The following is a 71,697-nucleotide window of genomic DNA, read 5'->3' on the forward strand; positions in this document are numbered from 1 at the left end:
CTTGTCAAACCATCTGGAGGACACTGTCAGACAGGCTGCATGTTCTTTCCATCGGAAAGAAAGAAATCCCACTGAAGTGTTTCAGCAGACTCTCCCCATGCAAGGGTTAACCAGACTCTTAGTTTGCTTATCTTTGAAAATAAAACAATATTTAAAAGTATTCAGATCAGGGAGGCCATCTGGTGGGAGGCTCACAGCTGCTCCCCTTTCAATTGTGCCGCCTCTAATTTATTCATTCCAGGGTTCTGCTGTACATTTGTGAGATCATTATTCGCATTCTGTGCTCAGTGTGTGAATTCTGTTCTATGAGAGGCCCGTGAAGGACATCTGGGCAGGCCACATCCCACTACTCAGTGGGCAGGGAGGGACTAGGGACCCCAAGGTAGACAGGCACCATGTTTCTTTGGGGGGGGGGGTCTGTCTCTCTCCCTCCTTGGGCATGGCTTCTTTCGTTTTATTCCCCTGTTGTGTTAGTGGAGATTATTGGAGGGTGACTACGATGCCACTGCTTAACTACTTTGTACTCCAGCCACATAAGACCAAAACCTGAACTTGTGTCACTTTCCCCGGTAGTTAAGATTTGGTGCTGCACACGCCAGAAACCTCATAGACAGGCAAGAAGAATAATAGCTTGTCCTCAAGCACCTGAATTCTTGAGAACATTGGGCCCATGTTCTTCGGCAACACAAAGAAAAGGATGCGGACCTCAATGATGATGGGGTTTGTCTGCGATGATATGGTTATTTAAAAGTTGTGGCTGGTGCCCAGTGCAGATTCTTGGGACTCCCCATCCTCAGGCCCATGTTCTCTCAGGTCTCTGTAAGTCACACCAAGCAGGAAGGATATGGCATTAAATTCACTGTTGAGCCACCTGTACAGTGGGGATAGTGGTTCTATTTGTCTCTGATATTATCAGAACATTGAAACCCAAGCATCCACATTAACCCTAGGCTGGTGTATTGACACAGGTCAGTGTTCACTGCTGCTCTTGTTACCAAGCCACAAAAGCCCTGTTCTGGAGAATTCCTAAGAACTCAATGGAGCATACTGGAGTTTTCTTCTGTCACTAAGTCAGGAGTATTTGCTGGGCACCCACCCAATGTGAGGCCTATGCTCTTCAGGACTGAGCATCGCTGGCCCTGTGCTTGTGTGCAGCTCACAGTCTCACCTCGTTGCCTTGCATGAGCAGTCTCAAATCCAGGCTGGCCAATAAGGTGTTGGCTGACATGCCACTCTTGGTGGCAGCTTCATTGAGTGGTAAAGGAAAAGGTTTGTAGCCAAACAGACCCGTGGTTGTTTAATCACTGCTGTCATTGCACTCAGGAGCAACCTATAGAAACCGTGCTTTGCTTCAGAGCCAGCCCACCAAAATAGCTCTAGAGGACATAGCTCTGGGTATGTGTTCAACCATTCTGGGCCTCAGTTTCCCACGTGTACTTTGAGCATCTGTATGCTGACCTTGGAGAGTTAAGAATGGTTGTATGTGGCCTCCCACACACAGCTGACACTGTACCAGTATTCATTTCTTTCTTTCACTGTTTCTGGGGTCCTTGACAACCCCGAGTCTACATGCCCCCCTGGGAGTTATGTCCAAAGGCCAAAGCCACTCCCCAGAGCTATTTTGGTGGCCAGGCTCCAAAGCAAAGCACGAAACTTGGATTCTGTAGGTTGCATCTGAGTGGAACAACATGGGTAGCTTATTCGACAGGCTTGAGTGGAAGATGTAGTGCCCTGATGATTTGAATTACCGCCAGAAATAATAAAATGAGTACTCTAAAATAGTCCCCCCCTACAGATACCCTGGGCTCAGAAAAAGAAAACTGTTACATCACACAGACCTGTAGAGTCCTTTGTGGGTGTAGAAACTACTTGGTGACACCTGCATTGTGAACATGTTTGAAGTCTCTTGCCCACTGTGCCTCTGTGGAGCAAACCTGAGTATGTCATGACTGTTGGTGAGATGAGACATCTGGCTGGGTTTGGCCTGGTCAGAGCTGGAGCAGATGGACAGGCCCACCCACCCACCTGTCCCTGCGGTCAGGGACTGTGGGTCTAGGCATCGTCCCTGTTGTTAGCGTGTCTCCAGCCCTTAAGCCAAGGTGTGTCTTTTGCAGATTGCCAGGCAGCAGGTGGGTTTGGGGCTCTTCCTGTAATGGGGTGAACAGTTCTAGGCAGGCAAGGTGATCATGCATGCTTCTGGGGTCCCTGGAGTCTTTGCTCTGGTGTTAGCTGGCTGCTCCTGAGCTCTGGGCTGTGTGGTCCTCATTTTCATAGCCCCAGCAAATGCAGGCTTTGAGCATGGTATAAGTGGCTGATACACTGTGATGGGCAGATGGGGGGTAGGGTAGGAAGGGTGGGCTGCTACCTGGAGAAAACCCGAGGTGAGCCTTTCAGAATGACTGACCAATTTCTCTGGAAGCTGATAAAGCAAGGCCTGTGCTGGCTTTTAACATTTGCTGAAAACTATGGCTAAGAAGCAGCAAAAGACAGAAGTGATGACAGCAGGTTTTTGTTAAAGAGAAATTAATTTCGGATCCTATGATGGAAAGTGTTAAAGCTGAAAGTGGCAGTCCCCAGTCCATGGCTTCCATATGGGAAGACTAAGGGCCAGAGAGGGACCACAGCTAATATAAAGATGACTCACCAATGTTTGTCTGGTTTGAGAGATGGAGGGAGTTCTGCTCAGGGCCCTCCCCACCCAGCAGCTCTCTGTCATGCTGGGAGGGTACTTATGTTAGGTTTTGAAATTTCAAAACACATCCTTGAGGGCATTCCTGCATCATGGGCTGTCTCACGGAACCTGGCCTGTCACCTGCAGGAGAAGGGACTTGTCCAGGTGGGCTCCTGGACCTGCCTACTTTGAAAGGTCATTTTTGTGTTTCTGTGGTCTCAGATGTGCGGTGCACCCAGCTCTGCCTCTTCTTCCTCCTTCAGCCAGCATCTGGCACAGGCTTCTTGGCTTCCTGTGGCTCCTTCTCTGAGCAGGACACATGGCACCAGAGCAGTCTATGTCCCCTGATCCCTCCTCTCTCTCTGGGTGTGAACCTGTAGCCCATCTGCTTCAAATGCAAGTGGTAACTGGGATGGTATAGGACTCGGTGCCCTGGCCCAACGAGACCTTCAGAGAAGGTTTGACAGTGTCCCACTCCATTGTCTTCTCCTGGGTTGTGCCTTCCTCCCCTCCCTATGTAGAGCCCCTGTGAGCCAGAGAAGCTGAACCCTAGGCAGACTCCTGAAGGAGCCAGGGAAGAAAGGAGTGATGGGTCTGGATGAGCTGCTGGACCATTGAGGCTAAACTAGATGATGGGCTGAAGTCAGGTTGGCCCTCTGTGGAGGTACAGATGGTGAAGGTGGGGTGCCAGTTCCTTGCTTCTCTTACCCTATCTGTCTCTTATGAGCTACATGTTCTTGGGAAGCAAAGAACCATGCTGTATCTGTTTATGGAAGGTAGGAATAGATGGGCAGGGGCCTATAGGGTTCTACTGCCTGGTTGATAACTCTGGAGTGCATGGATTCACCTTGGCTCTAACTATGCCCATTATCATCTTCAAGATATGCAAGAGGCTCCCGCTGCAAATGGTTCTTTAAGAAAAATTCCTAGGGGTCTTCTGTGGTTTCTCTCTGTTGTAACAATCTTCTAGTTTCCTCCAAACACTTAGGTACAGGCATGTTTCTACAAATTGGGCTGCCACCTGCATCTTTGGAATTTGTGACCTGACATTTGATGCAGATGGTAAAGTTGGACATCACAGGATTATAAGTGTTTTGAAAGCAGGTAGCACTGGAGTGAGGGCTTGAGGCTCTGTCCAGTCATGCAAAGACTGTGTTTTACTTATAGAAGTTGGCTGTGTGCCAGTTGTAGGTTAGGCAAAAACTCTTGTGGTATGTATGATACACATTTGGGGCCAGTCAGGAAGAGCCTGCTGATCATGGTCAGGGAATACTTGCAGACAAAGCACTGATAAGAGGCTCCAGGCACCAGGAAAGATGAAATTTGGCAAGGAACCTATCAGGATCAGATTACAGAAAGGGCTTGCTAGGGGAAGAGGACACAAGGGATAAATGACAATAACTCCAAAAAGGCTAGACGGAAGGGCTGCCCATCCTGTTGGGGAGTGGGGCCATTTGTCCAGATAACTGAAACAAAATAGCTGTGTCTATCATGAACACAAATTTGCCAGAAGCTAGTGTGGTATGTGGGGGCAGTTGGGACCTAATGTAGGAAGAGCTTCCTTCTGGTTTCCAGCATTGTTATGGCAATCCCTGCTCCTGGTGTTGGGGGGAAGAGGCTTTCAGTACAAGGGTTGATCTGTGATTAGCTGCATTCCTGGTGAGTTGCTCTGACTTGTGTTGCCCCCTCCTAAGCTTTAAGCAGACACATGCACTGTGCAGCCCATCACACAGTTGTTGCAGCTGGTCTTTGTAGCCCAGGTGGCTCACAACATGTAGCAGAGGATACTGGTTAGCTTTTACTGCATAAGGAGAGACTTAGAACAGGGTTTCTGGAGGGGTGGCTGGGTCAGTTGGGTTCCAGCTCTTCTGTGTTGGCCTGGGCTCTGCTTCATGTGTCTGTCATTCTTCTAATGATTCAGCCATGTTCTTCTCATGATGACAGCAAAGATACCAGTAGGATGAATAGGCACACCCTGCACCTTCTTACCTGGGCTTAAGACTAGCATGTGGTCTCTTCTACCTCGTTCTGTTGGCTAAAGCAGTTCACATGACTCAAGCTGAAGGTGGAGGAAATAGTCTACTCCTTTATTGTAAAGTGCAAACAATGATAAGAGTGTGACTATAGGGAGGAATGATGGATAGGGCCCAGTAATGCGATCTGTCCTAAATGGTATTTATGAATAGTAATTAGAATTAATGCTACTGTGGACCAGCATTATGTGTATGCAATATTCACTAACATTTATTGTTTATGATGGGCACCCTCATAAGTATGTTATATGTGTTAGTTCACTTGATGCTCATGGCAGCTGTGGGCTATAGGTCCTTGGATTCTTCACTTCTTATTCAAGAAAACAGAGGAGAGAGGTTTAATGTCTTGTCAAGGTCAAACCCAAGCAATTTGGCCACAACATTCAGGTTCTTAACTCCAGAGCTGTGGGTGATTTATGCCTGCTGTATGCCATTTGAGGATGTAGAGGCTCAGGTAAGTCACTTGTCTGAGGCCCCTTGGTAGACAAGAGCTTGGAATCCTTACTCACCTAAGCACTGTGTGCTTTCTACAATGCTAGAGGATGCTGGATGTCAAGGTGAGGAGTGACTCTTCTGTCAATTGACTGTAAAAGTTCAGGTCTAAGATTGACACTGGAACCCAAGATATGGCTTAATTGGTTGAGCACTTACTGTACAAGCATAAGACCCTCTGCTTACTTACACCCATAGCATCCATGTGAAGGGTTCTGGGCTTTGTAGGCCAGCCAGTCTAGCTAAATTGGTGGGCTCTGGGGTCAGGGAGAGATGCTATCTCAGGAAATAATGAGGAGAGCAATTGATGATGACATCTCTTGTCAACTTCTTGTCTTTACGCATGTGGAAGTCTTTACGCGCGCGCACACACACACACACACACACACACTTGTGCAGAGAGATAGGGAGAGAGGGATGAAAAAGGAGAGGGAGGGAGGGAGGGAGGGAAGGAGAGACAGAGAAACTACTTATTGTTTGTACAGAACTCTGTTGTCTGTTAGCTTTCTTTTTTGTATCTTTGAGCTGACTCAAAAAATTCCTTCCTCCACTTACTGACTAATATTCCTTGAGAAAAAGAGTATTTTCCTATACAAATCCCAAAGAGAGATGTCAGCATTTAGACATACTAACCTGAAGAAAGCTTTGTGTTCTAGTAAAGGTTAATTAAGACCCATCGAAAAATTTTCCCTTAAAGCATTAAAGTAAAATCATGTAATTAGCTATTTTCCCCTCTCCCCCCCCCAAGGGCAGACATGAATGTTTCAGCTAAATGAAGCTATTTATTGAAGTCCATCCAGATCTCCTTTGAAGTTTCATACGTCTTTCTTCTGCTCTATCAGCTTCTAGCTACAATAATTTAATAAGTTTTTCCTAGGGTGAAATTGGATGCCCTTTATCGATCTTTCACTAAGGGGCATTCAATTACTTAATCTAAAGTGGTATTTCTGGGTCTCTCAATTACAATTTTGTTATAAATGGTTTGCTAATGATGCCTGGGGTACATAGGTTAATAGGGGGCATCCAAGCAAAGGCTGGGTAATTGAATGCTTTCTATTTGGGGACCAGTTATCTGATCTCTCACAGTGGCACTGGGTTCCCACAATTCTGGTCTGCATCCACAGGGCACAGTGTAGAGCTCTGGCTGGGAGGCCACAAAACTGTAATGTATCCCTGAGTAGCTTGGTTTACTACATGAATGAGAGCACCAAGGGGCCTGTCTAACCTGAGCCGGCTGGCACCGAGCACCGGCATTCCAGCCAGGTAAAGTGCAGGTGGAATGCATTACCTCCTTCTAAATGAAGAACACCTGAGAGTTAAGTTTTTGAGTGGCTGTCCCTGGGATCACCTGGGGTGTATGGGAAATGCCAGTTAAGGGGAATGATAGCAATCCATTCTCCTTCTAAAACAGTCACATGAATTGGATTTCTCCCCCCCCCCCATGAGCTGTGTTATTTAATAGCTACAGTGCTCACGGAGAGCCTTGGGAAAGAATATGTAGCATGCCTCTCTTTATGCGCTTGGGCCAATATCACCCCTGATTCTAGTCTTCAAGGCCTTATAGGATCTAATCTCTATCATTCCCTCCAAGTGATTGATACTCCTCCAAGCCAGCACAAGTCCCTAAGGATCTACCCATACGTAATTCTCAGGAGCTATGATTTCCCCAGAGCTCCTTCCTCTCTTGCTTCCTCCATCTTCATGGACCTGGGCTTTCTCCTGTCCAGCAGGCTTCGCCCAGTGGTATCTCTGAAGTCAGTTACCCTCTGCTCAATGTGCAATGGATTCCTTCCACTTGGGGGAGATTGTGTCCCCAAAGGGACCTTGGCCTATGTCTGGCTTCATTTTGCTTGCCCTATCTCAGTACCTAGAAGTGGAGGCTAGGGATGCTACTAAACACCTTGAGCTTTCTACAGGGGCAGCCTGTGCTGTGAGGAGTTATTCAGGCCAGACCTTGCACTGTGGCACTGAACAGTGGCTTCTAGTGGTTTTACTGTTTGGGACATTTGGGTTTCTTATTGCTACCTGAGGTTATTTTGTGCACTGTGACCTCTTCATGGCTTGGTGCTGCAGCACCCCTGGCCAAGGTGAAGCAAAAGTCAGGTCAGGTGGGGAGAAACCTCTGTCATGGTCCCATCTACACCTTTCTTGTCCACCTAGGGAATGGATTGTCCAGAGGCAATGAAGGACCACCCCCTGCACTTAGGGTACCAGTGATCCCATTACCTGGTCATGGGATGGGTCTTAACAAGTTTATGGAGATGCATTTCATGTATAATAGAGTGTCTGTATGGTTTTGGTAAAATAAATAAATAAATGACAACAATAAAAAACCATGAAAGCAAGTCCTTGTAAAAATAAGACAGTTTCATATATTTTTTCTTGAACAAGACTCTCACTGTCCCCTTCCTCAAGAAGTGTTACCAATACCAACCACTTCTTCAATTTTGTGACACTGTCCTGGCGTCCTGCTATTCAAGGTCCACACGGAATGCCTGGAGTCTGAGGGCTTATTCCCAAGAGACTGCTCCACTTTATATCCCAGTCATGAGTGTGGGGTTCCCAACACTCACACTTGGCGTCTGAACTGACCACAGGAGCTAAGGTTCCCAGGGTTTCCTGAGTAGCTTCAGGAACGCATTGCTCTCCAGGAGTTGATCAGGAGAATGTGGACTGACCAGCAGGAACACAGCCAGTCAGGCACAGGGAAGTCCTCAAGATTCCCATCTTTGCCCACCTCTGTGTGCTCATTAATCCTGAAGCCCTCAGGACCACTAAGGGTTCACTTCACTAAAGTAAACTTGGGTGTGGTTGGAAGGTGCTGCTCCTAGCACTTCATAAGCTTTGTGGCGGGAGCTGAGACTGAATACTAACTGTACATATCTGTGCACATGACCCTACATGCTACATCTTATATTGACTTCTGGTCCCCACCCTACGATGTGCCCAGCACACAGTCAGCCTTCAGAAAATGTGAATTGAACTAGTGAATGAATGAATGAATGAAATGAGAACACTGTATTAGAATGTTTTGAGAATAGTCTCCCTGGTTCTTTAATGAGTAAGAAACTGGTATTGGAATGGTTTGCTTGGCTGGAGGTACAGCTGCTAGGAAGAGGGCCACTGGGTATGTTGGAGCCTGTCCTCTGTCCCATCCACACCAACTAAGATTTTCACCCCCATTGCCAAGGTTTATTTACTTTCTTGAAATAAGATAGCTTAGCTCTTGGTTAGAAATGTTCTGCCCATTCTTTTGGATCCTGATGATGTTCATTCTTGTTCTGTGGCTTTAAAAGACATGTTTATTTTTTTTCTTTCTTAAAAAAAAGCCTAACAATCTAACAGAAAGACAGAAGGGTGTGAACACCATCCCACTGAGTCCCTGCTTGGAGCCTTATTTTTAACCCTGCCTTGGCCTTGTCTTTGACAAGTGAAAAAAAAATGTTTTCTTGGCCTCAGGGATAGAGTTTCCAAGGAGGGACCTTGCCCTTTTGTTTCTTTCATTTGGAAGAATTGTTTGTACCAAGCAATGGGTCACGGGTGATAGAGCAAGCTGGAAGCAGAGGCTCCTGATATATTCTGCCAGCTGCCCTAAGGGAGGAGAGGGACCCAGTTTGGTCTCAGGGCATCTCCTCCCACTCTCCTCAAGTCTGTTCCTTCAGCTGTCCCAGGCTCTGCCTGACTCTAGCCCGTTACACTAGCACTTTTCAATGTGGCCTCCTGGTTATAGTGATAATTCCTTGGCCAGTATGGTGTGTGTGTGTGTGTGTGTGTGTGTGTGTGTGTGTGTGTGTGTGTGTGTGTGTAAATTTGGTCAGATGAACTCACATGTCAGTCCGTGTCTTCCACCTTATTTGAGGCAGTCTCTCTTGTGCACTGCTGCATATACCAGGCTAGCTAGTCTCCTAACTTCTGGCAATTCTCCTGCCTCTGCCTCTCATTTCCTGCAAAGCGTGAGATGAGGTGTCTGGCTTTTCTGTAGGTTCTGGGGATCTGAACTCAGGTTGTCATGCTTGTATAACAAGTGAGTTATCCATTTAGCCACCCCCAGTCCTGTACAATGCAACTTTTGTTTATTATATTCCTGGCTGTGGAGTCACAGAGGCTCGTTTTCATATTAAAGATACGCAAAGTGCTGCTGTAGTGAACTGTATAGAATCTGTCCAGCTCTCTTCTCCTCTAAATATCTAAGCACAAATGCTGGCAGCATGCAGGGCATTCTGTGGGTGGAAGAAACACCACTTTGTGCCAATGTATTTGAAGAAAACATGGGCTTTGGATCCAAGTGACATGAAGGTTTCTACTGTAGGGTTGTGACTGTTCAGATCTCTAGCCAATATGTAGAGTCTATAATGAAGGCTTGGTTAATGCCACTTCTTTGGGGTCAGAGGATTATTTGAGAGGTATATACAATGGGATGAGAGTTCACCACCCTTGGGTAATTAAGGAAAAAGAATGTGCTTAGGTCTCCCATCCGGGAGTGCATATCACATGCTTTCATAACACAGGGTCAATTAAAGATAGCAATGTGGCCAGTGATGATGCTGTTATCCATGTTGTATACATTTCCTGGGTCACTAAACAGATATCAGGCCTATGCAAACTCTTTACACACATTAATTACTTTCGTGCCTTAAAAAGGGTTACAAGGAAATACTGCTATTATTCTAATTTTACTGGTGAGGAGGTGAGAACTCAGAGAGGTTGAACAGCTTAAGGTCACATAGCCAGGGGTGGTGGCTTGGTGGCAGTGGGGATATTTATGGCAGCTAGAAATCAAGTCAGGCTCTTTCATTAGTTCATCTATTGCTCCTTTAATGACATCTCCAAGGAAGTGTCATTTGGGAAGAAAATACACTTTAGAACCATGGTATTATGTTAATGGATTTTTAAGAATTGCGCCTTCCCTGGATGATGAAAGTGAAAAATGACTTCAGGGTCTGAAGTGTTACGTGGCTCGGGGGAATTCTGTACATTGGATTTAATTGCTTAATAACTTAAAGTCAGATGGCTTTTTTAATATGATACACTTGACTGAAGAAGAGGATCATTCCATTGTTGCTAAATTTTCATTAACTTTTGCTTCTTTAGCTGTAGTGAAGAGACTAGAGAAGCTGTGAGAAGACAGCCTGCCTCCCTCTTCTCTCTCCCCACTTTCCATTCTCTCTCTCTCTCTCTCTCTCTCTCTCTCTCTCTCTCTCTCTCTCTCTCTCTCTCTCTCTCCCTCTTCCCTCCCTCCCTTCTTCCCCCTCTCAACTTGACAAAAGCTACGGTTATGTGGGAAAAAGAAACTTCAATTGAGAAAACTCCATCAGATTGGCCTGTAGACATGTCTTTAGAACAATTTCTTGCTTAATGAATGACCTACATGGCCCAGCTCACTGTGGGTGGTGCCATCCCTGGGCTGTTGGTCCTGGACTGTGTAAGAAAGCAGGCTGAGTAAGCCATGGGGAGCAAGCCAGTAAGCAGTGTTTCTCCATGGCCTCTGCTTCAGTTCTTGCCTCCAGCATGCTGCCTTGAGCTCCTGCCCTGACTTCTTTCAATGATGGACTGTGATGTGGAAGAATAAGATGAGATAATCCTCTCTACCCCAAGCTGCTTTGGGTCATGGTGTTTTATCATAGCAGCAGAAACCTAACTAAGAAACTGACTGTGCATGGATCTGACTGTAGTTACACAATCATGAGATACTGGGATATCATAGCTCAGATGTGTGAAGGCAGAGGTCCTGGGGGGTATATCAGTCATTCGAAGTGTAGTGTTTGGGGGTCACATTTGGTGACAGAGAATGAACCCTAAATTCAAGCAGAAACACCCAAACATTTCCCTTTACCTTGTATGATCAATGGCTTGGTTATGAACAAGTAAGTGGAGAACTAACATCTGTTCTTCTCTGGAAAGCAACTCCTGTATTATCACAGTTACCACATAATGCAACTTACCTTTCTTTATGTTTAGGGTACCTGCCATTCATAAGAACCTGCCCCCCATGAAGAGAAAACATTCTGGAGGAATGCCAGTCTGCCCGTCAATCAGGATCCCATGATGTCTTCCAATCTCCAGTGTAGCTCCATGCTCTCCACTGATGCCACTCCAACTTTCTTTGGTGCCATGGGAAAAACCTGAAGCACGAGCAGAATTGTTTCCAAACTTGCAGCTGCTTCAGTGTCACATGGCTGGTGCAGAATAGACAATTGGAATTTGCTTTTAGGGAGGGTTGTCCTTCGTATCTGAACCAAAGAATGCGCCTCATTCTCTAGTGTGTTGGTGTCTGCTTTTCTTTGCATTTATTTCTGTTGCTTGTGCCTTCTCAACGTAGGATACCCTTAAAGTTTCCCAGCAGACTCCTTGAGGGCTGGTCCATGGCTCTCTAAGCCAGCTGTCCAAGGGCTCTACCATGAGGCACTGCATTAACTGCTGTATACAGTTGTTTCCTGAAGACACACAAAAACAGCAAGTTGCCTGCCAAGGAGGTCCCCATCACAGCCATCAGGTGTGCCCCACTTGCAAAGGAGAAAACAAAATTCTGTTTCGTGTGGACAGTAGGCAGATGAACTTGCTTGCTGTTCTTGAAGTGAGGACAGAGGGCAATGAGAACTGGGGTGGGTTTTTGCGCTTCAAGAAGGGGAAGCGATGTAGCCTGGTGTTTGGGTTGATAATCATGACCTTGGTGATGGCTTCTTATCTCCTATCTGGGGCTCACCAGGAGCTTCTGATTTCATCTCCTTTCCATTATGGGGGTTTCCCCAACAATCCCAGTTTGATGGACAGTGAGAACCCAAGTGACATGAAAGAGCATCACTACCAACCTTCTATAAATAATATCTCCTATGTGAAGGACTATCCAAGCATTAAACTAATTATCGACAGCATCGCTGCCAGGATTGAGTTTACCACCAGGCAGCTCCCAGACTTACAAGATCTCAAGAGGCAAGAGTTGCACGTGAGTAGCCTCATGTCATTCTTGATGATTGACTTTTAAAGAATGGTTGCTTCCTTCTCTGCCACCATCTTTGGGGACACGGGTGGAATGTGACAGACATTTCCTAGATGTCTTACAGAAAGGATAATTTGACAGCCTCTGAGATGAGATAGCGCTGTGTGATTATGCTATGGAATGCCAAGGAGGGACTTTGCTGTCCCGAATGGCCCTACTAGAGATATTCAATGACTATCTCTTCTCATCATTGCATTTGGGGACTTCTTGCCTGGAATGGGGCCATTGTGGTTAAAGTTGCCTTTGTAGATCATCATCATTTAGTATTTTAAAAAATGATTTTTTTTGTCGTGTGTGTGTGTGTGTGTGTGTGTGTGTGTGTGTGTGTGTGTGTGTGTGTGTGCCTGTGTAGGTGTATGTGTATGTGAGGGCAGGTACTTTTGGAAGTTGGAGTTACAGGGGTTTGTGAGCTGCCTGATGTGGGGGCTGGGAACCGAGCTCTGATCTTCTGACAGAGCAGTATACACTAACTGCTGAGCCACTTCTTCAGCTCTACCATTTGCATTTGCTTAGTTTTGCTTTTGAGACAGGGTTTCTCTGTGTAGCTTGGCTGTCCTGGAGCTCGCTCTGTAAACCAGGCTGGCCTTGAACTCACAAAGACCCACCTGCCTCTGTCTCCTGAGTGCTGGGATTACAGGTGTGGGTCGCCACTCCTTCTAGTTTAGAATATGATTTTGCTAATTGTTTTCTATCGTTGTGTCTGTCTCCTTCTTTCTTTGATTGCAGATGTTTTCTGTAATCCCCAATAAATTCCTTCCGAACAGCAAGAGTCCCTGTTGGTATGAGGAATTCTCTGGGAGGAACACCACTGACCCCTACTTGACCAACTCCTACGTGCTATATTCCAAGCGGTTCCGATCCACCTTTGATGCCCTCCGTAAAGTCTTCTGGGGCCACCTATCACACGTGCATGGCAAACACTTCCGCCTGCGCTGCCTGCCACACTTTTATATCATTGGGCAACCCAAGTGTGGAACTACTGACCTTTATGACCGCCTCCGGCTACATCCAGAAGTGAAATTCTCAGCCATCAAGGAGCCTCACTGGTGGACCCGGAAGCGCTTTGGTGAGTGTCGGGTCTGATTTTCTCTTAGTCATTCTGTGGATGCATGTTATGGCTGGTGAGGAGTGGGTGTGAGATTCCATGGGAGAAAGCAGGGTGAAGTTGGTGAGAAGATGCATGGAAACTCAGTGACACGGCCCTCATCAGTAGATAGTTGCATTAAACTGTTTGGTGGTGTAATGACAAAACACCAGTGTTTGGGTAACTTAAAAGGAAAGAAATTTATTTAGTTCATGGTTCTAGGGGCTAAAGATTCCAAAAAGCATGTTGTCAATGTTGAGAGGCAGTTGGCTACATTACAAGTTGGTAGAGAAAGGAAAAGGTGACTAGCCATATGCAGCAGAGGCCAAGTTTGTAGTGCAGCCTGGCTTTATAATAAACCACTTTCTCAGGAACAAAGTCACTCCAAGAGAAAAGCATTAAACTTTCCAGGCAGAGCTCCCATAAGCTAATCAATCACCTTCTACCATACTCTGCTTTTTAAAGGGTTCCATGACCCTCAGCATCCCACCCTGGGTACCAGCCTTACCAAGCTTCCAGCACATGAGCCTCTGGGGGATACACTCAAACCATAGCAGCATTTTACAGGCAAAGACCCAGCTAGTGAGCACTGGTTGAGTGCTAGCTGTGTGCAGGGCAAGGGGACAAGTGCAGAATGGGAACTTGTTGCTGCTGCTGCTATTGTTGTTGTTGTTGGTGGTGTGTGTGTGTGTGTGTGTGTGTGTGTGTGTGTGTGTGTGTGTGTGTTACTGAGGATTACACCCCTAGTTCTTTCAGTTGTTCTGAAGAACTTTAACATGCAAATCTAGCAGGGATCAATCTATGCCAGGAGCTGGGATGTCTGGCACCCAGCTCTGCCGCTTTACTGAAGCCACCACACCTGGAGGAGACGCGGCTTCTGGCCTCAGCTGTGGGACCTGCCCTGTCTACCTCATGTATTTGAAATGCAGTGGTGATACATATCACCCCCAGTCAACAAGTTTGACCATGGACCCCGCCTGCTCTGCTCCTCCTTGTAGGCTGGTTTCTGTTCCACCCAGTTGCCCAGGCACCCTGTGGCCCTTGGTCACTGTTTCCTGTCCATAACCTTTTCTTTCTGCCAGGAGACATTTGGTCACTGAAGCTAATGGGTGATACATGGTCTGTTGTCTGCCAAAGTCTGGGCAGGCCATGAGGGTAGTTTCCATATAAAGGACCCAACACTAGAAGAGAATCGTGGATGCTTGCTTAGACTAACTTTTCCTGACAAATATTGACTTCCTCCTTTTGTTGTTCACTCAAGAGTGGTTTAATAGTACCCACCGAGTGGCCAAAGTCTGTTTTCTTCTTACTTTGCAGTGACTTTGGTAGCTGTGGTGGCTGGGCAGTGAAATTTTTTTAAATGATTACAAGCTATTTTAAAATGAGGACCAAATTTCAGATGTATGTGGCTGATGCCAGAGTCTGTGTCCATCCCAGGGCACCATCAGTTCACTCTTCTGTTTGGACAAGTAGCAGGGTGCTTGATGGAATGCATTTGTATTAGAGCAGCTGTTGGGTACCATGGGATGCTATGAAGGTGACAGGATGCTGTTTCCTTGCTACCTTCCTCTTGTTCTTCATATTTGGCATCCCACTTGGATCCTTGGCACTACTGCTATGTGTCTGCTTTAATCACTCTTGGTGAAATGTTCATCAGTTCTCAACTCTAGCCCTCCACTTATCCCCTTTTCTACCACTTGAGTAGGTGTGGCCTCTTTTAAGAGGCCACTGCCCAGCAGTGGTGGTGTCTTTCACCTTGTGAGGCATGTGTGTACCAAAGTAAGCAGGCAATTGACAGAGCTCTCCATCCCACACCCATGTGCCTCCTCTGGAAGCTTATCTTCATCAAGCCTTCTGCTGCTAAAGTTAGGTCCCCTTGGCTGTTTCCTCCCTCTCTGGTCATGCTTCAGGAGGCCACCATCCAATTAGTGGCGATGTTGTCTTCAGTAACTCAACTTTTTTTGTTTGTTTTATTTTTAGAGGCAGCGTTTCTCTGTGTAGCCCTAGATGTCCTGGAACTTTGTATACCAGGCTGACCTTGAACTTATAGACATCTTCCTGTCTTTTCCTCCCTGAGTACTTGGATTAAAGGCGTGTGCCACCACCACCTGTCCAGTAACTCACTTTTTGCTTCCTGTAGGAATTGTCCGCCTGAGGGACGGACTGCGAGACCGATACCCTGTGGAAGATTACCTGGACCTCTTTGACTTGGCTGCACACCAGATCCATCAAGGACTGCAGGCTGCCTCTGCAGAGGAGCAGAGCAAGATGAACAAAATTATCATTGGTAGGTATAGCTTTGTGCAGCTTCAGGGCAGCTGGTAGGAGCAGCCTCCTTGGGGTCCTGGTCCATGATCTAGACCCAGCTCTGCCTCATCTGCAGAGTGTTTGCAGGTTAGTCCCTTCCCCACCTGGCTGTCACTCTTACCCCAGGTAAATAATTACACCATCTGTACCATTACTAAAAAGCAGAAATATTTAATCAGCTTGCTTATTCTATGTAGACTCAAGGATGGTTAGAATGGCTTTTTAAGCAAGTTGCCACCTCTTTTTTTCCCTTAATTCGAGCAGGAGTGCTTTGCTTCTTTCCACAGTGTCCTGATTGGGGTTAGCTTTCTGATGAGTCACTGACTGAATGCAAGGACTATGGGAAGGGGGCACCATCTCCTTTGGTCTCAGCAGAGCTCTATACACCCTCTGGGATAAGTTGCTGTGTAACCCACGAGTATTCAAAATGAAGTCATTTGAATGGTGTGTGCTCAGGACATGGAGGCAGGAGAATCTTGAGTTTGAGGCTTGCCTGGGCTCTTTAGTAAGACCCTGTCTCAACAAAGCAAAACCAAGCAAAGCCAAACAAGTAAAACAATGGAAGATGAAATAAACTGAGATTGCTTGATTAAAAAATTTGCAAGAATGTTTTTATGAAAATAAAAAAATATGTTTATATTTAAATGTACATATTTTGATACATACACATAATGAAATGATTATTGTAGCTTATCAAATTAGCATATTTGTCTCCTCACAGCTCCCTCCCTTCATCCTTTGCATTCTTTCAATGGGGGGAGTACCTGAAGCCCCCCCCCATTGACAAATGATGGCACACAGTGGGGCATTGCCACCTCAGCCCTGCCTCTGTGCTTTAGATGCTAGACTCATTTCATCTGACAGAACTCTTTTCATCAGATTTAGCTTGGGATGAGGCGTTTATCTCCGACGCCTTCTGAAAAGGAGAAATTGAATCATACATTTCACTTAAATTGGTTCCCTGAGGCAATGATCTATTTTGTGTTCCTGGATCCATTACATTTTGATTCTCTAAATCAAATGAATCTCTGGATGGGCAGGATGGCTTGTGACCAGCCACTTGCATGAGGACCCTGTCCCCAACTCTGTGAGCAGATTCTGGCATCTGCCAAAGCCTGGACTGATGGATGGATTGATTTTTTTTTTTAATTCATAAGTAAAATCTCCAGATCCACTGGGAATGTACTCTACCCACACTCATACCTACGGTATGAATTGGCTGTTAGATTTTTTTTTAAATTTTAAACTCAGGGGTGCAAACACCCCATTTAATAAGTCTAATTAATATTTTGCTGAGACTCCCATACCATATGCCTCTGGGAAATCTCAGGTTCTATGAAAGAGCTAAAAATATTCCTCCCAAAGCCAAGAAACAGATTTAGAAAATGAATGAGAAAGGAAAGCCTTCGTTTGGGTTCCTAATTATAGTTACTGCTATATTTCAAAAAGAACAAGAAATAAAAATACTACACTGATATTTACTCCAAGCCAGGTTTGGTGCTATGTCTTATGATAGCCTCTTGGTGTGACAGGCAGTGTGGAGAAGCAGATGACAAGATGGCATTGTTGGACCAGATCAGGACCCAGCTGCCAAGTCAGGTCTCTCCACAGCCAAGATGGCATTGTTGGACCAGATCAGGACCCTGATTCTCCCAGCCCTCCAATGTGACTCAGCCCCTTTTCAACTCTTCCTCCCAATGAGGGCCTTGGCAGAGGTCAAAGAGTCACATCAGCTTGGGTGAGGGGTCAGGGAAGGCCCTTCCTCTCAGCAGCTTCTGGCAAGAGAGACACTCAAGGACTCAGGACTGAGGCAGTCAGGTTCTGTGGGGCTAGGGATGCTGAAGGACCCTGCTCTGCCTGCTGGGTGCCTTGTTCCTGTCCACTCACTAGTAGCTTCTTGAACTTTTGATCTTCTCTTAGAGGAGATGGTCTATGCCTGTCTTGTTTCTCTCGCTGGTCCCCAGTGTTAAGACAATGAAGGGCAAGAATTAGATGTCAAATGAATATGTTCTAGGTGGGTGAAGGCTGGGTGGACAGACAGGTGAGACGATGGACTAATGCCTGCATGGTTCTAGAACCATGTCCCCTTTGAGGTCTGTCAGAATTTGTGCCAGTTTCAGGTTAGACACTCCATTTTATATTCCCTCCTTCACAGTGAGTAGATTTGCCTAAGATTTGACTTGTCTTTTCTCTCTTTGTTATGTTTTTAAAAATAAACCAAGAAAGAAAAGAAGTCTGGGATAGAAGTGTTCACCTGACATGATCACAGACCTTGAAGAAGAATAGGGCCTACTGTCTTCATACATGACCATATGTACTTATAGGGCCTACTATATTCACACATGACTATAATGTGCTTATGGGGCCTACTGTCTTTACAAATGACCATAATGAGCTCATAGGACCTGCTATCTAATTTTAATGTGTTCATTACTGACCAGGAAGACCCTTAACTCAGACTGTCCCTGAACGAGTGACATTGAGATGTGGCACATGGTCCATGTCCAGTAATCAAGTGTAGAGCTGACTGCTTGTTTATCCTGAAGAAATAGTCTGGGGATAGTGAGGGCTATGGAAGGGTAGGCACCAGTCATCCTCTCACTAGATTCCTAGAGTCCCCTTACATCTACATTTCTGCAGACAGTCACAAAACATTACAAGATAAACACAGCTGGGAAGATGGCTTATTTGCAAAGCACTTGTTGCACAACCATGAGGATCTGATTTTGGATTTCCAGCACCCCTGGAGAAAGCTAGGCTGTGTGCTCCTGTAATCCCAGTGCTAGGGAGGTGGAGGCAGGAGCATCACTAGGGCTTGCTGGGCAGCCTGTCTGGGCAATTGGCAAGCTCTGGGATCAGTGAGAGACAGAGAGTCAAAAAGATAGAGAAATAGAGGAAGATATTCCTTGTTGACTTCTGGTCTTTATAAGCAGTTACACATACATGTGCACATAAGAGTACAGATGTCATAACACACACACACACACACACACACACACACACACACACACCAGCAGCAGCAATAATAACAATTAGTTCAATTATCCAAGAGTCTCTGTTGTCTAAGTGCCTGTGTCTTGGCCTCACCTCTTTCCCCAAAGCTGTTCTTAACATTTTCTGTCAGGCAGACTTTGGTCAGGCAGACTTTTGTTGGACCCTGTCACTACAGAGTACTGGGAGTACTGGCTGGATAAAAAGTAGGGGGTGAGGTATGGGCAGTAGACAGCTGGCCATGTGGGACAGTGGGGGCTGAGGCTGAGACCCCCTGGGCTTCTGGCAAAGTCTTCCTCTCATTTTGTCCTAAATTGTGTCCTGTGACTAACTGTTATGGTTCCACAGAAAGATGGATGTAGTTCACATCCATCTTTCCACTGTGGGTCAGCTTCCCCAAATGACATTTTTCTCTTCCTGACACTTTTGCAGGAAACTATCCAATAGATTCTCAGCGGGCCCTTAAAAATTCCACAGAGCTATGAGCTACCTACCAGCAAAGCCAAATATTGTGAAATTAAAGTCCTAGGTGTTAGTAAAGGTTATATTTTTATTCATTCTGAAGGAAGAATCTGGGTTTTGTGATGGTGGCGACAGAGGTAGGTGCCAGTTGTCCCCTTACCAGATTCCCGGAGAACCATCTGCTGACAATGGCTGATAAGCTTGCTGGTCATGGATATTTAGAAGGAATGCCCAGGAGCCAGGCTTGGCCTCTGGCTCACAGTGGGAGCCCATACTCTATAGCCCAGCATCTGCTCCCTGTCTGTTTGCAGGAGAGGCCAGCGCCTCTACAATGTGGGATAACAATGCCTGGACCTTCTTCTATGACAACAGCACAGATGGCGAGCCACCATTCCTGACCCAAGACTTCATTCATGCCTTTCAGCCGGAAGCCAAGCTCATCGTCATGCTCAGGGACCCCGTGGAGAGGTGAGTGGGGGGTGCCATGCTTTGCATTGTTTTGGAAAAAAGAAAGGGATTTTTGGAGTTTCTATCTTATCACAGAGAAGATTTGCTTGTTTAAGAAAAATCATAAAGAAGCTTAACTTGCGACATTACTGCTGTTTCTTATAGAAATGTTATTCTTAGGGCAATCCTCCCTTCATTTAAACAAATCTGGCCTGTTTTCTCAGCAGTTTTGACTGTGGTCTTCGGGTGTTAGTCTCTGGTGGGTCTAACCAAGGGACAGGGGATACAAGTGCTGTTAGGGCTGGGGATACACTTGGTGTTAGGTGTGTTGGGGTTCTCTGTGTACTCTGACTCCCAGACTTCCTTATGGCTTTGGTTGGTGGGTCCTTTTCCCCAAGTAGCTCTGAATGTGTACTACCCCACTTTCTAGTTTCCCTGGAAACCAAAGTAGTGGGAATGAGTGACAGGTTGCCCTGCCTCTGATAAGGTCAAGGCTTGCCCAGGTCTGGATGGAGTGGAGCTGGTATAGTTGATCAGATATTACCAGGGTGGTGATGCTGTGGATGCTGCAGACTGTTGGGACCTTTATATCACTTAGTCTGCTGTGCCCTCCAGACACCATCTTATCGGAACAAAGGGTTGCCACTCCAGATGGCCACTCTAGGTCAGAGCAGCTCAGTTTCCTTTCTGGAGAGCAGCTGCTTTTGTCCACACCCTGTTCTCATTTATTCTCCTGTAAGCCATACAATCCACTCTAATCATTTCAAACTATGATAGCCACCTGATATTTAAAGACAAGGCCTGCAGCCCTTTGTTTTCTTATTTTCTATGTTTTCCTATGGGTTGAATTATGATCGCTGCCCCAAATGAGATATGCTGAAATCCTAAGTCCTGTAGCTTTATCTGGAAATTGGGCCTTTGCAAGATGGATTAGGGGATTTACCATGTGAAGAGATTAAAGGATATGGCCACAAGCCAAGGGATTCCAAGGATCGCTGCACTCCCTAAAATCTGAGAGAGAGGCATGGAACCTGAAGCTAGCCTTGCTAACACCTACATTTTACAAATCTAGCTTCCTGAATGACAGATGAAGAACTTCCTGTCATGTGTGGCACTTTGTTACTGCAGTCCTAGGAAATGCCCATCTGATTTCTTCCTCAGATGGCATGGCTTCCAGGCCCCGACTGTAACAATAGCTGTGTTTATTATAGAGGTGTTAAGGGAATGTGTCAGAAACTATAAAGGAAATAGACCATGTGTGATTGCCCATGTAGGTAACTATTAGTTATGTTTCTCTGTGTATTCTTCCAGACTTCCCTCCTATCAGATGCACACATGTGCCATGTGCCTACATGTATGAGTACAGTTTTGTGAATAAGCACTCTAGCCTTTAGCATGGCTGCCTGAGAGCACATGTTTGCCCTTCCCACTTGCTGATCTGGGTTCCAAAAATTCTCATGAGGCTCCAGCTTTAGATTGCTGAACAGAGAACCATCTCAGCTTGGGACACAGCAGCCTCCTGAGTCCACACCACAGGGCAGCCCCTTCATGTGGTTCCCAAGGCAGCCATGTCTACCTTCTCTTCTAGGCAGGAAGTGGAATCCCCCTTTTTTCCCCCCATGGAGTAGTCTGGGTTTTCCAGGCACAGAATACCAGAATTGCATAACTACAAAAGATAGTCTTGAGGAAACTGGCCCCCATCACCCGCTGAGGTGTTTTGACAGCTGCTTCTCCTCCATCCCCCATGCCACCTCAGCCCAAGTTCCCTGGTAGAACAGACTTTCTCATCACCACACACATCCCTACTGTTTAATTCTGAGGAAAGTCATCAGATAGTGCCCAGTTTCAGGGCCTGAGAACTGAGGCTTTGGCAAGCATTCTGGACAGATGAGGACTAAACTGTGTGAGATGCTTCTGTGTGTATCAGTCCCAGGGAGACTGGAACTCTCAAGCTAGCTGGAGAGACAGGCATGTTGCCAGTGTTTGTCTGGGTCCTACAGACTATACCTGGAAAGGGAAGAAAGCAAACTCCCCAGTGCAGAGGACTCCTCTTGATTGGAGGAGCTGCTCTCAGGCTGGGTTTTAAAGGATGAGTAAGAGTTTGCCCCACAGACAAGGATGGAAAGTAATCCAAGGAGAAAACTGCACAGAGTAAAGATGTGTCTTAGCCAGGGTTCTATTACTGTGAAGAGACACCATGATCACAGCAACTCTTATAAAGGAAAACATTTAACTGGGGGTGGCTCACATACAGTTTCAGAGATTCCGTCCATCATCATGATGGGGAGCACGGCAGTGTGCAGGCAGATGCATGCTGGAGCATGGCAGTGTGCAGGCAGATGCATGCTGGAGTGGTAGGTCAAAGTTCCACATCTTGCAGGCAACAGGAAGACGACTGAGGCACTGGGTGGTATCTTGAGCATAGGAAACCACAAAGCCCACCCCCATAATGACACACTTCCTCCAACAAGGCCATACCCACTCCAACAAAGCCACACCTCCTAAATAGTGCCACTCCCTATGAGATTAATGGGGATCAGCTATATTCAAACTAACTCTAGAGAGGTCATCACATATAGAGACCTCATGTCTTCTTGATGGAGAGTGGAGGCATCTTCCCCCAGAGTGTCCTTTCCTAGAATTGTGCATCCACTTCTGAAGACAGGAGTACCAAGAAACTGAGCCCTGGAGCAGCAGGACAGCCATGCTGGCCAGGCTCAGACTCGAAGCCAGAAGTAGGATCTGCTCTACCTGCCTTCCTGGCCTGGCTGTAGGTTACCACCTTGCAGGAGGTTGAACTGGCCCACTCTGTTTCCTTCTTGCTTGTTTTTAAGGAACGAATAATCTCTACCAGAAACCCAAGGGGAAAGCTTTCAGCCTCTCTTGCCTTAAATTAACACAAATATGCCATCGATGAATGCATTTACTGAACCCTTATTGTATGCTAGGTGCTATGCTGGGTGCTATGATAGGGCCGCAGGTATTGACCATATGATAATACTGGGATGGAGAGGGTTGCCTAGCAGTAGTATGTGTTAGGCAGCTGGCCTGCAGCATTAGGTAGCTAGCAAATGTGACAAATTGCTCCAAGATGTCATAGCTTCTACTGCCTACTCACTATTTCAGACTTTTGGGGGAATCAAGGGCCTCAATGCCTTGTTACTACGTTTTCTGCTTCAGGGTTGAGGTGTCTGTTGGTGGTGGGGTCTCACTCAATGGCTTGGGAGGGAGACTGGACAGCTTCCACACTCACATGGTTGTGGCAGAACTGGGTTTCTGCAGAGCTGTTGGAGCAGAGGCCTCTGTTCTTTTCTGACTCGGCTGGAGGTGGCTCTCAATCCTTGGCCACTAGACTTTTCCAACATGGCCAAGTAGCAAGGGAGAGGTTGGCTAGCATATCACTTGTGATCCAGCTGCTGGTCTGCCATCCCAATACTGTTGCCATATTTTGTGTATCACAGACAAATCCCCTGGTCCAGTCACTCTTCTGGGTGCTTGTTTCCCACCCAGCACTTGGGAACCTGGTGCCTACCCTGAAGCCCAGAGAAGAGTAAGTTCAATTTGATGCCTGCTCCAGCGCCTGCAGGAGGTTGTCATATGCTGTGAGTTAATGAGATCAGCAGCTGTTTGGTGCTTCTGAAGCATTACCAAAAATATGCAACAGTGGGAATTTTACCTTTTTGAAACCCGTAGCTCATGGCCTATCTGGAGTGGCCAGCTCAGCTCCTTCCCTGTCTCCACCAGAAAGAATGACAAATACTGTGTGTTTAGATTACTCTTGAAGAAACAAACACTAGAGCCCAAGTTCTCATTAGTCGAACTGGCCCTTAGGCCTTTGGCCCACTTTAGCTGTCCTTGGGCTTTCTGCACATGGGAGATGCTTTGGGCTGCTCCATGCCAAGTTGGATTGGTTCAAATTGTTCATTTAATTCTACAAGTCAGCTGGGATGGAGGAGGGTCGTTTGGAGTTTCTGATTAAGTTAGCCTTTATTTCTGTTAATAGATTAAAGGCAGAAAAGGATTGAGTATGCTGGGATTGGAGGAGGCTCATCCTAATGACTTTTAAGTTTCCAGAGAGAGATGGAAGCAATAAGTCCAACCTCCAACCAGGGGGGAAGATAGAGGGATAATGAAAAGAAGTCTGTGGGGTGGTTTGAATGGCAGGGGCCAGTCATGGATTCATGTTCTAAGTCTCTCTCTGTAAGAGACTGTAACAATTTAGAACTAATGGATTCTTGGGCTAAATTGTCCTCTTAATTAAAAAAGGAGTCACCAAGAGATAAGCAGAATTTTTCTTCATTTGATCCTTCTCTGAAATGGTCCAGTCTTGTTTTTGTTGTTGTTTTTTCCTTCATCTTACATTTGTGAGATGTCCAATAGAGTTTGTTTCCTAACTCAGGGCCACTCAAGCTCTCCTATTCTATATGAGGAATGGCTCATGAGGAAGGTGTTGGCTCCCTTGGCCCTGTCACATTCCTCTCTGTTCAACGAACATTAGGAGAGGGGGCCTGCCATCATCTGTTAAGGCTTTTACAGTGTCTCCAGTTTTGCTCTTAGTTCCATCTAGTCAAAGCAAGACACCCAGAAATAACCATCCAGGAATGGTTGCATCCACATGCCATGGTGATGGGCCTACAGGGAAGAAGGGCTTCACTTGGTTAAGCAGACTTCCATCTAGACTCTAATGCCATGGGCCTTGAAGCCTTGGAAGCTGTGTTCTTCATTTGCTTATATAAACTGAGTTTTTTTAGCTACTCTCTGGAATGGCTAAGCGATTAATCTACGTATAAACTAGGAAGGAAGGAAGGAAGGAAGGAAGGAAGGAAGGAAGGAAGGAAGGAAGGAAGGAAGGGTTAAATGAAATGTGCCCATTTGTATATAGTTGCCCATGCTCATGGGGAGACAATAGAGTGAGGCTAAACATTTGGATGAAGATTTAGGTTTGATTGAGTCCCCATAATATGCAGAATGTAAGGAGGTGTGTAGATTGGGAGCAGCTTCTACCACCGAGTGTGTGTGCAGACGTGTAAGTGGATGACCTGTACCATAGGGACCACTCCTGGATACCCAAACAGCTTGCCTCAGAATCCTAGCTCTGCTACCTAAAGGCTTTGCCACCAGGGGCAAGAAACTTAAGCTATCTGTGTCTTATTTTCTCATCAGTGAAATGGGGAAGTGGGCTATTATTAATTAAATGTGCATGCTTAACAGTCATTCATCAAATACTATTGAGTACCCACTATGCACTGAAGGCACTGTGTGCATGTATTGCTAAGCCATCCGTCTGTTTCATGGAGCCTGTGGCTAGTGGAGGTGTGAATACAGGCTTCGGTGAAACCAGTGTACCTGCTCACCTGAGTTCTATGTCATGCCCTGCTCGGATATTGCCTCACTGAGCTTTGTCAGCAAGTGAGAGGGTGATGGTGACATATACCCAGGTGCGGTGAATGGCTTTCTCACCTTACCTCTCCATGATGAGACACCTGGGTCTCACGGAGCCAAGGGTTCCTCTTCTGTGGTGGCTCATTCCCAGCATCCCTTGGATGCTGAAGGCTGCAATTATATGTAGCAGGATTCCACACTGAGAGGGGTGTGAAGACAAGACCTGCAGAGGAAGGGTGGGTCTCCGATGCATCCCACCGAGGTATTTGCGGATTCCAATGTTCGTTGGGTCTGTGATCATCCTTCAGTATTGTTCCTGGTTGGGGTATTTCCCTTCCATTAGGCACTGGATGTGAATTCTTTGTGAATGGGGGTTCTCTGGGTGAAGTGTGTCTTTCAGCCAAAAAGGATAGTTCTAGAGAGAAAGGAGAAGAGATTTCTGATTTCGTAAAGTTGTGTGAAGAGTAAAAATGAGATGGGGGACTGAGTTCAGACTGGCCTTGCTGACTTACCTCAGCATCCAAGGGGGGCAAAGTCTGAACTAGGGAAGGAGCTGGCTCCAATGGAAGGGAGCTGGCCCAGGGAAGCCCTAGAGTGGTTTCAGGTCTTTGACCTGAGGTAGGGACCATTTGCTGCTAAAACCCTCCCCCCAGCTGGGTCACTCCAGGCCTGGGAGCATTGGCTTCAGACCACTGAGCAAGGAGGAGTCACTTGCAGTAGCCACACCACAGAACAGTATGTGTCTTTGTCCGGGTGCTGTGTGAAGACTATCTGGGGTGGCCACCAGGTGATGGACTAGGACTTGTGATTGGAATAAAGACTTTTGGGCTTGAACCCTACAGTTTGCAAACTGTTTATCTTAATGGCACATTCACCAGGCCACAGAGACTATTTGCAAAGGGCAATTCAGTGGGGACAGTGGAGGAGACACCCTGGGGCAAGAAACATGCTGCTTCTCTACTTGCTGAGATGGGAGGGGTGTTCTGATGGGTTGGGATCTGGGAGTGGACTCTGGGTAGCCTGGGGGACTGCCCAGACTTGTCACATATAAGGATTCTGGAGTTATGTTGTAGGAGAGGTTAGTGCCTGTCACCCATTAGCCAGCCCTGGTGTGTGGCAGCCCTTACTTCGCAATGAGGGTCCCATGCCCCAGGCCTAGGCTGGCTTGGAGCCTCCTGATTTTTCACCTGTTCAGGATCTCTGTCTGCCATCAGGATTGCAAGTGAGTAGTGAGAGGTGTTATGTAAGTCTTCTGTCTCAGGGATACCAGGAGTGCTTATAGTGTCACCAAAGGATTTGTGCCCATTCAGTGAACACTGGTGTGATGGACACAGTGGAAGAAGCAGAGATGGAAACAGAACATATCTGTATTCAAGGAACCTCAGGCACCATGGGGAGAGGAGACCCCTGTCCAGTGTCTCAGCCGATAAGGAGTTTCGTGTCACCCAGACGTGTTACATTTCTGACCTAGATGTTCTTACTTAGATAATATGTGTCTCCTCTGTGTCATCCTGTCTAAAGTGACCCTAGACATTTCTCCAAGTAACCTGGCTGGACCAGTCCTGTCTCATCAGAGCTCAAGATGAAGTATTCACGGGTTGTAATTCAGGGAGACAAAGAATTTCTTTAAAGCTACATGAAATGGCCATCTTTTTCCATGTAGGAAAAATACCTATAATGATTATTGATGTATCATATCAAAGCCTAGGAAGCTATTGATCCATGATTTGAGTGTGGATGTTGGCAAATGGAGAATAATGAGGCCAGCTGCTCTGGTGACTATCCTTGTGTTCCATTTATTATGACCCTCACGTGGCTACAACACTGAGAGATGGGGATGGGAAGTTATTAGAGATACAAATGTGTCTGCCTTTAGGGGTTCTTGGGGGTCAGGAAATGCAGCCACTGACATGAGATGCTGTTAGGAGGGGTGGGGTTCATGGAGGTCAGGGAGGGGACAGTGTTTTGGGGAGGGATCAGTACATCTAATGGCCACTATACTGGAATTTGCCTTGGACCCTTTCTCAGAATGCATCTCTGAGAAATCTGGAGCATGGAGCAATCACTAGAGGGAACATTCCCATGTGAAGCCACCAACGGCTGCACTTTTGCAGTTGAGCCTGACATCGAAGGCTATGATTTGGTGTATGCCTCCTAGCTGGATTGTGTGACTTCTGACATGGCCCTGCCTGTTAAAATCAGATGTCCTTTGCTGGGTAATGAGCATGCTCAGATACCAGATCATGGTGATGGTTGTACGACTCTGTACATAGTCCAAACTGACTCACACACTGAATTCTATGGTGTGTGCTTATATCTGGCTATAAAAGGGCTACAAGAAAAAATACTATGAAAGGAGAAACCTGCTGTAGAGAGAGGTTTCACCAAACTAGTGACCTGGAGCCTGAATTTGCAGACTCCCCGTGTGGAGGGAACGGTGATGAAGAGACCTGTTGTAGGTCTTAGTAACGAACACTGCTGACAGCTACTGAGCAACGCAAGCCCCATTAGCTTGTCCAAGTGATAAGTGACCACAGTGTGTGCCGGTGTGCGATGGGGTCCAGAACACCATTTATTGCCGTTGTCATTTTTGTAGATGAGCATGGTGATGTACCATAACCCATTGGCTTTTTGTGATGATGGGCAATGCCATTTCTTGTGCCATCCCTGTGTGTTTGCTGCTCTATCACCCTCTGTAATTTTTTTAACCAATCCCCTGTGACTTATTAAGCAGTTCCAGAACAAAAATTGAATCTTGCTTCTAAATCACCATTTACCTAAAATAATGGAGACATCAAATAATATCCTCAAACCATTGAATCAAATGACTGGCATCTACCTTGGTGCCACTGGCTCAGTCTCCTACCTTAAGTTGGGAGGGGCTTTGAGATCCATGGGCTTTGGGACTGGGCAGACCTTGGTTTGTTTCTGGGCTATGTGACCTGGAGTGAGCCCCTGAACCTGTCTTAACTCCAGTCTCCTCTGTGATAGGGGTGTGGATCTCATGGGGTGGTTATGGGAATAGAATAAGAGCATGCCTGCTGTGCCTAGCATGGAGCCTCTACAAGTCCCTCATCAACAGCCACAGGCTGGAAATGGGGCAGGGGATTTCGGAGGCTAACCTGACTTGGCTTTTTCAAGGTCCAGGGACCAACAGTTGCTTTATCCCCTGCCCCCAAACTGTGGAGGAGGTAGATCAGATAGTCTCATACATGGAAGCCAACCAAGTGCTCAGTCACTAAGCCACATGCATCCCAGACCCAGATCCCATTTTAACTGCTATCAGTCTGCTGACCTCTGATGTGTGCTAACTCAGAGCAGAGCCCCTTAATTGAGCAGCTGTGGCACTGAGGTATCCACCTACATATTATGTGTCTGTCTCTGTGGGAATATGTGATAAATTTAAGAGGAGCCCTCTTTTGCCCACAAACACACCCTTCTAGCACCTCTCCTGGGGTTCTAGGACCCTCCTCTGGACTCCACAGAACTGACAAGGCATGCCTGGCCTTCATGCAGACCCACAGCTACAGATCTGCACCAGCAGGCTTCTAAAATAACCGCAGCACAGAAGGCCTGGAATGTTCTTGGGCTTATATTTGGAATTGCCGTTGGAAACAGTCTTGGCCAAATGTAACACCCATCTGTTCAGAGTGGTTTGGGACCAAGAAGGTAGATCACAGGAGGGGGCTGGGCAGCCCTGACAAAGGGTTCCAGGGCTTTTGGACCCTGCCCCGCCCCTCATGCTACTGTAGAAACCCCACCCCCTCCAGTCTAGGCTGCTGGAGCCACTGCCCTCACTGGAGAAAATTTCCCTTTTATGAAGCCAAACTTTCCACCCACTGGTCTATCCTGTAGGGGTTCATAAGAGCAATCGTTCCTACTGAATCTTTGTTTCCCTTCTCCATCACCATCTGTCACTCAGCACCAAAAGTGGGTGTCCCTTTAGGTCTAGAATTGTCTGCCACTTTCCTGTACCCTCCTCAGACTTTCATTGCTATCTTTGTCAATGCACCCTCAAGTGGCATCTGTGTCGCTATAGTCCTGTGATGACTTATACAGCTCACACAGTGTTGGTATCCTCCATGGGATCTGAATCTGTCCTCTGCCTGGCCCTGGCTTGTAGCTTCTGGTGGCTTTCCGAGATCTTCAGTGTTCTATAATTGGTTACTAGATTCTGTCTCTGTCCCAGAAGTCTCTCACCTTGCCATGAAAGTGACCCCCACTAATTTAAAAAGTCAAAAGGTAGTTGGTATACTTGAGTTTGCCTCTGGGTGGGGTGCAGGCTCCTAGGTGGAACCTTGAACACATCCCGGTGTTCCCCCATGGATTACTGCCCTATCTCTAATGAATGTCATGGAATTGGCGGGCATTTTTACTTGGTACCAAGAATTGAGTCTGTTTTTAATTATTCATTTTATTTATGAATCAAATGCCTCTAAGAATTGTTATTACCATGAAAGAAAATGTCAGAAAAGGAACCTTGGGCTTAATGACAGGGTTTTTCAGAGGGAGTTTACATGGGTAGTTCTGTGGGCATCCTGGGTAAGGGTCAGACTTGGGTGTATTACATGTAGGGCTGGGTAAGTGTCAGAGGCAGCTGTCATTTTCTCTGGCACAGTTTCTTGGGTTGAACAGACTGTTGATTGACAGGGATGCTAAGATACATGTGAAGCAGGAAGGGTTCCCCATCATACAGATTTCCAAGTGGGGCCCCCCAGTCTCAGCACATATGTCTGACCTGTGTGCTGAGGTTCATGCACATCTGATTACTGGCTATGCATGTTCTGATTCTGGAGAAGGAAGGTATGTTAGTACAAGTGACACTGGGGTCACCAGATGGATTAACTCGGTGGATATATGTCTTAGTTGAGGTTTCTATGGCTGTGAAGAGACACCATGACCATGCAACTCTTATAAAGGAAAAAATTTAATTTGGATGGCTAACTTACAGTTCAGAGGTTCAGTCCATTATCATCACAGCAGGGAGCATGGCCAGTGTGCAAGCAGACATGATACTGTGCAATGATAACTCTTTCCACCAGCTGCCTGAGTTCCACAGCCACATTAGGGCCTCCAAATAACACTCAGAGTCTTATATTAGTTACAGTGCTGCTGGCCAATGACTAGGATTTCTTATTTGCTAGCTCTGTCTTAAGTATCAACCATAACCATTAATCTATATATTTTATAAAGACTTATCTTATCGAGGACACCAGTGGCATGTATCCTCTCTTCCCTGGGATCACATGGTGACTCCCCTCTTTACTACGTTTTCCAGAATCTTTCTTGACTCCTAGCCCCACCTATTTTGCTTCCCTATTGGCCAACAGTGCTTTATTTATCAACCAATAAGACAAACAAATATACAGAAGGATTTCCCCCATCAATACTGGAGAAGTAGCTGAGAATCCTACATCTTGTAGGCAACAGGAAGTTGACTGCCTCACTAGGCATAGCTTAGGCATATATGAGACCTCAAAGCCCTCTCCCACAGTGGCACATTTCCTCCAACAAGGCCATACCTATTCCAACAAAGCCACACCTCCTAATAGTGCCACTCCCTTTGAGCTTGTGGGGACCAATCACATTCAAACTACCACATTCCAGTCCCTGGCCCCCATAAGCTTGTAACAATGTCATAAGCGAAATGCATTTAGGCCAACATCAAAAGCCCCCATACTCTATCACAGTTTCAACAATGTTTTTTTTTAAAGTCCAAAGTTCAAAGTTTCTTCTGACATTCATGCAATCTCTTAATTGTAATCCCCTGTAAAATCAAAATCAAAAAGCAGATTACATACCTCCAACATATAATGACACAGGGTATACATTGTCATTCCAAAATGTAGGGAAGGGAATATAGTGAGGAAATACTGGACTAAAGCAAGACTGAAAACCAGCCGGGAAAACTCCAAGCTCTGCATCTTCACATCTGATGTTAAGACACTCTTCAGATCTACAACTCCATTCAGTTTTGTTGACTGCAACACACTTCTTTCTCTTGGGCTTGTTCCACTCCCTGTTAACAGCTCTCCTCAGCGGGTATCCCATGACTCTGACATCACTAACATTTTGGGTTCTCCATGGCAATCCAGGCTTCTTCACATCTTCACACAATGGCCCCTCTGGGCCTCCATTCAGGGACACCCCTGACACGTGCCTGGCCTCAATGGCTTTCTTTAGGCTCAGAGGCAAATTTCATAACCCATTCTTCTATTCTTAACTCTAAAGGTGGAACCATGTGGCCAAGGTTGCCAAGTTCTGCTACTTACTGGAGCTAAAACATGCCCCCCCCCATTCAATTACATTTTTACCATATTTCTGTCCTTTACTGCCTAAACTTGGCTGTCCTGAAACTGGATCTCTAGACCAGGCTGGCCAGCTTCCCCCTTCCCAGTGCTGGGGGATTAAAGGCGTGCACCACCACACCCAGCTCTAAATGTTTCTTTGGTTTCTTTTCACCAGTTGGCAACTCATCTGGGTGGGATCTTGCCCTGAGGTCACCACTCCCTTTATTCCATTTATTAATCTGTTTATCTCCTTGAACATAGGATTTAGCTCCATTCCACTTTCTAGTGCTCTTTTGCTCCTGAAAATTTACATTATGTAATTTACCCTGCTCAGCTTGCTCCTTTTCATTATAAATCTTCATTAGAGTTACCACTAATAACCACACAACAGAGTCTATACTATGCTGTTTTGGGATTTTTCTCTGCCAATGGAATTAATCCAAAACAATGCACGTTAGCCTTAGGCAGACTTTTCAGACAAGGGCAAAAGGCAGCCACTTTCATTGTCAAAATATCACAAGAACATTCTCTAGACAACATACTAAACTTCTCCTCTGAAACCTCTTGAGTGAGCTCCCACAGTCCATCAAATCACATCCAACACCACTGTTTTCTATGCTCCTACTAGTATGGTCCATTAAGCAGCACTTAAAGTTTTCCACTGCTTTCCTAGCCCAAACTCCCAAAATTCATATTTCTCCAAACAAAATCATGGTCAGGCCTATCTCAGAAATACCACTGGTACCAACTTCTGTCTTAGGGTTTTGACTGTGAAGAGAAACCATAACCACAACTTTTATAAAGGAAAACATTTAATTGAGCCTCTCTCCCCCTTGCCCCCCACTACAGTTTCAAAGGTTCAGTCCATTGTCATCATAGCTGGGAGCAAGGCAGTGTGCAGGTAGACGTGATACTGGAGAAGTAGCTGAGAACCCTACATCTTGCAGGCAACAGGAAGTTGACTGCAGGGCTGGACATGGCTTGGGCGTATATGATATCTCAAAGCCCACTGTCACAGTAACATACTTCCTCCAACAAGGCCATACCTGCTCCAACAAAGCCATATCTCCTAATAATGCCACTCCCCATGAGATTATGGGGGCAACCAGGTTCAAACTATCACAATATATGAACCCTGGGGATCATTCTACTTATGCCTCATGAAAGCATGGGATGTCTTGAGGCAAGTCATTTTGAAAGTAGTGTTGTTGTTTTCTTAAATTTACATTGGTGGTGGTGGTGGTGGTGGGGTGTGTGTGTGTGTGTGTGTGTGTGTGTGTGTGTGTGTGTGTATGTGTATGTGTGTGTGTATGTACACACATACCAAGGCATGCATGTGAAGGTTATAGGATAACTCTCAAGAGTTAGTTCTCTCCTTCTACCATATGGGTGCTCTGGGGGTCTTTGCAAGCTCTATAGTTAGCCATCACGGATTCAAACTTCTGGAGTTTGACACTAGGCAATATACTTTAGCCATATTTAAGCACAGCACCATTTTGGAAAATAGTTTTCTGATGATGTACAACAAAACTTAAGGTATGTTTACATTGGAACTGTTTACAAAGTACATATGGCTTCTTCCATAAAGATGGGTTCTGTTGACTTAGAAACAATGTTCAAGATAAGGCTCTAGGGAGAATGACTGAGGTAAACATATGGCCTGTGGGAGTCAGGATTGGCCTGGCCCTACGATAACATAGAAGTCACTCAGGCTGTTATAAAGTACAAATGACATCTCTCACAAGGATGGATTTTATGAACTGAGAAGCAAAGCTCAAGATTTGATGGGAAAAGGTATAAACAAATATAATATTCTGGAGATTCGGATAAAACCTGGTCTTATAGATAACAAAGAATCACCAGGTTGTAAACTATATCCTTTCCCTTCGTTCTGGATGGAAGACAGGTAGACATCTTTCTTTGAAGAGACAAGCCTGCGTGTTTAACTTTCCTGGCTTCTTCAGTTCTTATCTGTGTGCACATGGACCTCTTACATACACATGGGTCTGAACTCAGATTGTCAGCCACCTTTACCTACTGAGCCATCTTGCTGACCCAAGGCATGTTATCTTGAAATGTTTGGCTGACCAAGCTGAAATAAACAAAGTACTCCACTCCAAACTGGTGTGCTGATTTTAGGCACCCCCGAGCAACCCCAAACATCCCAAGACATCCTCTGTGGACCTCGACTGAGAAAGAATACTCAGGGAGACCTCAAAGACCTTGTGCCAGGTGGGGGCTGAGGTAAATAAGCTCCCTATGAAGTGACACATGGGGTGTTATGGTGTTGTCAGAGGTGAGAGTGGTGAAGGGGGCCATGACCTCTGTAGGATGCCTGTAGCCCGGTGGAGGTGGAAGCACAGGGGTGAAGGTCAGTGCAGATATCTCGCCCCTAGATACACAAGGATGAGGAGACTCACTGAAAAGAGAGTTAACAGACTCTGGTGCGGGAACTAGAGTACAGAATGGGGAGGAGAGGGCAGCCTGCCATAGAGCCTCAGTCACTTGGCACCAGCCCAACATCACCCTTGGTAGGGGGTGCATTTAGGATCTGCATGCTCATGAAAGGTGTCTTACAGAGCTGTGGGAGCATGGGCAGGTGTTTGCAGCAAGAGCAGAGAGAGAAACATCTGGAAAAACAAAGCCGAAAGAGGGGAATTCGTACTTTGTCTGCAAGCAGAAAGGGAGGCTAAATGGTTAGGAAACACATCCCAGGAGTTCTCAACGTGAAGAAATTATCCCAACATCTGCTGAAACACTCAAACAGACTTCATTTCCGGCTGTTGCTGGAGGTGTAGGACTGCTGTAATGGGGCTCTGCTGTGGAGGAGAGCAATTGAGCTCAGCTTGGAATACAGCGAGAGGTGGGATTTTTATATGCAAGAAGCAGGGGCTGGCAGTGGAAAACCACTAAAGGGGAACATCAAGCCTAAGAGGGTCTGGCTGAACCATTGCACTATGATTCCTGCCTCAGCAGGCCAGGTAACTAGACATCTGGACTAGGAGGATCCCTGTCAGGTCAGAAGGTGGTCACGGTTTGGGAGTGGAGGTGGGTTACAGCCAAGTCAGTTTAGCCATGCCTACAACCAAAACAGATTCAACAGATTTCTTTAGTTGAAGAATCTAATGGCCTCCCCTGAATTTTCTGTCCTTCCCTCCTGTCCCTTACCTTTCTCTCCCCTCCCCTGCCATCACCTCCCTCACCCAGGGATCTAGATTTGTAGTCAAAGCTGGCCTTGAACTCAATATGTAGTTCAGGTTGTTCTTGAACTCAAGGTCTTCCTCAGCCTCCTGAATGCTGGGATTACAGACCTGCACCTTAGCACACACACGCCTTCATAAATTTTCCTTTTCCCTCCCTCCCTCCCTTCCTTCCTTCCTTCCTTCCTTCCTTCCTTCCTTCCTTCCTACCTTCCTTCCTATCTTCCACCCTCTCTCTCTCTCTCTCTCTCTCTCTCTCTCTCTTCTTTCTTTCTTTCTTTCTTCTTTTCCTTCTTTCTTTTTTTTGAGACAAGGTTTCTCTGTGTAGCCCTTGCTATCCTAGAACTTGCTCTGTAGACCAGGCTGGACTTGAAGAAATCTCCCTGCCTCTGCTTCTCCGAGTGCTGGGATTAAAGGCACATACCTCTCTTTTAATAGTAAGATTCTTGCTAAAATGGGACGTTGCTAACATAAAAAAAAAAAAATGGATCGCTGACATGTGAGGTTAAGGGAGACTGGCAACTCCTGTGGAAAATGTGGTTACATGCAAATGCACATGTGTGGTGTCTGCACAAACATACCGGTCTGCAGGTGTTTCCATGCATATTTGTGTGTGCTTTTATTCTTTTTTGAGACAGGGTTTTTGCACAGTAGCCAAAATTGGCCTAATAACTTTCTATCTATCCCCTATGGGCCTCAAAACCAGAGATCCACCTGCCTCAACCTTCTAAGTGTTTTGAATACAGCCACCATTCCTGATTTTTAGTATACCTTTAGATATTCAGAATATCTATGGGCAAAGTCAGGTATTTCACGGGGGATTGTAGTCCTGCCTGGATGGCATGTACACTGGTTTAGTTACCTTCAAGAGAAGGGTATGAGACAGTACAGAACATTTTCATGGCTTCTTTTTGCTGTTGAATGGTTTTTGAAACCTGGTTGTGGAAACAACTTCGGTTTGAGGAAACTGGAAGGAATTTTAAACAGCAAGGTGGGGTAGCAAGTGGCTCGGTGGGTAAAGGAAACTTCTGCGAATGCTGAGGGCCTGAGTTCAATCCCTGGACACCCATGGTGGAAGGAGAGAACCACTACTGCATGTTGTCCTCTGACGTCTACATGTGTGCTGCGGCCCGCACGCCACCCCCACTTCCAATAAAGCAATGCGTTTTCTTTAAAAAGCAAACATAGGTGAGGTGACCTAGCAACAAACCTGGTGGACCTGAGTTTCATTTCTGGAACCTGTACAAAGGTGGGAAGAGAGAACTAGCTGCATGGAGGTGTTCTTTAATTTGCATGACCTCCCACACCCCAGCAATAAATAAAATTAACAAAAGAAAGACAACAAACAAAACAAAACAACCACAAACTAATAACAAAAGCCACCATTTGGTGTTTGGTGTAGACGTATCTGAGTGGGAAGGGTAGGCGGTATGTTGTTTTGGGCAGGAGCAAGAAGGGAAGAGAGGGAGGAGGTTCATCTGAAATAAAGGGAAGAGAAATTGTTGTATTTTAATAAATCAAACTAGCTAATGTAATGGCAGGATGATTTTCCTTGTCGCCCACACGGTGTGATTGCACGTTCCGGATGGTAAGATTACCCATTTATTTTATTCACAGGCTGTACTCAGACTATCTCTACTTTGCAAGTTCAAATAAGTCTGCAGATGACTTTCACGAAAAGGTGACGGAGGCTCTGCAGCTGTTTGAAAATTGCATGCTGGATTATTCCCTGCGCGCCTGTGTCTACAACAACACCCTGAACAACGCCATGCCGGTGAGTATTCACCAAGGCAGCCCATACAGAGCGGGGCTATGATGATGCTATTCTGTGCGGGGGGTGGGATGGGTGGGGGTGTAGGGTGTGGGGGGGTGGGGGGGGAGGTGGGGACATTATGAACAGGGTTTTAGTGCAAAGATGGGAACAGAGAGTTTCAATGTGCAAATGATACTGAGCTGTCTTTGGGCACTGGCTGATGTGGAAGCAGACACCCCTGGCTGGGAGAGCCATGGAAGGAGCTGATGGTCCCAGCCTGCTGTCTGTGTCCTCCCTTACCTGCCACCCAGACACTAAGCATCATGCATCTCCTCCCTCTACTAGAGAGCCAGTGTGCACTTAAGAAGACCACCATTTAGTAAGGCTCCCAAAGTACACTCTGTAATTAGAGATGTCAGACAGGAAGACACCCGTCCTCAGCTTGTCCCAGAGCATCACTGTAGCATGGGCTGTGCCAAAAAAATTACCCACTTGTGAGTCTGAATGCTGTTCTCTCGACCCCTTTGTTGTTTTCTATCTCCTCTTAAGTAACATGCCTAAAGTTCCAGCCTTATGCAAACAAAGCAAAACACTTGCTGGCTGTGAGTTGAGTAACTTAGCTGAGGTCACTGCTCCACTGTAGGCTCCCAGGTCTAAGTGCTCCCCCAGGGTGGCTTTTGTATTAGGTAGCTACCTGCCCAATGGATGCCCATGCCACACATCAGATATGCACAGACCGCTGTAGATGAGACCCCACCCCCACCCCAGGGCACTGATGCTCAGGGGGGAAAGACTTCAGTCCCTCTACCTGGCTTCTCAGACCATCTTTTCTTACTCTGGGATGTCTTCCTGCAGGCATTGTTGTTTGGCAAGGAAAATTCATCATAGTTAGCCACATTTTCATATAGGCAAGCTTTGGTGGCAGACTATGGCATGGGGTCACTGTGGCTTTTCCTGGATGAGTGGCTTTGCACAACTGTCTTAGCCTCTGTGAGATTCAGTTGCTTCACTATAAAACCACCAGACTGTTATGGGAATTCAAGAGTGAGAGTCATTGCACAGGTGCCTCCATTCACAAACATATGGTACTGCATACAACTGTGAGCCCACTAAGGAGTGGAAGTGCTCCAACCTGGTTGGGAAGTAATGGACTCCACCAGTGTTGGCTGCCCACCAGCCTGGGACTGTTCCTTGGCTCAGGCCCTTCTATTGCTTATTGCCTTCTTAGTAGTCAGCAACCCAGGAGATGGGGAATCTGAGGCCCAGGTCTAGACTTTGAAACCCAGTTTCTTTAGGGCTCCAATGTGTCTCCAGAAGTCCTCTCTTTAGTAGTAGTGATGCAGCAGGCTCTGGAGGGTGGGAGAAGGCAGGTGATCTGTTGGGAGAATTCAGATATTCCTGGATGCAGCCTGCCTCAGGCTTGCTTCCATCCCAGGCCTTCTGGAATTTCCTGTTTGTGATGATGGTGTGCAGCTCTCAACACAAGCCTGCAAAGTAGGTGGGAAGACGGACAGAGGGAGGCAGGAACAGGCCAGATGAACAGCGAGGGGTGAGGTGTTTGGCAAGTCTGACTCCGGAAAGAGGCAGGGACATTCCTACTAAAGCAGTCACCATCCACTTCTGTCTTTGGGAGATCTCTGAGAAAGACTTCAGAGAGGGAGGGACAGATGTAGGTTCGTTCCAGCCTCAGTTGGCTGGGTGTCATGGGGAGAGAGAGGCAAGAATTTAGGAGTTCTGACACAGGCATAGTTGGGTTTAATAGCTGTGAACTGAGCTTTTCCCAGCCGGTGAAGGGGTCAGCATCCGATAGAAGCAGATCCATTTGGTGGCGTTTGGTGGCATTTCATTCTACTCAAGGTATGCCCTAGGAAAGACAAAGTCTGCGCCAGGCAGGCTAGATGTACTCTGGCTGTCTCTAAATAGGCTTCCTAGAGACAGGATATCCGCAGCCATTTCCTCTCACAGAGAAGAGGGGCTGTGCCTGGTGTGTTTCCTCTCTTCTTCCTGTCTACAGGCCGACTGAACATGGGAACACCATTGTGACTGTTTGGGAAGTTCATGAGTAGCCGTGTGATTTGCTCCACCTCTGGGTGTGCTATAAACACCCTTACTAAATGTTTGTCAAGTCCACTGGTGAGAGACAAGAAGCATCTAACTTTAGTTCATTACTCACTGGGTACTATCTTAAAGTTTACATTTTCACTGACCTCTGAAGTTGCTCCCATTTTACAGATGGTGACGCTGAGACTCACTGAAGGTGTACTCCACCTGCACCTAACAACAGGCTGTCTGTCTGATAGCCTTTGAAACCTGTTTTTCTTTCTTTGCCCTTAAAAGTGGTTCTGAGACAGCAGGAGGCATGTACTCTAAATTTCATTTGTGACATGCCAAGGATGACAATACCACCGTCTAGCACCTCTTGTCTAAGGGAGAGAGCTCCAAGGGCATGGCAGTGGACAGGGTGGCTGAAGTCAGGAGAGACTCTGTGCAGGAAAGGGAGTGGGCAGTTAGCGATGGTGAAGATACTATCGTGGGAGATGGTTTTTCACTCTGGGATGGGAACAAAGTTCCCTTCAGGCTGCTGATGAAGCCCACCTATAGCATGAGGGATGTGATCTGGTCCCTTGGGTCCTGGCATTGCAGATGTGTCCACTACGGCTAGCCCTGCATACTCTGTCTATATTAAGGTCTTCATATGGCACCTCACTGCCTGAGGGCCTTCTCCCTTCCTCATGGTCCCTCCTTCCCCATCACGGTGTCATGGTCACACTCTCCCTGTTTAGGTCCTCAGATAGCCGTGGCCTTTGAGCAGGGCTCATAGAGTGAGGTCCCTGAGGTCTGGTCAGAAGTGCAAGGCTCCTCCTAGATGTCATGTATCAGATACTGCAGGGTGGACAGTCATCTAGGCCACTGTTGAGAGTGCAGGTGGGAGACCCATCTGCCTAACTGGCCTGCTGTGGATGTACGTGTGCCCAGGAACTGCTGGGCCCTGGAGCCTTCTCTGTGTTTCTTCTCCTTCTCCCTCTCCCTCGACATGCTTCCCCTGCCTGTCCAAGAACTTGTCATCTTTCAGATTTTTCTTTAATCTGGCTGCCCCTCCCCCATAACAAGGGTCTCTGAGCAGTCAGGGCCATGCCTGTTCAGTGGCATGCCTAGTGTGGTACCTGATACACTGTGTGAACTCACAGCATTTGCTGAGTGAATGAAGAAATGAATGTCTGGGTGGAGAGAAGAGAGGCCGGGTGGGGAGTTCCAACTGAAATTGGGGAAACAGTGAGGGTTGGAGTGGCACCTGTCTGGGGCAGAGGTGGACTTATGACTAAGTTTAGCTCATAACTGGACTCTCTTGGGTCCTTTCTGCATCCCTTCCAGGTGCTTTCTGGGATTCCCATGAGTTGGTCCCTAGTGGTCTTTAGACTCCTCAAGGTGCTTTGTGTTGCTTCCTGTGCCTCCTGAGGTGTTTCTTTGGTCCCCCTAGTGTACTCCCTGAGCCCCTGGGGTGCTTATAGGGTGCTTCCTCTTTGCCAGAGCTTCTCTATGGTAGAATAGGCGTCATGTCTGTGAGGGACTGGACCTCATGACTTGACTTTGTCAGGAGTTAGCTGATGAGTCCAGGTGGATACCCCTTCCCTGCTCTCTGATTCTTTGTCAGTGAGTCACCAGGCATCCCTAAGCTCAAAGACTTCCTTCAGCTTTAGTGTTTTCTAATTTTAAATATATTGGGCCCTTGCCCTAAATGTCGTCTCTACATTAGCTCTATTTTGATTCTCATTCTATTTTGGTTTCCATCCTATGCTGGGCAGAGGTGACTTAAATGGAACTTCGTATGGCATTATCTTAGGAGTGTCTTCATGGTTCTCAGTTGCAGTGGCATTGCTGCATTCATAGACAATGTCCCTGAGGGGCCCAGAGCTCCCCCTGGCTGAGGGAGGGGGTTCTAGAGCCAGTGGGTGAAAAACTCTCCCCTTGGAAGCCAACACATTTGTAGGAATCCCATGTCCTCCCTCCCTGAACCAGCCTTCCCTGTGAGGAAGGCCCTGTGTGGTCAGGACTCTGCAGGGCTTTGTCCTGAGGGCAATGGTAGACTCTCACCAAGATGGTTTCAGAGGCTGTTTTGTCAACAGGGCAGATGCAGGCACAGGGCACAGATACTCTAAAACACCAGGGTCCTGTCACTGACAAGTCACCACCTTTCCTTCTGGACTGTTGTCATGTTACAAAAGCAGTTTCTCTAGAGATGAATCTTATGAGGCCAGGCTGGCTATAAGCTGGTGGGGAAGAGATGGGGAAAGCCCCTGAGGTCCTGACCTAGCCCGGTGTTCTCGTCCCTATTCCATGTTGGAGGCTATGTGTATATTTGTTACAGAGACGGGCACAAGCTCATCTCCTTAGCCCATTTTGAAGTCTTTATCAGCTGGTGTGTAAGGTAGTACCAAAGCAAGACTTAGCAACAGCTAATGAATTTTGGAGACATCTTAGCTCTTCGCTCTACTTGTTTTCCTTCCTCCCCTTTTTCCTACACCATTAGAAAAATGATGAAATGGAAAGAGAACAGTGAGAGATGAAAAAGGTAGCATTTGCATGCATTCGGTCAACAAATGTTCCCTTACTGTGTTGTTAATACTGTGTTCAGCAGTTTCACCAAGAGCTCAAGTGAATGCTGACACAGAGCTTTGTGTGAGGTGACTTGATGGCCCAGTCCCCAGGAACCTCAAAGTCATGTTGGTCAGGGAGAATGATGAAGAATGTTTTCCAAAGATAAACAAATTATATATATATATATATATATATCCCTAAGGAGGAGCCTAGGACTGGGAGGAGCCATGCAGGAAGAATGAACTGGAAGTTGGAGGCAGCTCAGGGCTTTCCAAATGGAGATCCTCAGGACCAGTCAGGGCCAGCTCACTGCTTTACAAAGCACATTCCTGTGACAGGTGGAAGGACACAGTGTAGAGATGAGAGATCAAGCCAGGAGCCTTATGGGTATCTAATGAGTGTTAATAGGGGTGGACAAAGAAGGTATAGGTAGGGAGGGTGAGTGGTGAGTTACTCCCACTTCTGACGCCAGCTGTGAGTTCTGGGGGAAAGTCACTAACCATCTTGAAGTTTGGTATTGAGGAAGGGTTCACAGGACAAACCAAAGGCTGCTGTGACAATGACCACAACTTATGCCATGGAAAGGAGGCAGGGTCACTAAATGGCAGAGTCTCCAGTCCATTTCTCCCTTGAAAGTCGCAGGTGGTGCCAGCACCTCCCAGCCATGACAGATGCATGACCACTTGACTGCAGTGAGGACTCTTGCCACCCCAGGTTGTAATGTCCAGAGTTCTTGCTGGGGTTCCATCACATACTGACCTCTGGTTATTTCAGAGACCATCAGAGATCTCTCTGTGTTAGCTGGACTGGTGTTGCCATTCTAGGGAAATGAAACTGCTCCTGTTGGGCAAGGCAATCCAGAGGCCTTAGCAGTCATATCCCAGGCCAGAGGGCAAAAGCCAGATCTATCTTTGAGTGGGCCAGCACTTTACTACCAGTTTGCAGTTTGGCATGAGAGAGAGAAGGAACAGGGTAAGGACTCAGGAAATGAGTAGGAGGGAAGGACATCATACATGTTCATAGTCATGGTTGTCCTTACATCTTATGGTGTTTGGGTTATCTTTGAGGTGTCTGTTTTTGACTTTTCACAGCCTGTTGTGATTGACAGCAAGGAGACAGCCACCCACAAAGAACTTGCATGCCCTTGACTTCTTTTCTGGGATTTTGCTTTTACTTGTGAGGAGAGGTTGGAGCCACCCATGAGCTGACATGAAGACTAAATGCAGCCTTAAGTGTAGCGATTCCTTGCATATGTGGCACAGAATGTCTTGTGTTAAAATTTGACCTTGGAAGGTGATTGTTTGCTAAGACGAGTCTGTGGTTGGTTTACAGGGAGATGTCTGTCATGCTTTGGAAAAGCCCTGCTCAGGGCTGGGGAAGTATTTTCTGCAGTAACATCTTCCTTCTCCTTCCTAGGTGAGGCTCCAGGTCGGGCTATATGCTGTGTACCTTCTGGACTGGCTCACTGTCTTTAATAAGGAACAGTTCCTCATTCTGCGTCTGGAAGACCACGCATCCAATGTCAAGTACACCATGCACAGAGTCTTCCACTTCCTAAACCTGGGTATGGGTCATGCTTCAGACAATGGGGCTCAGCATAAACCCCAGGATATGGGCTTTCTCATTTGTGTGTGTTTTTTCAGTGTGTTTGTTGTGTGTGTGTCTGTGTGTGAGTCTGTATCTGTACCTGTGTGTGTTGGAGTATGTGTATGTATCTGCATCTGTGTGTGTGTGTGTGTGTGTGTGTGTGTGTGTGTGTGTGTGTGTATCTGCACCTATGTATCTTGGGGCATGTGTGTATATGTGTGTGTGTGTGTGTGTGTGTGTGTGTGTGTGTGTGTGTGGGGTGTGTGCACACACAGGTAAGAAGTCAACGTCTGGTGTCTTCCTTACTCTTCTCATTTTTTCAAGAAAGGAAACTCACTGAACTCAGCTTGTTGTTTGGTTAGACTGGCTAGCCAGGAGTCTCAGGGTCTGTTTTTTTTTTTTTCTTCCTTTCAATGCTGGGGTTATTGGCACATTCTGCCACACCCAGCCTTTAAAGGGGATGTTGAAGATTTAAACTCAGGTCCTCATGCTTGCAGAACAAGCACTTACAAGTAATTTACCCTCTGAGGCAACTCCCCTTACCCATGGCATGTGGGCTCTTCAGGAGTGCACTAGGTTAAGTGTAAAACAGGAAGAAATGGGCTATTTAATTCCTGTTTACTTAGTATCTGCTGCATGGGACACTGTACATGTGGTGGTAGTCAGAAAGCTCTGGATCTTTCAACCTAGGAGAAGGAAGCCAGGTCTAACTCACTAAATTACTGTTAGTATCCATGGGGAAGGTAGGTACTGTCACAGTGGGCCTAGTGATGATGGCTGACCTCAGTTGCTGTGGGACCATAGAGACATTAATGAGAGGCAAGAGGATATGGATTGAATTCTGAAGCAGTTCAATGTCACAGAGGGTAGCTAGGACAGCTCTGCAGAGACTATTGCGTCATCTCAGGTGTTGGTGGGGAATCCCTAGAGTCAGGATGGCTCATGGTTGGCCTTTGGCCTGCCTTCAGCCTGAGGATACTAGCTGAAGGGCACTCTGCTAACTGGCTGTGACACTGGCTGGCAGAGGCACATTCAGAAGTGAGAAGTGATGCCTGGGTGTGGATGAGTCACCCAAGGACAACTGCTGAGGCTGTAAATGTCAGGCCATGGCACTTTTCCACGGGACATTTCCTATAGTCCTGTACAGTGGCATGACCTGGGAATTCTGTTAACTGGATATTTCTTGAACTATATGTGACCACTGGGATTCAGGACTCTTTGTAATTTTTCATTATTATTATTATTATTATTATTATTATTATTATTATTATTATTTCTTTTTTGAGAACTGGTATGTCTTTCTCATTTAAGACTTAGAGCCATTTTTCTTTGATTTGACCACTTATTAATCTCTTGCATTATGTGGTTACCTTCTATTCCTAAGAGGGACGGGGCTGTAAGGTCAATTTTCTTGCATAACCCTGAAACACTGGGCTATTGTAATGGTCTTGGTTGGGTCCTATAAACTTGGGGTCCAGAAGCATAAGAAGCTAGCTAGTGATATAGTGACAGGTTGAGCCAGTGAGCAGCTGATGACCCAGAAGTTTGGGGTGGGGAGGTATATATAGCCTCATGTGTAACCATGGCTGGCCTGCCCTGGGGCATTTCCCCACTGATATAATTGCTACAGGTGCAAGGACCACCAGTCCTCCCACCCTTAATGCCACTACACCACAAGAAAGAGGAATAGAATCCACTCAGTCCTAGGCTCTTTGTGTCACTCAAGAACCCAAAATAGAAATGATAGTGGCAGAATTCCAGGCAACCAAAGTCTCTGTACATAGTTACATAGAACAAGTAATGGCCCTGGAAGGCAGCCCTTGCAGGCTGGCTGGAGATGAACTCTGAGGTGGTCCTAAGGTGAAAGGACACCATCCCACAATACCAGTAGGGCTCCCTTGAGGGCAGACATGCACCTGGACTTAAGAGTTGCTTTACAGTGTCTATTGGTTTCTTCTTTCCTTGGTTTCTCCAAATAGATCTAACCAGATCTTTTTTTATTAAAAAAAGATTTGTTTTATTTTATGTTTATTTGTTCTGCTTGTATGTATGTTCATGTGCCATATGTGTGTCTGGTGTCCTCAGAGGTCAGAAGAGGGTGTCAGATCCCCTGGAACTGTAGTTACAGAATGCTATGTGCTAGGAATTGAAACCAGGTTTCCTGTAAGAACAAGTGATGTAAACCACTGAGCCATCTTTCCTGTCCAACCATATATCCTCTTACAGGAAAGTCTTGTCTGAGCATGAAGTATAGCTGGAACTCTTGTGAAGTCCCCTTCACCTCCAGCCTTACAGGATTGTTTCCCTTCTCATTATAGGGCCTCTAAGTGAGAAGCAAGAAGCTTTGATGACCAAGAGCCCTGCATCGAACACACGGCGTCCTGAGGATCGTAGCCTGGGGCCCATGTGGCAAATCACCAAGAAGATCTTGCAGGACTTCTATGGGCCCTTCAACACTAGGCTGGCACAGGTCCTGGATGATGAAGCATTTGCCTGGAAGACAACGTGAGAGCTGAGTCCCTTGTGCTGGAGCTGGGCCTGACCGACTCTGTCATTGTCATGACTTTAAAAGTCTCCTGGTGGAGAACTGTCACCTGCAATGTGGAGAAAACCACTGGTGCCCCATCCTCTCTCCTCAAGGCAATAGTTCATTGGAACTATTTTGACATGTTTCTTGCCATGTTCAGCAACTCTGCTCTTGATCACTGGGCTCTTCCACCTGAAGCCTTGGAAAGTACACTGGGGTTAGGCTTCTGTCTGTTCCTAGAGTGCCTTGGAGCTTAGGAAGGCAGGCTGGCACCCAGAGGAGGCTTTGGGAGGCCACAGACCAGCCCTTAACTCCTACCTCCAGGAGAGCTTGTCTAGGTATAGGTTGGACAGCTCTGGGATCCGATTAAGACCAAGCTCACTAGAGGCCATGTTTGGGGGCTTGCTGGGACCACCCTTCATGTGTTATTTCTCAGCACACCTTGCATTAATGGCTAACCCCATCTAGCAGAGAACAAAGCTGCTTGGAGAATGGAGGCTCTTTTCATTTTTGTCCATATTCCCAAGTCATCCCTTTGGTGACATCAGAAATAAGCCCTATTCCCTTTGCTGTGCCCAAAGGAAAACAAAATGTCGGCTTTTGGCAGCACGCTCATCTCTCTGACCTCCTGTTCTGCCCCTGTAGACTTTATTTATGCCCAGCATAGAGAAAGAACACTCTTAAACAAACTGTGTCTTGACTTTGACTGGCCCTGCCTCTCTTTTCTGCTCCTTTGGATGTTTTCTCAAGGAATTCAGTTTATATTTGGAAAGGGATGTTTTACTGTTAGTGCCAGAATAGAGCAACCTCAAGGCATCGAACAGTTGGCGGGAAAGGAAGTGAAGCCCTCACCATGTGTGGAAGGTCACCAGAGAGCGCAAGTTGCTTCAGTTTTTGGTTCTGGCTGGTTGCAGGCTCCCTCCCTCCATCTTCCTGTTGGAAGCATCTTTTATCTACGTTCTTTGTCATGTATGGCCAAAGATCGGAACTCACTAAGGATCTCAAGACACCTGTGTCCTCAGAAACACATCTCACAGACTAAGCTTGGGCTATGCAGTGTTTGGTGATGAGGAGATATCTTTGCTCTTTTGGGGCCTTTCCAGGCCTTTTAGGAGTTTGGTTTGCAATGAATAAACTGAAGGTCTTGTCATTACGAGAGAGAACAGCTTAAGCCCACTTGGCACATAGGGCCGGGTGGGAGTGTACCAAAGCTTCTCACTGGAACATTGCCAAGGGATGCTCCCTGTGAAGCTGTGTCCTCAGGTCAGGATCCTGTCCACCAGCATCAGAAAGTGTACACACTACATAGCCGACTGTCCTTGACTGTGTGAGAAAAGCTGGGCATTCACGGCAGGAGGATGTGCAGTTGCTCAGCTGTGTGAGCCATTCTGCTGTCCACTCTTGTTAGAGATGGGACTCTCAGCCCATGGGAAGGTTCAGAGAGCTCTGGGCATCAGCATGGACTGGGCCAGTTCTGCTACTGAAGGGGCTGTGTGTCTAGAAGTCTCCGTTGCAGGACAATTCCCCCTATTCTCACAGCCAGCACTTGGCTCAGCAGCCAGTGGGGAAATCTGGCCTGATTACAAGGATGCTTTGGGAAGAAATGACTTAGAGAGAGAGAGAGAGAGAGAGAGAGAGAGAGAGAGAGAGAGAGAGAGAGAGAGAGAGAGAGGAGAGAGAGGAGAGAGAGAGGAGAGAGAGGAGGGAGGGAGAGAGAGTATTTATTCAGGATACAGTGTGTGTGTGTGTGTGTGTGTGTGTGTCTGTGTGTGTGTGTGTGTCTGTGTGTGTGTGTGTGTGTACAGGAGCGTGCATGTGTGTGGGCACTTACACTGAGTGGGTTCCCCTCAGCTATCTTGCTGATGAGGCTTCTCCCTCCATTAGAGACATGATGCCTTTATGGATTAATTTTTCCACCAGTTAGCCTGTCATCTCCAGGACATATCTTACCAACCCTACACCAACCACGATTCTAAGAGATTTTTCTTGCCCTCTCCTATGCATGTGAATAACATGTAGCGTAATTCTGCTTCTTACAGAAGTATTGCCAAAGGTATTATTTCCAATATTATTTGGTTCATTGCTGATCTTTTTAAATATGCAGCCCTCTCTTTCTTCCATCTGGGGCTATTCAGACCCAGTTTTCTCTCTAATGGTCTCTCCCCAGGGGTCACCAGCATTGCCTTTGCTTTTGCTTGGTTGAGGCCTCCTCTTGTTGAGAGCACAGGTTGTGTTTTGGGTGGTGGCTCTCTAGCCTGTCACCCCAAACCAAAGCAAAACATAGACCTGGTACCGAAGACACTTCGCATTCCCAAAGCTGTGTGCCAGGTTGTATGAAACCTTCCCTCCCTTTGTCATGTAAGGTATGATATGCGAGTCACATTTATTCTGTACTTTTATTCATATTTAACATAATTAAAGATGGACCCACACAATGGCTGCCTGTGGAGAGTGGGCCCTCCATCACAAGCTTTCTGGCCGGTTCTTTCCATGGTGTCCTGTGTGTGTGAGTGGGTCACCGGGTGGGATGGTCAGCACCTCCTCTGCCTTCCTAGAATTCTCACCAAGTATGTGGTCTCATCACAAAGAGATGGGCTGTGCTCCTCATTGCTGAAGAAAACCCAAGAGCAGACACAGGGCCACACCTTTCTCCTGGGGAATCCCCGTGGAGGCCTGCTGTGATTGGGAGACAGGGTGGGAGGTTCTGTCTAGCTCCTAGTGGTTCTCACATGGCCTTCAGATGTAGGAATCTAAGATTGAGTGACCACTGGGCCTCAAGGGTATGTGTTTGAGATGCCTGGTGCCTCTGGGTGTATCTCATCCCTAGGTAGACAGGGTCCTGCTGGGACTTGAGGATGGGTGAGCTTGAAGAAGGAGAGGGTGTTCTCCTCAGCCTTGGCCTCCATAGTAGAGTAACTCAAACAGGGCTCTTTAAACACTGAGCTACTTTTCTCAGTAAAGCCCCGCCCCTCAAAGGTTCCACAACTTTCCTAAACAATATCAAGAGCTGAAGGCCGTGTTCAAATACAGGAGCCAATGGGGACACTTCACGTTCAGTCACCACACAACATGTGCTTACTCTGTCACTGCTCAGGTGCAAGACTGAGCTCAAGGTGCCAGTACATTGGTTCTCTGGAGCCTCTTTCCACGGCTCACTAGTGACTACTCTCTTACCTCCTCTTCACATGGGGGTCCTTCTGTGCAGGCCCCCAATACCTTTTTCCTCTTGTCATAAACATTTAACTCTGTCACCTCTTCACAGGGATCCTCTTCAAATGCAGTCATCATCAGAGGTTCCACCCACTGAGGATGTCAACACATGAATTTGGGGATGGAAACCATTTGGTTCACAGAGAAGGCTTATTCCATGCTTAGAAGCTTTAGTCATCCCAGGCACAGAATGGCCCTTTGGCCAGTCCCGAAGTTCTGGGACCTGTCTCCCCAGCACGGTTCCTTACTATGGTGTGTTGGGTGAGGGGGTTAGACTCAGCATTGCCTGGGGCTGGCTTTGCTCTCTGAAAATGCTTCTGCCTGGAGAAGGTAGAGGATGTTGGGATTCAGGGAGCAGGCCAAGGCCAGGGCATACTTTTGAAGGTTAGTGTACCCTCTTACGGGAGCTCTCCTAACACTTGTTGCTAAGAAACCCAACTACAGCCTCAAACCTGGGTGGTGCTATGCAGGATAGTGTTTGCTGGGGCAGCAATCATGTCCTGAGTACATCTTGTGCCCCATGGGTGAGGCCAATCTAGTAGAGACTTGCAGAAAAAATTAGCTTCACGGAGCCTAGTTTTCCCTAGACCAGCTGCTCTGCAGGCATCAGAGAAGGAGTGGGTTTGGGCAGGCATCACAGAGTTGAGTGAAGTTTTTAGATACTGCAGCGACAAATCTCCTCAACTGGAATGTTTTTCCATCCCAGAGGGAACTCTGATCAGTGACCTCCTTAACCCAGGCCTTTGGAAGAGTGCCCAACAGCCTCACTAGTAGCTATCCTTGTGATGGCCTCAGGCTGGTCTTGCTTCCATGACCCCAGCCTCTTCCCATTGGTCACTAAGGTCATCTTAGTGACCAAACAAAGTGAGTTTCTCATCATACAGTCCTGGAGGACAGAAGTCCCCTGCCAGGCATTTTAGGCTGAAGCAGGCTGCAAGCTAGGCTGTATCTCCCGGGGCCCCAGAGCAAGCTGTGCTCAAGCTGTCCCAGCTTGAGAGGCCGCCACGTGCTTGGAGACTCCTTCCCAGACCGGCATATTTAGACTCTTATCACTGTTTTTCCCTGCTTCCCTGGTCATGTGGCCTCTGATCAGCCCCTGCCTCTCATGAGGACCCTTGGGGTTACATGGAATAATCTGTGATTATCTTTCCATCTCAGGATCTCACCTGTAAAGTTTGCCTTGCCATGTTATGGGACATATCAATAGGTTCTGGGGCCTGTCCTGTGACATCTTCAGAGGCTGTCATGTACCTGACCACAGGAGAGTGGCCCTGGGAGCCTGCCAGGCCAGCAAGTGGGAAGCAGTGGGTGCCCAGTGGCTGGTCCATGGCAGCGGTGGGGGGGGGTCCTAACAGGCTTTAGGTGGCAGAAGCCCAGTAGAGACTCTGAGGTAATACTCTAGTATTCTGTGATGGGGTAAGTGGGGCAGGAGTCTCAGTTGGGAGCCTGTTGGCTTGTGCCTTTCCCCCAAGATGATCACCTGGCCGACTGCTGTGTAGCCTAGGCAGAGCTCTATGAGAAGTATCTTTCGAGGGCTTGTGGTTGTCTTTGCTTTTTAGTGCCTGTGAACCTACTCTGGCAGTTTTCCAGATGGCTGTTGTTGAAGTCATCATTCTGCAGAGACCACTTGTGAAAGTTGCAAAAAATAGAATCCTTTTTCAGCTTCCCAAGAGATCTTCAAGCTCACAACCTCCCTGGCCCCAACTTCTACAAGGCTGACCTCCAGTCCCATTGGCATCCATCTGCATTGGCATCCAGGCCCAGGCTGGCCTTGCCTTCATGGCCTCTACTCCATTGCACTGGCACAGGCTCTGGTCTAGAGCCTCCCAATCTGGCCAGCATCCTTTCTCCTCTTTCTCTTCATTTGCTCCTGAGCATGGCTCAGGCAGCAGGACTGTCTGTGAGCAGTTATGGGGTCCTTGGAACTGCAGGTTACTGTCTCAGGAGGAATGACATGGGATCAATGATGGGAGACTTTCAGGTGACTGTGAAAAGCTGGGTTGTGGGCTGGGGAGGAGCCACTTAGGCATGGTTGTCCTGTGCAGGGTCTTCAGGGCAGTGTGGAGAGGAATGCACTGGGCAGTGCTTGATTGCAGTCCTGTGATGGGGCACAGTTAAGGATGTGAAAGAGCCTTCTACTTCAACATGGAGAATCAATAGCAGGAGCAGCAGTCTGGGGGAAGTCAAGCTTCATCTGGGCTTCCAATGAGGAGTCACCGGGGCCCCACCAGCTTTCTGTAGGTGCATAAGAAGCTCCTTGTGCTTTGAAAGTCCTCAAGAGAGTTAGACCCTGGTCCTATCTAGAAGCAGGTGGGTCTCAGTTAAGGATGAAATATGGGTCACAAATACACTTGTGGCTTATTTAAGGCAAAATAGTGAGGAGGCTTAACTCAGTAGGCCCCTGACGAATCCCTTCCTGTCAGAGAAAGGCTGGGTCTTGGGAATGGAGATGAGGAGGTGGCACCTCCCTTGACCTAGCTATTCTCTACCAAGGATGCTTCAGTTGGCATCCTCACATTCTAGCCCCGCCCCCCATCCCCAGAAGGATAGCATGGAAGAAGACAGTGAGTCCTAGGTCTAAAGGCCAGTGTCCCAGCTGACCCACTTTGTAACCATGGGGACACTATAGTCTGTTGTCCTCATGAGTAGGTATCAGAGTTAACAAGTACAGACTGAATATCAGAGAGGCTGCACACCTGCCTGAAGTCACAAAATGCAGGTTCCCAGAAAGGGGTTGCACAATGACAACTTGAAGGTTTTTGATATTTCACTTCCAGGTCAACACTTTTAGCCCTGGTGCTATACTCTGTGTCCTTGGCACCCTGGTGCCCCTCTTCAGTGGGCTGTCTGCATTCTGTGTGTCATGACACCTACTCTTCAGGCTTCGTTTCCAATGCCCTCAGGAAGGAGTAACTGTTTCTGGTGTCACCTGGGCTGGGGATCTCAGTGTTGACAAACTTCCTCATGGGAACCAAAGGACATTAAAGACACCTGCTCCATTCAAAGACTTGCTGCACTGAACTTGGTTGGCAGAGGTGGCTTCCCTTCCCTTCCTTCCCTGCCCCAGGCTGGCTGGCTCATAGGCTAAGCCTCCCACACAGATGGGCTACCCGGGGCTGACCTATGGTGAGGTGTCCCCCAAGACCTGACTCACAGCCTGAAGAGGACAACTCCACCCTCTGGCCTCAGGCTTGCCTGGGCGGTACCAAGGTACACACCCTAGCTAGAACTTGTTCAAAGAACTAACATTTCATTTCCCCAGTAAATATTTTCTGAACATCTACTTTGCACAAGGCACTGAGCCAGGCAATGGGGCGAGGCTGGCCTGTAGTTCGTGTGCTCATATGCCGATCTTTTCTATTTTCAGCAAGTACTGGTGGCTCATCCGTATGTGCCTGATATCTGAGAAAGAGTAGAATAAGGCCCGGCCATGTGGAGCCTGGTGCCGAGGGCAGAAATTGATCCTTTACCCAAAGTAGCACAGAACTGTGGTAGGTGATGAGAGGTGATGGGGGCGGCAACACCTTCAATCTGAGGTTCCCATATCCTCCTTAGCTGATGTACTCTGTCACCTTCCTGTGTGCTCAGACCCTAGACAAAGCCTGACGGCATGGCTTGAACCAGTGATCTGGTTTTCCCTGGGCAGGGAAAGGATAGCTTCCCCACATGAGTAGGCCCTGCTGGAGTCCATGCTGGCCAGATTGCCCCAGAGCCCTGGGCTTCTGCTCTGGGTCCCCACTCTCTGTCCTCCATGAGAGCCACTGCACCTGCCCCTTCCACCCCAGGAGGCTTCAGGCAGCTTCTTGCTCTAAAAGGCCAGTTGGTCAGCAAGTGCCAAGATATCCAAGTATAACAACATTCAATCAGCACAGGGGATGTCTCAGAGACTGATGGTAGGGGTCAGGTGGGCACACAGGTTGACTTGAAGGAAGCACTCAGGGGCAGAGGTTCCCAGTGAAGGATTGTGGGAGCAAGAGGGTGAGTGAGAGAAGTGTACGGGTTGGTGCCTGAGGGAGCAGGCCATGGCAGGGAGCTCAGCCTGAAGGCTGAGCTAGGCTCTGTGAGGGAGGGATGGATCTCAAGCTCTTTGCCCTGTCATTCAGGTTGGAGTGGCCACTGTTGACTCCAGGGGGAACAGCAACTTGGAATTCTGGGCTGAGGCTGGGAGTTCAGCAGGAGAAGCTCAACATTAGGGACTGGCAAAGGCCAGCTGTGGAAAGCCCATTTGAGCAGGAGGGCTGCAACCTGGCCCACTGGGGTCTACTGCTGCAGGCTCAAAAAGCATAGTAGCATGGTCACCACAGAGGTGCTGGGACCCCAGCAAGGAGTTAGCATCTCAGAAGGAGTAAATCACCAGAGAGTCCTGTGGGGCAGAGAGGCTGGGCTAGAGATGTCACCCATGGAGGGCACTTGCCATCCACCTGAGAGGCTGTACCAGCTTTGTCAAGCTGAATGTCACCCATCTGGGAAAGAATCCCTTTCTCATGAGTGGGCCTACCAAGCAAACATGCTGTGCTCCTTCCTGTAGTTTGAACCCATTAGGACACTGGGGAACAACCCTTCTCTCTGTTGATTAGTATCTAATGGTTTCTGGTTTGCTCCTGGACTTTCCCAGGCTGGACAATCCCTAGAGCACTTTGGGCTCCACTGAGAGCCACTCACATGCAAGGATAGCAGTGCAAAGCTCAGGAAACTCCTCATTCATGGATCTTTTAGGGGCCCCTCTCTGCCTTCCTCATCCCCTATGTCAGGTAGGTGCCAGACAATTAAGACGGATCCTGTCCCCTAACACCCCATATAAAACTCAGTGGCATACCACCTACTTACCTGATTGTCTCCAGTTCTTCCATAGGGAAAGGACAGCCAAGGTTATTCTCTGCCTCACTCATGGCACACCCTGTGGCATAGTGAAGGGTGGCCCAATTCCAGGTGGAGCTGTGAGTGACAAGCTCTTTTCCTAAGAGGTCTTTGACACACCAAATCTGAGGGACTAGAAAACATTTTGATACCCTTTCCCATTGCAACGCCATAACCCCACATGGCTCTCCTGGACCAATTACCCCCCTCTCCACACCACACATTCCCCTAATAGTGCTGCTCCATCTTTGAAGCCCTGGCATTGTCAGCTCATGCAGGATGGAGTGTGAAGACCTGTCCCTCTACCTAGGCATTCCTTCAGGCCTGGACTTCAGCTTCTCCAACTCACCCTCATTTAGTGTCAGCTGCTGCCTCTCTGCTGCCCTCAGTGTTCTTGCCTCACACCCTTTCCAGGCCTTTGTGGTCCCAATTCCAGGTGAGACCTGGTGGTTGACATGTGCAATCGTGTGTGTGTGTGTGTGTGTGTGTGTGTGTGTGTGTGTGTGTGTGTGTATTTGTGTAGTGTGTGTATGTGTGGTGTGTGTGTATGCATGATATGTGTGATATGTGGTGTGTGTGTTTGTGTGTGTGTGTATGTGTGGTGTGTGTGTATGTGTCCGCGTGCGTGTGCGTGTGTCTCCCAGTCTCGCTCACTTGGTTATGTTAAGAGCACTTATCATATAACAGTGACCTGAAATGTGTAATCAGTGTCCTTCTACTTATGGGCCCTTCACCCACCAGCACCATCAGCTGTGTTAGGTGGAAGACCTTTCTGTCCACAGTGTGTCCTCGGAGCCTAGACTCAGCAAGCTTTAGAGCAAAGAAATGCAAAATGGTGTCCCAGGCTATGAATCAGAAAGGCATGGAGATCCAAAGATCCAAAGGGAGATCTTTGGAGAGCTCAGACCACTGGCAGGGGCTGCAGATGGCCAGAGCTGTGGTCAGTCGGGTAAGGGAATGGTGCTAAGCAGAGTCCTGAAGACTGGCAAGGTCTGGAAGCAGAGAGTTGGGAGGGCAGTGAGATCAGCCTAGGAGGAGGGCCTGGCAGGGAAGTAGGAAGACACAGGGTCTGGACTGTCTCCGTGTCCCCAAGAATGTGGTGGCTAGAAGGAAGGACACATGGACTGACCTCCGTTGGGTCCTATGTGTGGCTCCACACAGGGGATGTGGTGCCATTGTGCCTCTGTCTTGTTCCCAGCAGAATGGGATGTGCTTAGACTCTGGCCACAGAAAGATACTTAGGTCTGGGCATCTACATCCCAGTCGGGAATTGTCAGCATTGTGTTCAGGAGGTGAGGCTCTCTCCACAGAGGTGAGAACTCCAAAAGCCAGAGTGCTGGGTGAGGGAGTGGTGTACTGAGCCTGCCACCTGCCACTCTCTGAACAGCAAACCACTCATTGAGAGCAGGGCTCTGGGGCATCTCCAGCAGGGAGTGTGGGCAAGCTGGAGAAGAGACAGGTGATGGCCTATGATGGTCTTGGCTGCTCAAAAGATTGGGGAGACAGTGGGGTGGACATGTGAGGATCATCTCCCTATCACTGTGCTAATGGGATGTGGCATCAACAGTGACAATGCAAGCACACTGCAGGGTTAATAGCTGGCTGTTGTTGGAGTGAGTCTACACGCGTGCTTATATGTAGTTTTCCATTTCACTGAGCTAGGGCTCAGAGAGGTTAGGTGGCTTCTTTAAAGTCACAAAGGAAACGCTGTTCAAATCCACAAGGCTGCCTTTGTTATCTGATGAGTAACGTGGCAAACAATTGGGAGAGGGGTCAAAGGCAAGGTGAAAGACAAAATGATCCAAGGCAAGGATGAGACTTGGAGCTGGCTGGTGTTTAGTCCAAGGTAGAGTAGGACCATTTGCCATGATGGGAGGGGGTCTGGTTGGGTCATCATCTGTAAATAGAGTTAGTTTGGAGTCTTGACTAGCCTTAATTGTCAACTTGATGTAGCCTAGAGTTATCTATGAGAAGCCTCAACTGAGATATTACCTAGATCATATTAGTCTGTGGGCATGTCTGTGAGGGATTGTCTTGATTATTAGTTGGTATAGGAAGGCTCACCCTACCATGGGCGGCACCTTTCCTGGACAGGTGGTCCCTAGCTGCATAAGAGAGCTAAACATGAGCCAGTGACCCGCATTCCTTGATGGCTTCTGTTTCAGTTCCTGCTTGAGTTCCTATCCTGCCTTCCCTTAATGATGGACTGTGACCTAGAAATGTAAGTCACCACCTCCCCACACACCAACTTGCATTTAGTCAGTGTTTTATCACAGCAACAGAGTGATGCTAGAATATTAGACAACCTGCATAGGTTGGCAACTCCTACCTAACATAAGGACATTTCTTAAACATTTAAAATAGTTTATGGTGCTAGGAATTAAACCCAGGGCCTTGCAATGCTCCTAAACAATTATTTTACTTACTATATTTAAAGTACACTTGCTTGTCTGTCTCTTGGTGTAAGGCCAGAGCCTTCTAGCATACATCTACACGCAGTGTTATTTGCCATAGAGAAACCACGTGTAATGGGACAGTATTAGTTTCTGGTTTCGGTTTTTCTGATGGGCCATGGGAACCAGGGGGTTTTTGAAAAGCCATTGGAGGCGGGCACTCTTGCTATCTGTTGTGATATTTCCCCCCACGTGTGAGTGTGACTTTCTGAAGTTGTTGGCCTGGTTTTCAGCAAGTAATTCACTTACACACTTGAATCTTTTGTGTGTGCCCAAGTATGTCAAGTTCATGTGCACATATGCTTGTGGAGGCCCAGAGGTTGACATCTGGTGTCTTTCTCAATCACTCCCCACTTTTCTTTTTTCTTTTTCTCTTCTTTCTGTGTGTGTAGAGACAGACAGACAGACAGACAGACAGACAGACAGACACACACACACACACACACACACACACACTCACACAGAATATGAGCTACTTCCTATGATCTTGAATAATGTTAAGACTGTAAAGGCTCCTGGGATGAACTAGTTTGAAAACTGCTGATTTATCTAATATTTAATTAAATAACATATTTATAATGTCCAATACAACTGGCATAAAGAGGCTTGGGAACAAATATAACTGAATTGTGGTGAATATAAAATTGACTGGAGCATTTTGCAGAATGGTCTAAAACCAGGAGAGCCAATATGTCCCTGGCATCATCTAGGATGTTTCCTGACATGGTAAAAAGCCTGTCACTGAAGAGACCAGATGTGAAACAGCTATGGTGGGAGGGGTGAGAACAAGTCATGCTAACACTGGCTGTCACAAGGTAGGCACCTGTGAAAAGGGCACCTGTGAGTTCTTCACTGGGCACACTCCCCCCCAACCTTTGGGGCAGGCCCTGTCTGTGCTCTGGCTCCATTAACAAACGAGGGGTCAAAGGACATACCCAGGTCCCAAGGTCATGAGAAGCAGAGCTGGGCCTTGAGCTTAGGCCTGTAGGCCCAGAGACAGTCCTAACCCCAGCTTCTAAAACCAAAGTCTATGAAGAAGGCTCCTAAGGAGGCCTGTGGAGCCTTCTGGACCAAGCCTGGGCTGGGGAGCCAGGTAGTTCCAAAAGTAGAGCAGCGAGCAGGCAATGGGTGCTGAAGTTAGACCGGGTGGCAGCTTCAATGCCATTCACTCACAAAAGCCCAGAAATGGCCAGTGGGACCATCTAGGCTTTAATCCAGTCCTGTACCCACAGGAGTGACACGGTGGCCTCACTGTCTTCTTCTGTATCCTTTCCACATCCTGCTTGCACCTGGATAGTAGGGCTCTGTGCATTGTGCTGCTGTGAGGGAATGATCAGATGCAGTTCTTGTACCTCCCAGATGAGGCCATCGTAGATGCTAGGAACCCTGGGCTGCCATAGTCAGCCAGTTCTTAAGTTAGCTTGAGACCTTTCTAGTCAGCAGTTTGGGCTGCTGTAGGTTCAAATCATGGTGGAGGAATGGGGTTGAGGTTGGTTTCTTCCAGAGCAGCCCTCCAGCCCACAGAGGGCCCATTGAACCTCTCCACAGGGGCCATGGCAACGGCTTGTTTACTCCCACCTCCATATGAGATAATCTGGAGAACTCCTGCCACAGACAGCACTTTCAGCAAAATGGAATTCTGGAAATTTCCGAAGTGAGCCAGAAGTTGTTCTGAAGGCAAAGACCCAGGCGGTCTGCAAGAACTCAGCTTAGGCCAATGTCCTATCCATCCTTTATTGGCTACTACTCCTCCCAGCCACCCCCCAGCCCACAGTCCATGCTCTCTGTTCACACTGTTGGTCCACAAAGTTGGTTCCTTGTATCCCAAAACCAACTCCAAGGGTATGGCTTCTACAAGAGCTTGCTGGTTTGCCCTGTCCCCAGACACACAGTAGTGCAGCAAAGTTTCTAGGAATGGGTGCCTTGAGAGAGCGCTAAACTGGGGGCTTCGGATTGGGGTGGAATCTAGAGGCTGTCAAAGGGGCCTCTACATCCGCCTCTTTACTGACTTTTGAAAACAACTCACTTGCCCGGCCTCTAACTCCTACAATGTTTCTGCAAAAGTATGTGGAAGAGAGGAGGGGGGCTGGGGGCAGGGGGTGAGGGACCAGAGACAACGAGGGACAGGGGTACGGTGGGGAGGCAGTCCCCTCCCCAGAACCTTGGGATTCTGCTCCCAGCTACCAGGAAGACCCTAAAAGCATACTTGTGCTGCTCTCTTGTGTTCAATTCAGGCATTGCATCAGAAAGGCCTTCACTAGTCTTGAAGCAACCTCATGAAGACAGGACCACTTTTTAAAAATTAAGTAATTAGTTAATTAATTAATTTCATTTTACATACCAACCCCAGTTGCTCCTCCCTTCCCTTCTCCTGTCCCCTTCTCCCCTTCCCACCCACTCCTCAGATGGTGTAAGGACCAGAACACCTGACACTAACTACCTAAGGAGGTATTCACCATGGCAGGGAGGGTATGACCAAGGAGAGCAGTTTGCATCACGGTGAATAGGAGGGAGGGAGAGTGAGTATTATGGTTCTTTCCTCTGTTTCATTCTACTTGGGCCTCCTACTGGGATTTCAGATGGCACTGCCCACCTTCAAGGCAGGCTACCCCTCTGTCTTCTCCAGACACCCCCCACAGACACAGGACACATCAGAGGGAGGTTTCGCTAATCTCCTGGTTACTTCTCTGTTCATTCCAGCTGACAATCAAGACTAACCATTACAGATAGCTTTGGGTTTGGGGTACTCCAGGGTAAAGGAGCTAGAGAAACTGCAACAGTACAGTCTCCACAAGAGGCCAAATCAAGCCAAGCCCACTCTGACCAGGTCCCAGATTCTGGGATAGTAGGTGACTACTGAGTGAATGCTGAACATTTTTGGAAGGTCTAGTTTGTGGCCCTGGGCTTCAGTCCTTTGTCACAAAGACTAAAGGCTAATTAATTAAAATCCCATTATTTTCTGGATGATATTGTGTTGTGCATAGAATTACAGGTTAGTTTCCCTTTTTGGGGGGCTTTATGTACATCATTTCTGTCAAAAAGCCGATTTTTGTCTTATTGTTGCTCCATTGAAGGGAGTCTATTTTCTCTGTGGCTTAAAAACAAAACAAACAACAAACAAAAGCCAAGATCTCACACTGCATTCCTATCTGGCCTGGAACTTGCAACATAGATGTGGCTGGTGGTGAACTCACAGAGATCTGCCTGCCTTTGCCTCCCTAGTGATGGGATCAAAGGCATGTGCCACCATGCCCAGTTTCTGTAGCAACTTGAAACATACCTTTATGTATTATTTTATCAGTTTAACTATAACAAGTTTTGATTTCTTTTACATTTATCTTGCTTGGGTCCTGTAGTGATTTTTAATCTGTGCGTTAATGTCTCCAGTTTGGGAAGACTATCAGCTATTAACCTTTTTATTCGCTTTTTAAAAATTACTGTAGGAAACACTGGTCTTCATTATGATGCTTTTATTCAGGTATGTTATTATACTTGACATGCATTCACTTCCCCTATTACCCTCTATTACCCCCTTCCTCCCTCCCCTTGGTCCCTTTCCTCCTCCCCAAAAGTGTATGTACAAGTGTGTACGTGTTTCTAATCTAGATATTGCATATGATAGAAAATATGGAATTTGTCTTTTGAGTCTGGCTCATTTCCATGAATTTCCCTGAAAAGAACATACCTTTGTTCTTCTCTATGGGTGAATGAAGATGCACTGGGTATATACTCCACATTTTCTTTATCCATTCATCTGTTGGTGGATGCTTAGGCTGGTTCTATACCTTGGGCCTATGAATAGTTTTCAATAAACACGAATGTACAAGTTTCTCTGTGGTATGCTGATTTCGCTGCCTTTGGAAGTATGCCCAGGAGTGGTATAGCAAGATCATATGGTACTTCTATTTTTAGTTTTTGAGGCAAGTCCTTACTGATTTCCAAAGGAGTTGGAATTCATATTCCCATGAGCAGGTTATAAATAGTCCTTCCACCCACATCTTTGCCAGCATTTGTGGAATCTTCACCTTCCTAGCCTGGGGACTCCCAAGCTCTCCAGGGCCTCCAACAAATGCATTCATATTTTTGTCCTCAATATTAAGAATGATCTCTGAATGCTGAATTCTCCCCATGTATCATGTGGTGACATCTGAGAATGAAAAGAGCCTAGAGGAGACACTGGCCTTGCCAGTAGACACATTTTTCAGATCAGGCTATAGAAAGCTTTGTCTCAAACTCCTTGAGAAGGTGCTCGCCTGAGGGCAAAGGTAAACAGAGCTCCTAGAGGACCATGATTTCTGGGAAGGTTAAAGGCCCCAGTAACTCTTCAGTCACAGCCCCTCATCTCACAGAAATTCAAACCCTGGGAGCAGCACTCAGCTTAACTCCATTAACAGAAACAACAACACAAAGACTGTAAACAAAAGGTTTACAATGGGGACAGGGCAGGTGAGCCTCAAATGTGAGATCAGCAGAGCTGGGAAGAGCTAATCAGATTCTACAGTGTCTAAGCCTGGAATTGAGTTTTCAGGGATGAATCTGGATAGCAAAGACAAATGTATGCATTAAGAACAGGACAGCCATGCCACCTCCCAAAACACCAACAGCAACATCAACAAAAACACAGAACATTGCAGATGAGGGGGCAGGAAGAATACAAGAGCCAAAGGTTGTGGGTAACTGCTGTGAAATGCTGTCCTTTGGCCATGACAGGTCCATTGTACTCGCTAACTCACAGTAGTGTATTTGCCTAAACAAGATCTGTACAATGTGAATCTGGTCAAAGCTGCAGCTCAGATAGCGGAGGGTCTCACAGGGCCCAGTTCCCGAGAGCTATTGGCTGTTGATGGCTGCTAGGGGAGAATCACTTTCTGTTAGGGGTGTGGCCTCTCTCAGGCTGTGTTCTCAGTGAGAAACAAACCCATCTCTTTGTGTTTGGTTCACAGTGTATTTCGCCCCTATGTGTTGCCCCAACCTTGCCCTCCTTTAGCAGATACACATTTCAGCATGCACACAGGAATATGCTTTTAGAAGAAAGTGGCCCACAATAGCTACTCTTTGAGGTTGGTAGACCAAAGGGTCAAAGGCTAAAGTTCTGAAGCCATGACTTCTGAGATATATGAAATGAATCAAATACTGAGAGGAGAGGAGCTTTTAGAATGTTTAACATCTCCAACAGTCTTGGAGATCAAGCCCAGAACCCGAGGCATGCTGGTCAGCACTCTACTGCAGGGTTGCATTCTCCATAAAGATAGTACCTGCCTCCAAGAGATTAACATAAAGAGAAAGGGAAAGGATTTAAAGCCCAGTACTTATACAGGAAAGTGCTACTTGTATATCTTATTTTCCAGTCATTCCTAGGTATTTGGCTTAATTGATATCATGTCATGTCACTCATACCTCACCATGCATATTATTTCTATAACTTCAGTGGTCATGTCAATCACATATATCATATCATCACATCACGTAGTATCATGCCATAGTATGTAAACTATATATTTCATGTTGCATTAATCAAGTCATACCATATCAAGCCATGTCACAGGTCAAGAATAGGAATCATATCTCATGCTATGGCAATCTTGTCTTACCATATCATATCATGTCATATGTTAATCATACCATATCATACAATATGCCATTTCAATCATACCATATCATATCATGTCATGTCATGCCATATGTCAATCAAATGTTATGTCATGCCAATAATATCTTTTCATGCCTTGTTATATTATACCATGCATATCATACCATGCCATATTGCATCATGCCATAATATATTAACCATATTGTAGCATATCATGTCAACATTGGTCATATATCATATCAGATCATGTCAATAATATGAGGTCATGCCATGTCATGTCATACCATGCAACATCATGTGATTACACCCCACATCATTGCATATTATGTAAAAAATACCATTTATCATGTCATGTTAATCATATCATTTTTTCTTAATTTATTTTTTATATTACAATCCCTTTTCCTCCTCCCTCCTCTCCTCCCACTTACTCCCCTCCCCCATCCCATCTGCTCCTTGGAGAGGGTAAGGCCTCCCCTAGGAAGTCTACTAAGTTTGTCCCCTTATCTTGTTGAGGCAGGGCCAAGGCACCTCTCCACCCTCCATACCCCTGTGTCTAGGCTGAGCAAGGAATCTCTCCATATAGAATGGGCTCCACTAAGTCAGTTTGTGCATTAGTGTTAGATCATGGATCCACTGCCAGTGGCCTCATAAATTGTTGCAGTCACACCCTGGTCACCTATATTCAGGGAGTCTAGTTCTGTCTTATGTAGGCTACCCCTTGTGAGACCATTGGGTCAAGCTCCTGAAGTACGATCAAAGTGCGGGAGAAGCAGTAATATGAGCAAAGGAGTCAAGACCATGATGGGGAAATCATATCATTTCTTATGTTGTATCATATGCCAGCATATGAACACTTCTACATAGTGCTCAAAGAAACACAAACACAGACCCAAAGTTAGTGTAGCATGGCCATGTTCCCTAGGCCCCTCAGTTAATCTCACTGTAGCTCAGTCTCCTTAGTGGCAAAACATTTACATATTACAGGACTGTGGTGAAAATTTAAGGGGCTATATCTAAACAAAGTTCTTTAAGTCTTCCCAGATGCACAATGGCTCCATGTGTGTCTATCAGACTTACTCACTATAATGAACACTCAGAGATGAGACAACCCAACTAGAGAGATGGCTCACTCAGTAAAGTGCTAGTTGTACATGCATGAGGACCTGAATTCAATCCCCAGGACCAAAGTCCCCAAGCTGGGAATGGTAGCACAGGCTTGCGATTCCAGTGCAGTTGGCATATAGAGACAAGAGAATCTCTAAGGCTTGCTGGCCAGCCAGCCTAGCCATAAATGGGCCCCAGATGAGTAAAAGGTGGGCAGCTCCTGAGGAAGGTCACCTCTGGCTTCCACATGTTCATGTCCCCCTTCTCAGGCACTGTATTCACATCTACTGATACCCATGCATTCATGTACATACATACATACATACATACACACACACACACACACACACACACACACACACACACACACGCACAAACCCCCAATCTTCCCAAAATGAAAACAAACATTCCTCATCAACCACAACATCTGAATGTCACAGTATTAATTGTAATTAGGGTCAGTGGGTCAGGGACGTGGGGAAGCACAACTGGGCAGTTCTCCTGGCCTTGGCTGAGTTTGTTTGCCTGTCTGCTGGTCAGTCACAGGCTGGCTGGTCTAGGAGGGATGTGGCAGGAATTCTGGGGTCACCTGGCTCTGTCTCATGCTGCTTGTCCTCTAGGAGCAACTGCTGCGCTACCTTTAGCCAAAGCAAGTTACCTGGAATCAAGAGAGGGAGCAGAGTGCCACACCCAGAAAGAAGGTTATGTCAACTCATGGTCAGGGTAGGGTACTTGCTCTGTTTCTAAGAGAGGTTTCAGAAGGTGGGAGTCATCCAGGAAGGAAGCCAGGCAGAGCCACCTGTGTCACCCAGCAGGAGGACATTGGAAAAAAAATAGCTACTAGGCTCCTTTCTTTTCGAAGAGAGGATCTTACGTAACCCAGGCTGACCTTGAACTTGCTGTGCAGCCAAGGATGACCTTGTGCTTCTGATCCTCCTGCCTCTACTTTCTAAGTGTCAGGCCTACAAACATACAGCTCAGTTTATGCAGTGCTGGGAACAGAACACAGAGCTCTGTGTAGGCTGGACAAGCATTCTAATAACCGAGCTATAACCCCAGACCTCATAGACTCTTAATTTCCCCCAAAGACTTAAATTGTTTTGGTAGTTAGGGTAAATCAATGCTAACTACTCCAGGATAAACCAATACTAAAATGAAATGTTAAGGTTATCTAGGTTCAAGAACCTTGTCTAGGAGCAAGCAAAAGATTCAGAAGGATCTGAAAATAATTCTCCCTTTCTCAACAGTCACTCTCCTTTCTGACTAAGGCCAGAAGATGGCAAGGGGGCACACCTACCTTCAGAAGGGAAGGGGGTCAAACATCAGAACTCAAAACAGCCCAGCCCAGCTCAGAGCAGTGTGGACCCAGGAGCTCAGTATGTAGTCTGCATAGGGATCAGCAGCAAAAGGCCTGAACACAAAAGGAGATAACAGGCTTGGGATGCTCAAAGTAGCACAGCTCAGTTTGTCAAAACCCAGGGAAGAATGTTCCAGGCCCCATTGTTCTGCAGGCTCTGCCGAGTCTTGAACTTCAAGAGCTGGATAGGGCTGGTGCCAGCAAGCAAGCCAGAGTTCTCCTGCTCTCAGATTAAGAATTCATAAACAACTGTGGGCATCCAAGAAAGCAAAGCATATTCCAGCCCTAGTTGAATATGCTAAGTTCAAGTGCAGACACACAGTGTAAGCAAGAGAAACAAACCTGTGTATCCTTGGGGAAGGGAGAGGATGAGGGGTCCTTCACTTCCCTGGGAAAGACAGAGAGAGGATGAGGGGCCCTGAACATCTCTGGGGAAGGCAGAGGATGAGGGGTCCTTCACATGCTTGGGAAAGGGAGAGGATGACAGTTCCTGCACTTTCCTGGGAAAGAAAGAGAGGATGAGGGCCCTACACATCCTTGGGGAAGGGAGAGGATGAGGGGCCCTGAACATCTCTGGGGAAGGGAGAGAATGGAGGACCATTCCTCCCAGCAGGCTTCCTCTCTTAGGGGCTAGTACTGTTGGGAGACTGTTCTCACCACAGAGAGTGTTTGCCTTAGGGCGACTGGTTTGTCTTTGTTTATTTAGGAGTTCTGTGATCTCAGAACTGAGGTCCCTTATTACAGGAAGCCTCATCAGGGCCAGTCACCCTAGCTGGAGATCACATCGGGAAGTATGAGCCAGGTCTCTCCTCCCTCCTATCCTAATTCCCTGAGCTGTGGGTCTGGGAGCAGGGACAGAGGACTCTGAGAACTCTCTGCAGGTGACCATGGGTCTTTGAAATCTAAGAGGTGTAGGGGAGGGAGAGGAAGAAAAAGAGAGAGAGGGAGAGAGAGAGAGAGGGAGGAGTGAACTTTTTTCCTCCTGCAACCTTTAGTAACTCCTTGCTTTGTATTCAGTTTCTAATCAAACATGCACCAGAACATATCTGAGTGCAGGAGGTGGGGCTGCTGTGGCCTGAACTAGTTTGGGGTACATGGGCAATATGGCAAACTGAGCTTCCCATTTGTTACTTGTGCTGTTTAGATTTTTGTCAACTTGACACAGACCTCAACCTATCTGGGAAGAGGAAATCTTAATTGAGGAAATGCCTTCATAAGATTGATATGGGAGGGCCCAGCCCACTGTGGATGGTGCCACCCCTGAGCACGGGATCCTAGCTTGTATAAGAAAGCAGGCTGGGCAGGGCATTGTTAGCACAAACCGTTAATCCCAGCACTAGGGAGGCAGAGGCAGGCGGATCTCTGTGAATTTGAGACCAGTTTGGTCTCCAGAGTGAGTGCCAGGATAGGCTCCAAAGCTACACAGAGAAACCCTGTCTCGAAAAATCAAAAAAAAAAAAAAAAAAAAAAAAAAAAAAAAAAAAAAAGCAGGCTGACCAATCCATGAGGAGCAAGCCAGTAAGCAGCACTCCTTATGGCCTCTGCATCAGCTCCTGCCTCCAGGTTCCTACCTTGACTTTCCTGGATGATGGATTACAAGATATATAAGATGAAACAAACCCTCTCCTCCCATGCTTTTTTGTCATGGTGTTTTTTTTTATCACAGCAACAGAAACCCTGACTGAAACACCATCTTATGCCTGTGCATAATTGGGTATGCATGTAGTTAAAATCAGATGCACCGTGAGAAAAGATGCTCACAAGTAGCTAAGGTGTACATAGTTCAAATATGTCAGTCAAAACAGAGATCCACCCATGGTATGCACCTTAGTAACTAACTCTTACTCCACCGGACCCCATAACAGAGAGTCCTGAACAAGTCCTGAACAATAACTAATGCCACTGAGTGTTACAGATCAAGGAGCCCACGGCTCACTTGTATCATATCCAGTCTGCACTATTGCTAACTCTTCCTCCACCGGACCCCATAAAAGGAAGTTCTGAGCAATAAATAATGTCCCAGCCCAAGGAGCCCACTGCTTACTTGCATCCTATCCAGCCTGCAACTATTGCTTTGCTTCTGAATCAAGTTTCTTCACCACTTTGAAGTCCTCATGTTTCTTTAATTCTTCTCAAAGATGGGGGCCACCTTTGGGGGCTCATAATACTGGTATTCAGTGAACAGGGGCTTGATTTCCAAGTTAAGTCCAGATTGAATACCATAGCACTTGCTCAGCTCATGGACTGGACATTCATTCCTGCCTTAGATGGAAGCTCAGGGTGCTGGCAAACAGCTGGCAACATGGCAATTTCTGTTGCTGGCTCTTCAATACCAGTGACCGGCAGAGAGCTAGTCTGGGATTCTGTTAGTGACTAAGTTTGGATCATTGAAAGACACACAGCAGCTGGCCTTATGGTCTTCTGAGGAGCCTGTGCAAAAGGGCTTTTACCCTTGCTGACTCGATGGGGCCAACAGAAAAGGGATGCATGTCAGCTAAACTAGCTAAGAATACTTGAGACTCTGTTCTTGAGTTTTGAATGAAATGCTTTGGCATTTATCTCTTGAGAATCATACTCTGAGCACCTCTGGACCCCCGGTTCCACCCCATGTCCGAGGGACCTCACAAAGGCTCAGCTGACACAGCCAAGGGGCAGTCTTCTGTGCTAGACTCACAGTCTTGTTTCCAGGTAACTTGAAGGGACCTCAGAAACACTAGGGTGAGGGCCCTGGAGTCCAGCTCGTTTATCCCTGAACATTGACACTCATCTTCCTACCCCAGGTGTGACAGAATATTCCACACATTTAATTCCTTTCGTTCAATGATTTCTTTGACAAGTGGACAGAAAAAGAAAGTTCTCCATTCGTTGAGTAGCTGGAATGGAAGACACAAATTTACAGAGCAAACAATTAACAACCTTTCAAACTCAGTTCAAGATCACATTTGTTCAAGATCACATTTGCTGGAGGTTGACTTTTTATGTCCTCCACTATGGCCAGGAGGGGGCAGGCTGGGCCTGGGAATGGACTGGAAATGGTTCTTTCCCACCAGCTACATACTGTTCCCCCCAGTCCCCAAGGAAGTGGGGGCTGGCATCCTCTACAGCCCCCCCTTCACCAGTTAGGGCCAGGACACTTTCCTCTCTACCAGAGAGGAATCTCTGGAATTCTGGGCTAGGTCCTGTTCCCTGTCCTTCCTGTTCTGGGGACTGGAATCTGCTTCTTAGGGACTCTGAGCAAGAATCTTTTGACAGGGCTGGATCCCTGCCTGCCCCCTCCCCTGCCCTTTCGAGGCCATTCCCTCAGTTCCTGAGACGAATGTGGCTTCCGGTCAGCCCCTGCCATCACTCTCCCCAGGCCCATCTTATGCAGGAGCAGTGCAAACTTCTCTATGCACTGATAATCTCACCTGTAAAATGGGACTAAATGCAGTGTAGAGGTACACAACTGTAATCTCGGAGCTAGGGAGGTGGAGGCCAGAGGAGCAGAAGTCCAAGGTCAGGCTGAGTAAGTTAAAGCATTTTAGGCCATCCTGGGTTACATGACGTTCTGTTTCACAAAGCTACAAAAAGTGGGGAAGACAGAGGAAGCTAGGGATGTAGCACAGTTCCCTGGTATGCATGAAGCCCCATGTTCAATCCCCAGCATAAACCAGGTGTTGTGGGCACATCTGTAATTCTAGCACCAGAGGGATGGAGGCAGAATGGTCAGATTTTCAGGGCTACGTAGCCAGTCTGGGCTGCATGAGAACCTGTCGCAAAAAGGCATGTGTGTAGGACAGGGAGGGAATGAGGGAAATGGCTCAGCAGTTACAAATGCTTGCTGCTCACCCCGAGGACCTGAGTTCAGGTCCCAGCACCCGCATGGGGTGGTTCCTAACAGCTTTACTCCAGCTCCAGGGGATCTAACAACCTCCCAGTTATCCTGCACATATGTAGCATGCATTCATGAAGGTATGCCCATATATACCTAATGTTTTTAAAAAATGAAATGATAAAAGGGACTAAATTAATTACTCTCTGTGAAGTGCTTAGTCGTGGCTTCAGCAGGACCCATGAGAGATGTTATAGACACGGATGCCTGTAGTTTTGGGAGAGTGTGGGACACTCTGTTTCCTATGGCACTTGCCAGTGGGCCTCACAATGCTGTTATAGGGTGGGCCAGCTGGTGCTGAGTAACCCACCACCAGCCACAGTCAGCCTGGATCTGGTTTTCCAGCCAGAGGCCCAGGTCAGCACTGGCCCCTCCCAGGTCAACACTGGCTCCTCCCAGGTCAGCACTGGCCCCTCCTAGGTCAGCACTGGTTCCTCCCAGGTCAACTGGTTTCAATACCCAGCACTTGATTCTATGTTTCCTCCAGAGATTCCAGACTGTGAGGCTCTTGTCCCTGCATGCTGTGGAGAGAAGAGGATGGAAGTTTTTTATTGTTGTTTTTAAATGCTGAGGTTGAGTTTCAGCCTGGACTCTGAAAAATGAAGGAAACTTTGAAATTTTATACAGGTGGGGTTCATTCCAGAAGCCCCTAGAGGCATGCCAGGATTCTAAGGGCTCCTGAGAGCCATTGAGCCTTCCTCACTGCTCTGTGATGTATCAGCCTGGGCACAGACCATGGACACAGTCAGAGGTTGAGTTCCAGCCAAGAGAGGCCCAGAGCATGATGGGAGGGATAGCCACTATGTCCAGACGCAGTCGTATACTGTTCTGTGTGGGTCACCAAAGCACAGGGAACCAGGCACTGGGCTCCTCACTGCACAAGGCTCTTTTGTTGGGCCTAATCCCTGGAGACCAGGGTTGGCCTCAAGGTTCTGTGCAGGCCCCTCCCTGCCAATCCCACCCCAGTTCTTTCCAGCCAAAGCCCCTGGGAAGATCTCAGGTTCTCCTTGGCTTCAATGGTAGAGGTCAGATCTTGGCTGGATCTGCCCCAACTTTAAGAGAGTCTTTATTGTGGACAGCCTGGGTGTGTACACTGTGCGAATTCCAACATAGCCTCTTTTGTTTTTACCCTTCTTGCTCTGTCTGGTTTCCACTGATGGCCTTAGTCAGCTGAAATATTAATTATATAAAGATGGCTGGACTGGCAGGCTGGAGAGGTTCTAGTCTGTCTCCTTTAGGAGTCCAGGAACAGGACTGGGAAGGGAGATCCTTGCTCTAGGTCACCGACTGCTGCAGGGCCTTCTGCACCTCATCATTGGTCCTGCCTGCTTCATGCTGTCCAATTCTGGACAACTCCCATTTGGGGTTCTGAGTTCTCAGCAAGTGGCAAAACGTGTTTAAGACTGATGGATGATATGGAAACCAGGTAGTGCTTGCACCCTCTGGGAAGAGAAGCAGGGGCAGTGTGAGGACCCCTTTATCTGAGTGGGGGCAACAGGGCAGGGCACAGGCTCCTCCCTCCCCCATTGAGTCATTCATCTAAAAGGGACCACAGAACTGTCTTTGGATTAGAATGGGAAAGAGAAGCCAGGCAGTGGTGGCGCACGCCTTTAAGCCCAGCACTAGGGAGGCAGAGGTAGGCAGATCTATGTGAGTCAAGACCAACCTGGTCTACAAGATTTAGTTCCAGGACAGGCTCCAAAGCTACACAGAGAAATCCTGACTCCCCCCCCCCCCATAAAAGGGAAAGGTCTGGAGGTTCCTGTGACTAACAGGCTTTGAAAGAGGTGATGCGGCCAGGGGTTCAGAGTGGACTCAGAAGCCCTGGGGGTTCTTGAGGACACAGGAACCTGTTTTCATTCTGCAAACAAATAGAGAGGTAAAGTGAGTTTGGGAAAGTGACATGTGCTCATGGACATTTGAGGGTTGGGTATTGGGGACCTTGCAGGGGGCAGTGGAAGGACTGGACAGAGAGGGGTTGTGGCTTTCTGTGAGCAGTGGGAGAGTTCCAGAGTGAAGAGTAGGGGTGCTGGAGTTGGAGCTAGCTCCATCTTGCCTGTGAACCAGCAGGGGCATGAGGAGGGAGACTCAACAATAATCTGCAGCTTACTCCTTTTTTGGACGCTCCTCCTGTCCAGTTGGTTTGTTAGAGTGAGGATTGAATGGATTGTGCCAATGGGACTTGGTACTATGAGCCGTGGTCAGCCTGGACCAGCTCCATGGACCAGGCCTCCATGTGGGGAGAACTGCTTCCAGGTGTAGATGGGCAGGAAGCCCTTGCACAGACATGAGCCACACAGGCAGCACAGAGCAGCTAAGGTGAATGTGGATTCCAGTCTTGGGCTCATGTTTCCATGGAAACCTGCTCTGGCTGATGCACCTCTTTTTCTTTCTAGGCTCCTTCAGGGCTGCTGGGTTCAGGTGCCCACTACACCGAAGATCTGCTTGTCCCTTCCTCCAACTCTGAGAAGCAGAACTAGTTTCCAGAGCTCTGCAGGGCTGACTGGGAGAAGAATGCAACTCCCTAAGCATGGAATTTTCCAGATTAGGTAAGACGGGGGCCTGGGCACGTCTGTGTGAACAGAGAACAGACCTAGTACCATTCTGAGGTTGGTTAGTGAAACTGAGGGTTTGGGTAGCTTGTAGGTTCCCAGGGATTTTCTTGGAGGTTCATTTTAATCTGGGAATTATAGGCCCAGCATCACTCCACAGAGCACACTCACTTCCCTGTACTTTGCTTCATTTTGACCTGGCCGTGAAGGGGAGATTCCCCTCATCAGCAGGCAGCTGGCTTCCCTTAAGTAGTTATGGTCCAGGTGGCTGTGATTTGCCATGGTCTGCAGAAAGAAACCTGAAGTGGAAAGCCTAGGATTCATTAAGCTCCAAAGCAGGGCATCCCCAGCTTGGACCCCAACTGCAACCCCTCTCTTCAAGGCCTGTTTCTCTGCCCTGAGTTGCTAAGAGCGGTACCAAGGTTCCAGATGCAGACCCCTGCTAGGGCCTGCTCTCCTCTCTGGCCCATGTCCACTCCACTACCCAGCAGAACTGGCCTCTGGGAATGGGAGTGTGTGTGTGTGTGTGTGTGTGTGTGTGTGTGTGTGTGTGTGTGTGCTTGCACATGCATGTGTGCATGCCAATTCCTGTGAGGGTTGGTGGTATCTGCGTCGCTGAGACTGGGTTTGGGGGCCATGAGATTGTTCCAAACTCAGAAATCAAATGTGTGAGGGGGATGCAAGAGGTTGCCTGAGGGTGGGGGCTGCCTTATCTGCAACTATTTCTGAAACTAAGGAAGAAGTGTAGTTTTAGCTCAGCTTTAGATGGCCCATACTAGCTTCTCATCAGCTCCCACCATCCATCAAAGTTACTGCAGGATGCTGCTCATGCAGCTTGGAGGGAGGCACTTGCCTAGCCTGCACAAGAACCTAGATTCCACCCCATCACCACACACACACACACACACACACACACACACACACACACGAGAGAGAGAGAGAGAGAGAGAGAGAGAGAGAGAGAGAGAGAGAGAGAAATACACACACACACACACACACACACACACGAGAGAGAGACACACACACAGATACACAAACACACGCACACACACACACACACACACACACACACGCGCGCACACGAGAGAGAGAAACAGATACACAAATACACACATACAAACACACACACACACACACACACACACACACACACACACACACACAGGTCACCATAGTTTCTTTCCATGTTTATGGTAAATTGTAGACACTCTTCCCCAGCTGGGATGACCCAAGGAGCCACACATCCAGGTGGGCAGGAGCCTAGCACCTCTGGCTGGCACCCAGAGGATGCAGGGGGAGAAACAAGGCGCTTTGTGATCATCATCCAGCCCTCATTCACCTAGACATCCTGGAAGCCATGATCATGGACTCCTGACTCTAAGATTGTTAATTTGACAGTGACCTCTCCTTCTAGGCTATCAATAACCCTGGTTTACTTGGGACAGGGAGATTCACAGACAGGGAACCCATAAGGCCAAACCCAGGGCAGCACTGGGCTAACCCAGTTAGTTATCCTTTCACATTCACATGAGGTGGAGGATTGAGGAAGGAAGGGCACCACTTAGAAGGCTGTCTGTGCCTGTGTGCTAAAAAAAGGGGCACAAGCACTCAAGAATAATGACACTGGATGGGAAGGAAGGGTGGCTGCCCCCCACTTGTTCTCGAATGGTTGTGATTACTTTAACTTGAAGATCTCTGGGAGTCAGTCCCTGAGGCAGCCAGGGCTGCTGTGACTGAATGATGGGCAGCAGTGGGAAGGGGAGTTTTCAAAAGGAGCAGAATTTCACACTGAATCTTAATCTGTTTCACACAGAGACTCATAAAATCCCGATATAGCCCCAGACTGTCATGTTTATAGACAGCATCAGCCAGTGTGGCAGA

The 71,697-nt window shown here is 47.3% G+C and overlaps 1 protein-coding gene across 1 annotated transcript; it reads left to right on the plus strand.

Annotated features, from left to right (window-relative positions):
• The first annotated feature begins 11,160 nt into the window (after positions 1 to 11,160).
• Chst15 (carbohydrate sulfotransferase 15) lies at positions 11,161 to 46,477 on the plus strand. The gene is made up of 7 exons (XM_035442160.1): positions 11,161 to 12,139; positions 12,920 to 13,259; positions 15,418 to 15,564; positions 19,349 to 19,505; positions 35,974 to 36,130; positions 42,122 to 42,269; positions 44,611 to 46,477. The coding sequence occupies exons 1-7, from the start codon at positions 11,594 to 11,596 to the stop codon at positions 44,799 to 44,801; spliced, it is 1,686 nt and encodes a 561-aa protein (XP_035298051.1). The 5' UTR covers positions 11,161 to 11,593; the 3' UTR covers positions 44,802 to 46,477.
• The last annotated feature ends 25,220 nt before the right edge of the window (positions 46,478 to 71,697 follow it).

The sequence above is a fragment of the Cricetulus griseus genome, chromosome 3, assembly GCF_003668045.3.
Source record: "Cricetulus griseus strain 17A/GY chromosome 3, alternate assembly CriGri-PICRH-1.0, whole genome shotgun sequence".
NCBI classification, from domain to species: Eukaryota; Metazoa; Chordata; class Mammalia; order Rodentia; family Cricetidae; genus Cricetulus; species Cricetulus griseus.

What these genes read in the sequence shown, in the direction of transcription:
- Chst15 (XM_035442160.1), top strand. Translation starts at nt 11,594, where the DNA reads ATGAGGCACTGCATTAACTGCTGTATACAGTTGTTTCCTGAAGACACA. An exon ending in GATGAACAAAATTATCATTG is followed by an intron (nt 15,565 to 19,348) that starts GTAGGTATAGCT and finishes GTCTGTTTGCAG; the next exon opens with GAGAGGCCAGCGCCTCTACA. An exon ending in CTCAGGGACCCCGTGGAGAG is followed by an intron (nt 19,506 to 35,973) that starts GTGAGTGGGGGG and finishes TTTTATTCACAG; the next exon opens with GCTGTACTCAGACTATCTCT.